The following is a 67,514-nucleotide window of genomic DNA, read 5'->3' as shown; positions in this document are numbered from 1 at the left end:
GCCCATACACCTTTGCATATATCCCTGTGGTCTCACTGTATTTCCATTCTACACTCTGCCCTCCTGCTTCTACCATCTTCAACTTCTTGCCTGTGTTAAGGAACTGCCCTTTTAGATTGGATCAAAAAAATCAATCCAACACAGTAGCCTGTTTCAAACAGGACAGCAGCCAGTAGCAAAATGTGGAAGGCATAGTGTAAGAACTGAAAAACAGCATCTAGTACACCCTTCTCAACCTAGGATCTTGGTTCTCTTGACACAGACGTGACTGACACAAGTTTCTCCTGCTCACCGGGCCACCCAAGCGTTGGTGTTGATGTTGAAAGAAGCAATGGTCCCTGTGAATAAAGGTGTTGTCTCATACAGCCAGACCTTCATGTTGGCACAGGCATCCCACATAGGCTTTCCGTTCTGGTCCTTGCCATTGTACCCCAGGCCCACAAGGATGCAGACACCCTCCTACAAAAAAAGACACAGAACGAAGATGAGGAAAAAAATTTTTTTTTTTGGGGGGGGTGGAGTTCTGACTCCGTGCTCAGTGGAGAGTGCCACTGCAGATGGAGAAAATGGATTAAAAGCCTGATGCCTGCTGAAGTTACTAACTTACAGCAACTACACTGATGTGAGCGACTTGATCTAGTGAAAGATGTCCCCATGCATTGCAGGGGCTTTGCAACTAGATATTTAAATGTCCCTTCCAACCAAAACCTTTCTGTGATCTGCACTGATCACTAGATATTTGGATTACTTCCATTCCAAGACCATACCATGTAGGCTGCAAAGACACTGCATCTGTTCGTTTGTCTTATTTCTGGAAAGACTTGACTCACCGTAACAAGCCAGCAGGTTACGTATTTGTAGAGTATAATTTTTCCCCAGATCAATATGTAGCCACAACGGAACCAGAAAGGCTTCTCCTGCAGGGATTAGAGTGAAACAAAGTGAGTTTACCGGCTATAATGAGACAGGGTAGATGAGATCTCAACACTGTTCTTCATTTTAACCTGATCTCTATGTTGAGACTACTATAATGACTGGACTGCCAGGCTACTGGATTGTGTGGATTCATATATGATTTTATTTTCTTTGATAGTATTTGGCTGTACTGAAATAAATACTTTGGGAATACTCCGGGATTAGCATAATCATTGCTGGCATTGATACCCTCATTTATTCACACTGACAGAGAAAACACAGATAATCTGCAGGCAGGAACTGCTTCTTAGTTTTCAAAGAACCTCAAAGATTTTGGTAAGTTTCTAATTCAAATATGTCATTCTGCAGAATGTGCTGCTGCAAAATAACACCGTTGAGAAAAACAAATCTAGTTGTTCGTTTAAAGCAGATCTGTGCTCGAGGGTAGCTCGCATTACCAAGCCTACAAGATCAATCTCCACCTTCAATTTTTAAAATGCCTTGCAAGTTACTCTGCCAGAGTTCTTTGCATGTAATTGTTAAACAGATGGTTATTAAAAAGTGACAAAATATGTATGTTATGATTCCAAAAACAACTGTAACATCTAAGATGAATTTTCTATTTGTAAAAGTTTTCATTTGGTTCAGTTCATCATGACACACTCCTGTTCTGCATCAAATTGAATTTATAGGACAGGCAGCAAAGCCAAATCAGTTGTGGGAAGGCATAGCACTAGCTGCTGGCTTATCTCCTTTTAAAATTGAAGCAAACCTAAAAAAAATAATTCCTTCCTCTACTTTTGTAGATCTAGTGCCCTCGCAAGAAGTAGAATCTTCCACATGCCAGAACTGTCAAATATATACATACCATGTAATCATCTGAGATGAGGTATTCATCAGAGATGTACTGGCTTGACAAAGTATAGGTCACTAGAAAGAAGAGACCCAAACTGAGGCGCTTGAGAGCAGGTACAAAACTGAGAAAGAAAAATATGAAGGTCAAATAAAAGCCCTGGAAAGAGACCTTCAAACTCATAATTTGAATAACAGAAGTGGAGATGGGGAGTTTGGGGAGATAGTGATAGAGAGTCACCATTTTCCACTGCAGCAGATGCCTCCATCTGTAAGATGGGATGCTAATATTGCCAGCTCAGGACTGAGTCTGTACTAAACATGTCAAATGGTTGTTGACATACAAGCTGGAACAACGCTAGGACATTATGCAGAGTTTATGAGCAGCTTTTGAACGATTGCATTCTCTTATAAATCAGTTTTGGTCACAGTGCTTCAGTCCAGGTAAGAAGGCACTCTGCTGCAGGGAGCGCATGGGGGATTCAGCGTTCTGGGATCTTAGGAAAGCGAGGGACTAAGTGGCTCTCATTACCTATTGGGTCTCTGGCCTTGAACGTCAGTCATCTCACCCCTTGCCAGTTTCTGATAGTCTGTCATGGAGAACTGAGGTCCCACCATGAAGGCACCATAGAAATAGGAGAATCCTGAGACTTCCAACAAGGTAGGAACTCCCCGGACAGCAAATCGCCGCTGCTCAGGGGTCAGGAACTCCTGCACCAAAGTGAGTGGCATTAACATCATCCTAGGGGATCTCATACTAGCTCTGGATGTTATGTTCTCAGCCTAAGTTCTTATTCCCCATGTATATGGCTTTGTACTTCATTGTTCACTCCCCTCCCCGCCCCTCTCTACTCTCAGCCCCCTCTAATTACCAAGATCCAATAGCTGAGACCAGTTGCACACATCTTTATTCCCCTAAAAGCTCAAAACAAGGAAAAGATCTATTAACATGCATCCCCACCTGCACAGCAGACATAGTAAAAACACTGTAAAAACCCTTTCCTAGTCCCTTACTGAAATGTCACATACCACCACCTTACTGTCCTACAGTTCCTACCTCTTGATGCAAGAATTCATTGCCATTAACTATTTGAAACTTCAGCTTAGGAGATTTTTGGATGCAGTGACTGCATGGATGCTGAACACTGGGTCAGGCTCCAAACAGAAGGTGCGGAGCACAAATACTTGAAGTAGCACTGAGAAACTGCAGCAAGTGTTCTGTCCTTTCCCACACCTTGTGCTGTGTGACTTCTCTCACCATTTCATCTGCCCTAATTACAGGTTCCCAACAAATGGTAAAGAGCAACCATCCACAAGGATGTGATATGACTAGACGAAAGGAAGATGGGAACTGAAATCTACTGCTGATGCTCTGCAAGTTAAAGGAATACTACCCACAAGACAGAGCACTAGGGATCAGGGATCTAAAGCAAGGGATATGGAAGGAGGCGATGGTGGGGAATTTGGAAGGGGGCAGAATAATATTCTGACACAATTCAGTGCTGAAGCAATTTTTGTCCATCTGTAATCATTACTCCCTCTGTTCCAAATTGTCTCTTTCCACTCTGGAATTCAGTGCCCTTAGATACTCACAGAGGCTCTCCCTCTCAGCTATGGCTTTTACCAAACAATGAATGCAGCTTAATAACTTATAACCTTTAAACCTGATTTTCTGACCTCTACACCATTGGAACAGCAAAGAAGAAGGAAGGAGTGAAGGAGAAGTCATGTTTTACTCACCAGGTCTTTTCCTCCATCATAGTAATCGATGGCCAGACCTGGAGGCGAGAAACACCCATTTGAAGACCTATGATGGGCTGAGCAAGCAGCCCTCTTTTTACCTGAGCCACGGCTTGCACAGTCTAAAAGATAGGAAGGAGGTACCAACTCACCGATCAATTTGAGAGTCAAGACACAGTGTGGCATTGTCCACTTGATGTCGTAATGCTCTGTGGCTGTGAAGTAATATCCAGCCATAAGGTATGTCTGAAAGAAACCATTGTTTGTGTTACTTCAACTAATTCCTCCAGCTGTTTTTGATCTGTCCCCGCTTTTCCGCCCACATTCACTACTGGGAAGCGCAAAACTGAACAGCGGGCTCTTCTCTACAAACTGATACAGTGAGAAAGGGAATTTTACCATCTGAAAGAGGAACGTGGTGAAGACAGCAGTGATTGTGCGGCCCATAAGCCTCAGGATGAGGAACTGGATTAGAACACACAGCAGGGAATGAAAGAACTGCATCCCTGTGGAGAGAGAGAGAAAGTGAGAGGGATGAGGCAGGAATGACATTTCCCCATTACAAGTCCTCCCAAACTGCAGCCAGCCCTGGGACAGGTCGCCCTCTCTTCCCAAGCTCATCTTACCAAAATTGAAGTACGCAATTGAGAGTCCTGTCAACGCATTGTAGAGATGAATGAGGTAGGTCTCCTTCTGGAAGAGGAAGTAGCGCTGGAACAAGGCAAAAGGATACCCTGAGGAGAAGGGGGGAAAAGAAGGAAGAGTTATAAGTCAGTGTAGACAAGCAGCGATGTTTGTAATGGTCCAGATTATAACTTTGCTGAACATGTTATTAGGAACATGTACTTTACATAGATACATCATCAATAAAGGTCACGGTATACATTCCTGATACTTTATTTCCCTCTCAGGGGATAAATGCCAGATGACTTACTCTTACAGAATACTTTAACAGGAACATTATTATATCACAGTTGATGTTGAAGTGTAAGAAATTCCAGGATTAGTGAATACATGAGGATGGGTAATGCTGAAACACATGAATCAGACTTCAGTGGACTACTCTGACTCATTTCCAAATGCACAGTGACTACAGTAAAAAGAAAGATTAAAAAAAAAGAAAAAGGAAGAAGAAGGAAGGAAATGTTATAGTTTAGAACATCACACTGTCCTGCAAAATTCAACCCCTGCTCCCCCTCAATGAGCTGAGTAACTTTAATCCCAGCGTTCCCCAAGTGACTTCCAGTACTATATTTTTTTTTTTTTCTGACTCTCCAACTTCAGATTTACATCTGATTTGTTAAGTACTGGGCACACAAAGCTGTTAACTAAAATCCACTGGGACTATGCATGTAGCACTTTGAAAAAATCAGAAGCATTTCATAGCAAGCAGCAAAGTGGAAGGAGGTTTTTTTCCTTGCATTTTCTGCACGTTAGATCCTGACCCAGTTTAGGAATGCCTACGGATTATTCATCTGTGGCTCCAGAGAGAAGTAAACATTTGTGAAGCACTCTGGTAGGATGGCGAGAAGGGCCCCACAGAATCCCATAAGTAAATTAAATTCTGTTGTCTTAAGGGTTTAGGTGAGGTTCACAAAGCATGCAATAAACATTGCCACATATTAGACAATAAGTACATTATGTTTTCATTGATGCAGCAGGTGTTGTCCATCTCCTGAGTATCTGAAGTCTAATCCTGCAATTGCTGTTTCTAAAGGCGTATGCATAAGGGAGCTGGATTGGAATAGCAGAAGCAACCTTAATTCTGGCATTTCACGGCTCAGGATTGCTTTATTTTGCAAGCTTGTGTTCAACAAAACAAAATCCATCCTACCAAAAAAATAAAAGGAGTGACCTTGCACAATAGTGGCACCCACGCTGCTTATTAGCCCAGCTGAAGTGTGTAACCATGGACAGCTGTCTGCTACCTGAACTAATGGGGTAATAGTAGCAGTAGGTAGTCCTGCTTTATATGCAGCAATAATAAAAGGTGATGAAATGCAGGCTTTGCCTGAGCGGTGTTTGATGGATGGAAGCTTTCCAATAGGCAAGGCCACAACTAGTCATTACTATAAGAGGAAAAGAGAAACTCTGTCATGCTATGTCAAGTATACGTACTGCAGCCTGTCAGTGCTAATGGGCTGGCAGGTGGTAACTAGAGACGTTTTATGGTCCTTCCCTTCTGCCCCAAATCCACTGTGAGGGAATTACAGCGTTTGGGACTTTTGGGCTCCCTTCTAGGGCAGCGTGCTATACCGAGCCCGAATGTATACCTGTTTCTTCCTGAAACGAAACTGCTTTTCCCCATTTCCTCAGCCTCCTGCCGTCTCTCTTTCGGTCCTCCTTTCCTCCTTGTTGCTGTTCCTTCCTCCTTTTGTGTCCTGCACCAGTTTCCACTCCGCAGACTCTTTATCGGGCTGAATGACTGTCCAGCCTCCACATTCCACAACTCTTTGCCCACAGACCCTGGCAACCTTGCTCCTGGATGCTCATTCAGTCTTGCTCTTCCCTTCTGCATAAACAGCTCCAATTTCCCATGCCTTACCCAGAGCTTCCTTTTCCCTTCTTGCCTTTTTTTTTTCCCCATTTCCCCGCCTCTCTAGACTCCTGCTCTTAGTACGTGTTTCTTTTCTCACCTCTTTCACCCCTTATTGCCATGTCCCAGGGTGACCAGCTATTTTTGTCCTGCTCCAGCCCCGACTCCCCTCCACCACGGCATTCACCCTTCAGCACTAGTCGGAGGCACGCTCCTCCACGATCCCTGAATGCCAGCTGAGGAGGACAGAGGTAATCATCAAAGAGTTGATCACGTAGGCTCTCTGGGATGCAAGAGTAATTCAAGCAACTACAACAATTCGCATGATTAAAAAAAGATAAGGTATTGCCTATCAGCCTCATACTCAGAAGCATATAGGTAGAGAGTCTTCTTCCTCATTTCAGTCTTCCTGGGACAGATACTGGTTGAAGTCTAATAAATATACTAAAAACTGCCCACAGCTTTGTACAATGGAAAGTGGTAAAAAAAAAGAAGCATTACCATTGCTTTAGATTGAAAGTTAAAATACTGAAGTTTACAGTGGAAAAATGTTTTCCCCCTTTGAGCAAAGAGGGAGAAAAATCACATCAGAAATACAGACAAAGTACAATTTATGGCTGTTCGCTGACACATGGTTTTAAAATGTTTTCTCTCTCAAAAATCAGTGCAACCTGGCTAAATGTTCAATTTTCATTAGAAAAAGTGTTTTTGTGGGGCTCCACCCATTTCTATAGACAGAATTAAACACTGTAACGTACTCCCAGTTCCTGAAAGCCAGAAATGTTATCCATTTTTCCTCATCCTCAACTAGTGTTCCTATTATTTAGAACAAGTGAATAAACAAAACACAGACTATCTCACTTGTCACGCCTACCTCTCTTTAACTCCACATAGGAAATCATATCATGGTTTGAGTAATGTTGTTCCAAAGAAAAAAACAAAATTACAGGCCCTTGGAAATGGAGAGCTCCTGATATGCTTTAAGAAAGCTACACACTTAAAGCTCAGTCTTGGGCTACGTGGGTGCTGTTCCAGGCCAAAAGTCACCAGGTCAGCCCACATTCTTCTGATAACCAGCAGCCTGCTGGTACTCTGGACTTTGCAGCTTTGCTGCACATGGATCATTTTCTCGGTTTTACAACAGCACCCGTTCCATGCTGCAGCTACAAACTTTAACTCACACGTGGCAGTGGGTACTGAGTATCAATGGACACTCCACTGCGGTCTGTGTATTTCGGAGCACTCCCAAACCAGCCATTAAAGAATTAGTTATTCTCACTGATACAATGGCAGCATTCCCTCCCCACCACAGCATCCTTCAAAGAGCACGAATTAGCACAGGAAAAGCCAGAAAGCTGTTTTTGAAGCTGCTGCTGCCATGTGGAAAGCTTGCTGTCAGATATGTCAGAGGCAGGACGCCACGCAGCTTTTCGTTCACCCTTCAGAAACAACAGGAACAGAAGCCCTGCTCCTTGCTCTTGAGAGATCCCGAGTACCAGCTCCCAGTCTGCCAAATTCATTGTTCACAGCTTTTTTTGGGCAGAGATGACTGAGGCAGGATACCAGCTGGAACACACTCCTGGAGAAAACAGAAGGTGACATTCTGGTCCAAGGTAGCTCTCGTTTTCTGTGCAACATGAGGTTGAAAAGCTGCCTGCACACAGAGCCAATTTTTGCCTCCAGATAGACTTTTTATAGCAGAGAATTAGCAATTGATGTAAGTGTGACAAGTTAGCCAAGACATGCCTTTGATGATAAACTCCTCTTTTCTTTCTTGCTTTCTTTTTATTAAAAATAAAAGGAACAAGATGTTAAGAGAACCCTGGAGCTGGAATGAAATAGCTTCTTTGCCACAGGCATTTGGGAAAGTAATGGATTGCTGCACAACATCCAGGTTATCTACAAATACAATTGAGCAAACAAAGTAAACGATCAAGAGGAAGGACTAATTGTAAGCAAGAACAGCATCATTAAGTTTGTTGTGTTGTAGAATATGTGATTAAGATGCCTGTCTTTTTTTCCACAAATAAAGCTGCCAATAAGAAAACCAGAAACATTTTTTTCCTGTTCCTTTTATTTCCCTTTTTCTGTAAGGTAAGTCCTAACTTCATTTCATCTTCAAGACTTTAGACAATACTTTTTTTTTTTCCTCCAGTTTTTCCCCTTTCAGTTAACTCCACTTAATTAAAATCTACCAGATGAACTGTCTTCCTTTTAGTGTTAGTATTCTTATAAGAAAATGAAGGGGACAATGGGGAAAAAAGGCATGTTCAAATGTAAGCCTTACCTAGTATTTTGACTTCAGTGGTGTTCTCTTTTTTCTGCCTATAATACTGCAAAAATCACACATCTTGTTTAACACCGAGTGCATTTTCATGAGTAATTTAATTCAGCACTGGAGCATACTTTTGATATCCACTCGTGGTGCTTTAATGTGTACACAGCAGAACCACCGCTAATTATGTGAATGGGATTCCTTTAAAGTGAAACTGAGCTGAAAAGGCAGCACAAGGGAACAGTCTCACAGAGTACATTTTAGCACCCATGGTGGGACGGTGCTGGCTCATACATGTTGAAACCAGCTGTTTGCTTCCCCTTCAATAAGGTTCTTGTTTGGCTGACCAGCTGGGGACTTGATTTGGGATAAGTTATATCAATTACAAATGACCCACAGAAATTTCAGTGTGCCTAAAAATCTTCAAAATGCAAGGGGCAGGCTGAAGTAGAGGACATAAGAAATTGGTGAGAGGTGGAATATGAGGAGATCAGATCAACTTGCAAGCAAAGCTGCTAATTTCTGGCACCTGTAGAAAAAAATCTTCATTTCTGCAGGTCACTGCTATGTGTGTAGATTAGGAAACCTTTCCCCGGCGCTGTTCTTGGCAGGTCTGGGTTGATCAGCAGGTCAGTTCTGGTTTGGGATTGCAAACAGTGTGTTGGCCCCCCTCCATAGGAGGCAGCAGAACGTGCCAGGTAGCTTGCAAGATGCTGTGTGGGTGTACAGCCAGACCTGCACCTTTAATTCTTTGGGACTGTACTTTTATTTTTTTTAATACAGTTTTTATACTCTAAATCTGAAATTTGTTCTTAATCCTGTACAGCCTAAATAACAGACCCCATTCTAGTTTTAGTCTTTGTTTCAAAGGTGTATGATGTAAAAAAGGTGCCTCTGATTTAAATACGGTGCTTTGACTAAAATCCCCATAGTTTACTCAGCACTGTGCTGTTAAGATCTCTATTTCCCTACTGAGAAAGTGTCCTGCCCTTTAGGGCTACCCAAATTTTTGTTCTCTTTTGCTCTTCCTTCCCCCTTCTCATTCTGTCCTGTCTTTATTATTTTATTTTTTCCCCAATAGGTATAGATTTTTTACAGTTTTAAATGACATCTTTTGGCTATTTCAGATCACACCTAACTGAACACTCTTACTGTGAATCAAGAGAGTCCATGCAGAATATTTTTTCTATGATAATTCAGCATTCTCTGGAAATTAACGTAAGAAGTTGCAAAGTCCTTTGCAAATCTGCGAAGTATTAGTTGTGGGCAATAAAAATAACTTTCTTCCCGAATCCGTGAACACACCTGAAATGGAGGAAGTCAAGAAAAAGCAGAGCTTTGCCTGTTCTAACACAATTTCCAGCTTCTTGAAATGCATTTCAAATGCATGACCCCTCCTATGATGTGGTCATCAGTGCCAGTTTCATTACCGAGAGGCTTAAAACCATAAGTCACAATAAAAGGGCTGTAAGCTAAGCTGCAATGAAATTGGCATTAAGAGAAAGGCTCGTGACAGGTTCAGGAACTCTTCTCACTCTCACGTTGCTCTAGAGTGGTGCTTGGCACCCTGAGTATAATAGTGTAATGCTTTACTACCTACCCATTAAGTGGGAAAGCTGGAGCCGGTCCTCTCTGCCTGGCTGCCTACCTGACTTGCATAAGTACCAAACCATGGGCTAGGCTGTTTTGCATGCCCGTAAGCCTTCTGTCTGAAGTTATGTCTTCTCCTGAATGCAATTATGAGACACTGAGGCAGGGAGAAAGGAGAGGGGAACATGCAACTCCAGCTTCTTGTTTGGTAAATGTTTTGGGTACGCAGGGAAAAAGAGATGCGAGTGTGCTCCCAGCTCCCGATCCCAAGACTTTTAATGCAAATTATAAAGACTCACTGAGACCTGATGCAACTGTGCATGGAACATTTCCAGCAGTGCCCACAAATCTCGGGCTCAATCTACTGACTGCAGTGGGCATCTCTTCTTACCATTAAGATGGTAATTACTGCTGTTCGTTTCAAAGCAGTAAGAGATTTTGGTTACCCACAGGACACCAAGCAGAAAACAGAGCCCCCTGATGTCACATTCCAGCTTGCTGCTTCCAAAAGGGAGAAGAAACTGAGAACACGCTCAGGGCACATGCTACAAATGTGTGTCTAGTGTGTGTCTGAATATACACACACACTTCCCAACACCTTTTCTGCATCTGTTCTCGTTAGACTAGTCCCTTGTTTGGTTTAGTTGGCTAGCCTGGTAGTAACCCATCTGCTTTTTCAGGTTTAGGTTTCTGCCAGGCAAGTAAACTGAATCAGCTCGTAATTAAAGTGCCAGAGACAGATGTGGAGAGCTGCTGCATTAACTCACGCTGACCTAGATGCATGCCCTATATGCGTTTCCTTTACTTTATTTAAAAAAAAAAGATGGTTTAACTAAAGCCTGAGTTCAGTCTGTTGTACCTACCGTCGATGTGAAGAATGTTACAGTTCCTTTACACAGTTAATTACATTAAGCCGATGCGAGCGTGGTCCAGACCACGGTTACGAAGCGGAACGACTTTTCCTTCAAAACGCGTACTTTTCGTTAGCCCAAACCTCTTCATTTAGACAGCCCGCAGGCTCACGCACAGCTTCTAGGCTCGGAGCAGAGCTCTCCCTGGCTGCCCCCCCCATTATTGACCCTTTCCCTGCAGCCCTTCCCGCGGCACCCCCAGAGAGGCACCCACACCCCCCCGAGGGGCCGTTACAGCAGCCCCAACGCCCTCCCCACCAGCCCCAACGCCCCCCAACGCCCCCCCAGGACCCCCAGCCCCCCGCTTCCCCCCTTGGGCCGCCCCCTGCCGGCCGCCCTCACCCATGAGGATGGAGAGGATGAGGCGCAGCGCCTGCTCCGACGAGCCCAGGGCCTCCGCCAGCTGGGCCAGGCCGCGGCCCGACCCCGCGGCCGCCATGTTGCCGCCCTCCCGGCCGCCCCGCCGGCCGCTGGCGCCTGGAACCCGGCAGCAGCGGCCCCGCGGCCCCCGCGCACCGCTCCCGGCCGCCGCTCGCCGCCCATTGGCTGCGCCCCGCGAGGCCACGCCCCCGAGGCTCGCGCCGATTGGCCGGATCCTGGAGGAGGGGCGGGGCGCCGCGCTCACTAAGGCAAAGGTTATCCCCGCGGGGGGGATGGCCCCGCGCCGGGCGGGGATTGGGCGGTGCGGGGGAGGGGGCGGGGCCTGGCCCGCGGGGCGCGGCTCCCCATTGGCTGAGGAGGGACAGGAGAGAGCGGGGCGGGGGAGGGGGCGGGGCGAGGCGGCCGCGGGGTTACTGGCGGGCACGCGGCGCGAGACCAACGGTCCTGAGGGGGGGGGGGGGGAGCGGGCACCATGACAGGGACAGGGATCGTGACAGGGATCGTGACAGGGACAGGGACAGGCGCGTTGTCGCCTGTCAGGGGATAAGCCTGGCTCCTCGCCAGGCCCGCCTGGGAGGGGGAGCAACAGGCGACGTGCTCCTGTGCTGTGTGGGGCAGGCTGGACGCCTCCTCACCTATCATATGTCATGTATTCCCATCATATCACGTCATATCTTATCATATCACGTCATATCACGTCACATCATATCATATCACGTCATATCACGTTACATCATATCATATCACGTCATATCACACATCATATCATGTGATCATGTGCTCCAGTCAGTCCCCCAACTGCTTCACCAGTCCCCCGCTGGGCGGTGGCCAGTTGGCTCCCAGCAGAGCACATAACAGGCACAGCCGTCCAGATACCGCTTTATCGGCACCACATGGAAGGGAATAATCGTTTGGCTCCACCTGTTTTGCCTGGGTATCACTTTAAACAATATATTTCCCCCCCCCCCCGCCTTGTGTCTTCCTTTCTCTGCACCACAGTGGCAAAGGTAGAGACGCAGAAGAGGAAGAAGAAATGGTACTGAAAGGAAGCAATTTTCCCCAAACAACGGGCAGTACAGCAGAAGTTAGTGGGAGTGCGGAAACTAGCCTAGATAAGGAAAGCAAAGGGTGAAGTAATGGTTTAACAGAAACCGCACACAGCTCTAGAAAAAATAATGCCGTGGGCCTGAGATGAAAGACATGGTATCTTGCAAACATAAGGAACTTAAAAGCATAAGGAACTTAGAGCCAGACTCCCTTCAGACGTCCACAGTGAACCTGTGAGATGCAATGCCTTCAAACTACCACAGGGGAAATTTTGGTTGGACTGAAGAGTGGTTCACCAGGGGAACAGGTGCTTAGAGAGACTGGGAAATTTTCAGCCTTGGAGAAGTACAGAAGACACCTCAACAAGTCCCAGAGGAAGACAGAAGGTGAGAAAAATGGAATTAAAAAGTAGTCAGTGCAGTAAGAAAGCGTGTGAAGAAGGGAAGATCTTGGCCATGACTTCCATAAGTCCCTGGAAGGCAGCGTAAGGTGTGGAGCAGCAGGTCAGCAGGGTCAGCAGGTGTTAAGAAGCAATCCTGGGTAGCCTATTTGAGTTTACAAATTTTGAGTTTACAAATGGGCTACTGTATTTGTTCACCCTAACCAGTCACTGTTAGCCAAACTTTTTTGCAAAGTCCACGCACTGACTGTTTAATTGGACATGTATGGTTTTTGGACCAGTCTCTCATTCCAATGAAGTCTACGTATGCATACAGACTCTGTCCCACCCCTGGTTAGAATTAAATTATCCTACAGATTTAACACTTCTGGGGATATAACCTCTTAAAGTTTACATCCTGCCTGAGTGTACTGGTGACCAAAAGGGATTGTTATTATCATGTCATTAAAAGTCCATGTTAAAAAGTGATGAGAACATTCATGTAAGAAGGACCCATTGAGGACATGTAAACAGTAAGATGCAAATATGACTTCTGGCTCAGAGAGTCTTTCAGCTATATATAGCTGAAAATGGGAGAATATCCCAGGGCAAGATAACCAGATGTTAGCACTTTACACTCCATCCTTAAATCCCCATCTCTCTCTTCTCCTCCCCTCATCCTACCCTTTTCCTCATTACTTCCTTTTCCTTGCTCCTTTTCATCCCCTTTCTGTAAAACCTGAGACCATACATGGAGGATTATTGCAGATTCAATGGCCTCACTATGGAGGTCAGGCTGTAACTCAGCACCAACGATGCCACTCTTTCTATGGCATGCCTTACCTTTTCTTGGGCTACTTCTACTCTGATGGGCTTGCCAGTAGGGCTTATTACAATGGTGAGTTTAACTTTCTGCACACAAGACTGCATCTCCCAACCAGACAGAACTCTTGTTCCCAGCAGATGCAAACCCCTGCTTTCAGAAGGGCAAGCTGCTCCTTCTGGTTTTGGAGGCTACATCTGCAGCCACCAAAAATGGCTTTGGACTGCGGTCTCTCTCCACTGGTGTTCTCCTGAAGTTTTCCGTCAGTCCATCCACAACTCTGACATGCAATTGCAGACAAAAGGAGCGTTAAGGCATTGTATGCTGGGCTGGAGAAACTTCTGGTCTAGGTCCTTCATGTTCTTGAAGTAGCTCGGGAAACAAACCTATGAAACACGCCTTTAGTGCACAGAGTGACTTATTTGAGATCTCCACTCTTTGCAAAATAAATAGAAAGCACTCTAGTGTTTAAATGGACTTGTATTCAGTTAGCTATATGTATAGTGAGATTTAGACTTGTTTCTGCAATTTGCTGTTGTCACAGAAGTGTTTCAGAAGCAGCATCTGCTGCTGAGATTGCCTAACAGTTTCCGCTGGAAAGTTCTGTTTTTAGTTGCTTGAAACTAAACATTTGACCTGTTTAGATTAAATGCTAGATAACCACTCCGGGGAAGAGCATAGGAGCAGATTTCGAGACTCGGATCATGAAGAGTGCCATTACTTTTCATTGTTATTATTACTTTTAATGGTCAAGGCACTGCTGTGCTTGGGTAAGTATAACCAAAAAAAAAATAACATAGCAATTTCATGATGCTCCATTGGCATCGGCGTCAAACCTCAAGTCCACATAAGCTCAGCTGTTGATAGAGCCATGTAGCTGCTGAAGCTTCTGCAAATTCATTTCCATTGACGGCTCCCGGGTCTTTCCCGCAGCTTTGCCCAGGCGGGGATGCACCCGGCGGTCTCTGCTGCCCTCTCGCGGGGCTGGCTCGTCTCGGGGACTTGCATATCCTCGGCTCCCTGCTGATGGATTTCACCTAATTAATGTTAGGTGTTCACTTTTCATATTTACTCCCTCTGTTTTATGTACTGACTCGGTGATTCCAAACGGAAAAAATGTGGCTTTTCTTAAGAAATCAGGGGCTTTTTATTTTTTTTTTAATTTTATTTATTTATTTATTTTTCTTCTCTAGTCTTCCTGGAAAGACGGTGGTGGTGTACAAGCCAGTCAAGCTTGTTCGAGATGGTAATTTTATGAAAACATGAACATTACTACTCTTCAGAGCATCTGGCAGGAAAGTTTTAGCTACGCAGCTCTGAGTCATCTTAAGAAAAGGTTTGTCTTACACAATAAAGGAAGCAGCAGCACTTTGGGAAAAGTAGTATGTGGTCACATAACTTAGGAATTTAAAAGAGCAGAATTACAGTGCATTGGCAACCTTAATAGTATCATTTATTGACCTCAGTTTTATGATTTTGCTTCTTTTAAACTATTATTTAATGTAGGTTCTGACATAGTTTCAGTGAATTGTAAAATATATTACCTGTTTCATCTTATGAATCATTACAGCAACACAGACCAAGGCAAACGCAAGCAAATGTTTTATGTTTATTCAGTTTAAATATACACATCAATATCACTGCTCTTCTGCATAAATAGTTGGCATTATAAAGACATGTACCCAGACAGAGTGCAACTGCCACTTTATTTAACTAACTTTAGCAATCTTTTTTCTTCTTAATAGGCATTTGGCTTTCTAAGAATTATTAATATTCACACGCGTATCAATTTACCACTGCTACAGGCCAGTTGAGTCAAGTTCTTATGAACATATACAATTCCCTTGTGGTTAAATGACATGCAAAATATATCAGCACTCATTTGTTTTACTTCTGCCATGCCATTTTAGAATGACATTGTGACTCAAAGAGTCACTGGCAGTGTCTTTGCCCAGTTCAGAGGAGAAAATGTCTCCCTGATATTTGTTGTGTGTCTTTCATTACTGTTTTCCCTGTTCTCAAAACTCCAGTTAGAAACATCATGATATGATCCCAAGAGACATCAGAGGTGAGATGACAAATTATTTTCTTTCTCTACCTATTCTCAGTTTGACAAAGAAAACAGATTAGGCACGTTATTCAAGTAAAACCTTTTCGCTGACTACAATGAAGTCAGTTATGATTCATCTGTAGGTGTTTCTCTCCCTTGACAACATAAAGGAGCCTTTCACATGGGCTTTGCTAGAACACTTTACCCATGGCCTGTTGAAACTTGAATTTTTTTCTCTTGGCCAAAACAAGCTCTGGAGTGGATGTGCTGCCTGTAAAGGGTAGCGTGTGTAATGGAGTTTTACACGGCTGTTTATAGTCCTGTCCCAGTGTAGCTGGTTTGTGAGGAGGAGGGGGTTTCTAGAGTATTACTGACAGGTCTTTTAGCGTGTGCTTGTATTTTGTTCTTGGCTTAGTTTGTGGTCATCGGCTAATTTAAGGGCCCTACCTGGCACAAATTGTGAATCTTCTTTCCTTAAAGGTCGTAGATCTAACTTTCTCCAGGGCTAAGCCTGATGAACAGTTTTTTCTACATCAAGTTCACTCGGTAAATCGTTATAAAGAGATGGGTAGGTGTTCTTAGTAAAGTTCTTATACGAGTGAGGCCATAATAAAGAAATAGGCAAGCAATGCATCCTATCTCCTGTTGGTAGCCTCAGAGAGGCACAATATTGAAGGGCCACTGTTTTTATTTATGTATTTATTTATTTTATTCCCCCTAAATGGGTATCAAGCATAAGATGAGGAACAATGGCAGCAGCCCTGTGGCCACCAGGTTGCAGTCCCAGAGTGGTCTCTGGGATGGATGATTAAACATTTTGTGCTCATGTGGTCTTTCCTTTTGCTACACCCTTTGAATTTTGTTCATGATTTTCAAAGGGGAGGGGGGGAGAGGGAGAGAGGGGAGGCTGACCAAAACTCCGTTCAACTCCTTTTTTCCCCAAAGTCATCTGATTTCCCGAAAATCCGTAACACAAACCAAATCGGTGCACGCCCCCACGTAGCCTGAGCCAACGAGGTTGTGCAACTTGTTTTGGCAATTCCCCTTTCTACCGAAAGCCGGCAAGCTTTTTTCCCCCGCATCGCATCTGGCACAGAAACTGGAAGCTACATCGTGCTGCTAGGGGGTGCTGCGCTATTGCAGATTACAGCTCTCTTACCCAGACCACGGGCTTGGATCCTTTTGGAGGGTGTGAACAGGAAGAAAAAAAAGAAAACGAGAAAAGAAAAGGCAAGAGAGAAGAGCAGACACGAACTAGGGAGAGAAGGTAAATATTGCAAGCATTAGAAACGACAAAGGAAAATATTCCTGAGTGTCACTGACAGCTAGAAAGGTCAGTGCATGCTTCCCCCATGCCCAGGGTCTTAGCATAATTTTTGGGGTGCTGGGGAGAACAAATTGGGTACTTCGGGGGCGGGGGAGGTGCTGTCTGTCAATTTGTTATACACCTACATGATCTTTGGAAGCACTGATGAACATAAGGGGAGAAGGTGAGGATCAGTGATTAACAAGCTGGAGATACCTGCCCCATTTTGTCAGCACTGAGCCTAGCATCCCTCCTTGAAGCTTGGGGTTGCTGTATGCATGAAAGAGCAGTGATATAAATTCGCTTTTGAGGCAAATCATTGGTGAATTCTCCACAAGCTGGGGTGTTAGGGCCTTTGACCTGCCTAGCAGACACACAGAAACACAGGCAACGTTAGTCAATCACACTGTTGTGTTTTTTTTTTTTTTTTTTTTTTTTGTCCCAGGCCATAACTCCAAAGTCCAATTCCTGAAAGTTTTCGGAAAGGAAGATCAGCTTTTTCCAGATGTGGTGAGTTACTGAATCTCCACGGGGAACTCCGTTTTATTAATAATTTCATTTTATGAATTAGGTGTTTTTCCTGTAGTATTGTACTGATTCTCAAATCTGAATGTATCTGTAGCCCAAGCAGCTTCCAGAACAAGGTAGTGAAGTATGGTATAGCATTTAAGATCCTTCTGTTCAATTGCTGCAGCATTACTAGTTCTTCTACAGCTGGAGAGGAGCAGAGAGCAGGATGGAGGATGTAGTCCTGTTTGAAAGGCTACAGGAGAAGGTTAAAACCCCACACAGTCACAGCACTGGTCATTAAAACTCCAAAGCCAGGAGCCGTGCTGCATGCTACACACAGCCAAAGACAAACACATGCCTTTTCATTAGGGACTGTGTTCATATGCAAGACTTCTGCAATATCATCTTCCTCTTTTCTCAGGTACCTTATCTTCTTCTGTCTCCCTGTCTGGGCTGATGCAGCCTCCATGTATGGTGAGATCTTGTCACCCAATTATCCTCAGGTGTATCCAAATGATCTGCAGGAATCTTGGGAAATCGAGGTCCCTCCAGGATATGGCATTCACCTTTATTTCACACATATGGATCTTGAGCCATCACACAACTGCGAGTATGACTCTGTGAAGGTACTGTCCCTATTCTCATCAAGTGAGAAAAAGACAAGAAGGTGAGGTGTAGCATAGATCAGCAAAGCTGTGTACAAAGCTCAGGGCTGGAAGAAGAGATACATCCTTCCTGCTGTGAGCCCAAAGAAGCCTGAATGACTGCGTATCTGTGCACTAGCCATCCCTAAATTGACTAGAGTTTGCCTCCTAACTACATGGGTACTGTCTGCCAACTCAGTGTCCCGTCTATACCACCGTCCTCATTTTTCTCCTATATCCTTAGGAAGATTACATCACTATTTCAAGGTACATATCACAAGGTCGGTGAGCCATAGGTTTGAAAGCCAATTTTTGTAGAAAGGGCATTGATTTTCTGTCCATGAAATTATTCAGAATAAATCAGTGAGTGGACCTAGACAATTTAATGCAAGAGGATAATTATTGGGAATGACTGAAGTTAAAAACAATCAAGAGATCTGGGTATGGATAGTGGGTACTCAGACAAAGTGCAGTGGCCTGTTGTCACAATCTATGCACCACAGTTTTCTTAAAACTCAGAGCTCCACTGTGCCTGCTCCATGTTGTTCTGCAGGGCACAAAACATAGAACACAAAACAAAAAATGTTCTTTCCACACAAAAAGACCATCCCAGCTGCAATAGCTAAGTGTGAAAAGGGGCAACAAGATCAGGCGCAGCATCAGAAGGAGGCGTTGGAGAAAGACCAAGGTGGGACTGCAGGATGAGTGGGCTCTGCTGGGAGATGTAATAACATGTCCTTTGCAACAAAACAATGTACCTGTTAGGATGCTCTGCAGCCTGCCAGTGATGGGTTTTGAAACAAAGCATTATTATTATTATTATTATTGTTGTTGTTGTTGTTGTTGTTGTTGTACAAATGGGTCTGAGGAAAGGCTGTTAACAGAGAACTCTCACTTAATTTGTATCTGAAAAATGAAGACAGGTATTTCAGAGCTGGGAATTTAGTAATAGGGAACACACCCCAAGTGTCTTACAAATGGCACAAAACTTGTTCTCTAGGGACTCTGTTCAGTTGAATGCTGTCTGCCTGTCTTCCAACCTTGGCCAGATCTGTGGATTACAAAGTAGTCTTGGGCCCTTCTGCTATCTGTGTGACATTGCTGTGTCCTGGGATATCTACATGGATGTTGTGACAAATGCATGCAATTTAGAAGCCTTTAGTTAGCTGCTTGTAAGCTGAAAGACTCAAGCATTGGTAATTACAGTAACAAGATAAGACCTCTCTGCATTCTTCCACAGATCCTGTCTAGTGGCCATGTTGAAGGTGTGCTTTGTGGGCGAAAGAAACCTCGTGTCCCTGGCTCCTTGATTGTGGAGGAATTCCGTGTCCCTTATAACACCCTGACTTTGACCTTCCAATCAGACTTTTCCAATGAGGAGCATTTCACTGGTTTTGCAGCCTACTATGTTGCAGTGGGTAAGGTTAAAACAGAATCCTCTGAACCTCTCTAGTGTCCAGGACTAGGAGGAAGAGGAAAGCTGACAGAAGGGGTTTCTTTACAGGATGGCCTTATTTAAAAGAAATCCAAGCAGGCAAGACTGCTTTCCAATATGGACAGTCCAAGCACTGCTTTAGAGACCCATTTTCCTTGTTGGTCACTATTGTTTGCTTTCCCATTTCACTTTCCCATTTTCCCCCTGCCCTTAGCTCCCATTTTACTAACATTGGCTGATGTCTTTTCTTTTCACACTTGCAGACTTGGATGAGTGCACAGATTTTGTGGAGGAACCTTGCAGTCATTACTGTAATAATTATATTGGAGGTTACTTCTGTACCTGCCCACCAGAGTATTTCCTCTATGAGGATATGAAAACATGTGGAGGTGAGAGATCTACATTAACGGTGGCCAACAGCAAGAGTTAGCTTAGGCCAAGTGAGATATTGTACTTGGAAGACATTTTCTATCAGCCTTTTCAACCAGTCATGACAGATATATTTTAAAGAAAAGTACATCCCAGTGCAAATCTGAACTGGAGGTAGACTTTGTGAATTTCTATTAACATATTCTTAACATTTCCATTTATTTATTTATTTATTGTATCAAGAGAATCAAGAAACTATTAAACAACCTTCTCTAAAGTCTGTGATGGAAACCCTTCTTAGCATACTGCTATCTGTGAATCTTTTAATTCCTGACAAAGCAGGGTAGTTCAAAGAAGATACAAAAATGACCAAGGTGCTTGTTGGCTCAAATTAAAAAATTGCAAAGTCACAAATGTGATATGTTGAAAGGGGTATAAAATGAGAACCTGCACAAGAGAGAAGAGAGCCTAAATCACAGATTGAAGGTTAAAAAACAAACAAAAACAACAACAGCAAAAAGTGGAGGGAGAAATAGAGGATACTAAAAGAAATTATGCAAGTCTGAGCAAAATTAATGATATGCTGAAGCTGTTTGCTGGTGTTGAGAACACCAAGAAGTTGTCTTTCAAATGATTTACATGAAGTCAAGGTACCTCAGTCCACTAGAAGTTAAGGTCCCTAGCTAACTGGATAAGGAGTTGCCCTGGTGTTTAATTTCTTGGAAAGATGCAGTGTTGAGTTGTGGTTAATGCAGGTGACTGGGTAGACTGGAGAAGCAGTGAAAGAAGGAAAGCTTGTCTGCTTCATAGGTGAACCATTTCCTTTCTGAGTCCTCACTGTGTTCCTTCCTTAATCCTAGTGAACTGCAGTGGAAATGTCTTCACTGAGTTATCAGGGGAGATTGCTAGCCCAAACTATCCCAATCAGTACCCAGAGAATTCACGGTGTGACTACCGAGTGGCTCTGAGGCCAGGCTACTTTGTGGCATTGACTATACGCAGCGAGGACTTCGATGTGGAACCAGCTGACTCAGAAGGGAGTTGCCGTGACAGCTTTACGGTAGGTGTAGGGTGGAAGACAGGATGCTCTGGGTCTCCCCTCGATGTCCTCATATTCAGAAGACTCTCTGACTGCTTAACTTTAATTTCATCTACTCTGCCTTTTGAAGATCTTGAGAATACTTTTGGTATTTTTTCATTTATTCTTGTTTGTTATTTTCCCAGCTTGTCTCTGGAGAGAAGCGTTTTGGTCCCTATTGTGGCAGCAAATTCCCAGGTCCTTCTGAAATCAAGACTAGGAACAACATTCTTGACATAATCTTCCAGACAGACCAGGCAGTACAGCATAAAGGCTGGAAAATACGCTACTATGCAGATCGTGAGTAAACACTTGGGAAAGTATTCCTTCTGCTGCTGAGTTAGGGAGACCTTGCTCCAGATCAGATGCATGGTACAACATCATGTTAACATGCTCACATGTGCTGGGTTTGCTAGTCAGAGCTAAGGAGCTATTAAATAAACTGAGGATGCCTGTTAACTAGGGGGAATAATCACTGGTAGGAAAGAACTTGGGAACTGAAAGGAGAGTAAATCTCGAACCAGTGAATCATTGTTTTCTTCTTGTCTTTTCAAAGCCATAACCTGTCCCCCGAGTGTCATCTCCAACTCTGTTGTTGACCCAAAGAAGGACAGGTATACCTTCGAGGACAGTGTGAAGGTGACCTGTGTGGAAGGCTATGAAATTGTAGTGGTAAGTTACACAAAAAAGCATATACCCTCTTTGCCCCTCTCAGCAGCTTCCTGCTGCTATTTCCCATCAGGTGTCCTGAGCACCTCCGGGACTCAAAGGTTTTGCCACACCTGTAGAAAGTGGAAACTTCTTCCAGCCACTGCAGCATTCTGAGGACCCTTCACTGAAGTGCCCATTTCAGGTATATTTCATGGCCAGTTACTTACATAGGTCATATTCTTTTCCCTAGAAACAAGACAGCATCAGGACATTTTACTCCAGCTGTCAGGACAATGGTGAATGGAGCAACTCTCATTTCAGCTGTGTTCGTAAGTGAACTCTCTGTATTGTAGGAAGCAGACTGAAATGGAGTGTTTAGGCTCTAGACACGTCTTCACACTAGTGAAGAACAGAGGAAGTAAGCATGGATGACCATACAGGGACCAGAGGAGCTGAGTAGTTCCCCATACTACAGAATAATACAGCTTGTTGGGTGGAGTGCCCCTTCAATTGTCTTTGATCATTTGTTTTTATTCTCTACAGCTGTGAACTGTGGTGAACCACTTCCTATTGAAAATGGACAAGTTGAATACGTCTCCGAAATTCATGAGCCTCTGTACAAAGCTGCTGTTCGGTATCACTGTAATGCACCTTACTATACCCTAAAAAATGAAGGGGAAGGTAAGTATTGTGTCTGCTACATAAACAAATTTATTTGGTGAAAGGCCTAAGAAATGGTACTAGCATTGCCACAGGACTAGGATTATATCCCATCAGGTCAAGACTGGACAAAGATTCTTATTGGTGTAGGGTTACAGGCAGTAGTTTTGTGTTGCCTTTATGTTCAATACACTGTCATAATGTCTATGGTTGGGCTGTTGACCTTAGACCTACTAGCAAGTCCTATCTCCATTTGCCTGCTGTATGAACCATGGAGATTTTTGCCACACATTTCTCGTGGAGAAATAAATGACTCAAGAAGCATATTAGAGCAGGTCTCTCCAAAACAGGGGCAGGAGCACCATGGTGGGGTTGTCAACTTCTAGAGAGATCTCAGCAATGTTTACCAAGCTGTGCTTACTTTGGAGTTGAGAAGGTTAATAAATCATCTTATACAGTAACACTGTCTACCCTCTCTTCATCTCAATTGTATTCTTCTTGCACTCTTTTTTCTTGTGTTTTCCAAGTGGTGTATGAATGCTCAGCCAGTGGACAATGGATCAATGAAGAAATGGGAACTGAGCTACCAAAATGTGTTGCAGGTACTACCAAAATCTGTGCATATATGCATGTAGTATGTGAAGACTACTACTTCATTAATTTTTTTGTTCCTGCACCTGTTTTCCCTCCTTCAAGTGTGCACATTGTCAAGTTGTTTGGTGCTTTAGATCTCTGACAGTTTTGAAGGTATCAAAAAGGTTTAGGGGTCAAAAGAGATGTCCAAAAATGTCAGACCTTTCTTTCTTCAGTCATCCCTAAGCTACACTGAGAGCTGTAGCTTCTCTTCAAACCCTCCCTGGGTTCAGCTGTCCATTGAGCACTAATGATGCAGCACTACAAGGAAAAGACTTACAATGCTTTCACTTGAGGCCTAAATGCTTAAAAGAGCACATGTCCTTCAGTATTTAGTAGCACTCAGTGGGTCTGAATACTTAAACAATATCCCTGTCCAGGACTTTCTCAACCTCTCTTTGTACATATGAGGGAAATTGAGGAGGAAAGTGCATGGGTACTACTGTTCCTGACTGCTGGTAGTTATAGCTGGGGCTTAACTTCCAGCTCATAAAGAGGATTTAAAATCTTATATATTCTGAACACTGTTCAGTTTATCAACCACACTTAGAGGAGGCGGCATCCCTACTGCTAGTTGTATGTGATGCGTTTTTGCTACTCCAAACCCCCAAAACCTCATAGGCATTTTAAAGTACAAGACTCAGCTGAAGATGACTTGGACTATGACAGCGCATAGTGCAAACGACAAATTGAAAAATGAAACTCCAGGAATTTGCAACCTAAAAGGGGGTTACAAAGAGTGTGAAGACAGACTTTTCTTAGAAGGACACGGTGATATAAGTGGCAATGAGCACAAGTTGCAATGAAGTAAATTTTGACCGTATTTAAGGTAAAATGTTCTCCCAAAGCACTAGAACTGTTGGCCAGAGATGCTGGGTAATCACCATCATTGGAGATTCACAAGCCACTTGGCAAACCCCCTGAGCAACCTGGTTTACAGATAGGATGGTGGGGGAAGGGCAGTTAGGGATGAGCAGGGGGTTAAACTAGAGACATTGAGAGGTCCCTTCTTCTTCTTCATTTAACTTGGAAGCTACCTACCAGCTATAATTCTTTGATCTCTGTCAATGTGACTCAGAGTTCAATGTAAATCAGCAGATGTGTAAAGCAATCAGTTTCCTAGCTATGTAAGAATAATCAGCCTTATTCCTGCCCTTATGCTCACCTTCTGCAAGACCTTATAGAACATTTTACTCAAAAAGCACAGAGCACCTCTGCACCAACAAGACTCACAGATAGGACCTCCTTTGAACCCTTGCTTAAGATTTGACACACTAAAAGAATATAGAGAGAAAATGGTAAAACTTCAATAACAAATCTGAGCACTTAAACTGAGACTATCTGTAGTTCCCCCCCCCCCCCAAAAAAAAAATCGTTTTAAATAGTAGTGTCATAGCTCTGAGAACTTAAACAAATATTTTTTTCTAATATTTTAAAATTATTTACCTATACCTACGGAATGTAACTCAGCAAAATAAAAATGCTAAGTAGAGTGCAATGAAATTGTGAGCTTTGGCATACCCAACCCTTGCTGTTTGACAACGGTGTGAATATTTGACTTTCCAGAACAAGAATTTGAGAACAACTATTTTCAGCCTAAATTGAATGTTGATAGGATTTTTGCTTGAATTTTCTTGAATTTCCCTGTAAATGTTTGTTGCAAATTCTATGACAGAATATAAACAAAGGCTATGCAGCATCAGAATAATTTAAAAGACAGAGGAAGGAGGAGACTATGGGCTTTTTAGTAGAAAACCTATTTGTAACTGCTAATTCTCTTGTCTGGTTCCTCTCTTTTCCTTTTCCTTCTAGTCTGTGGCGTGCCCAGTAATCCTGTCCGAGAGACAGCAAAGATCTTTGGAGGCACTCGTGCAGAAAAGGGCAACTTTCCCTGGCAGGTGTATTTTGAGCACCCAAGAGGAGCTGGTGTGCTCATTTCTGAAAGATGGGTGATGACTGCAGCTCATGTGCTGGAGGGATTTGACAAGCCTGACATGTTTATTGGTGTAATCAATGTTGGTAGAGAATCTTTGTACCGGGATGCCCAGCAGCTGGTTGCAGAGGCTTCGTTCATCCATCCGGGCTGGAAGAAGCTGTCCAAAGACACCTACAGGACCGATTTTGATAATGATATTGCACTACTGAAGCTGAAGGATCCTGTGAAGATGGGCCCAAACATCTCGCCCCTCTGTCTTCCTGGTAAATCACCTGAATATGAGCTACAAAAAGGGACTCTAGGCTATATTGCTGGCTGGGGACAGAAGGAGAAAGGAAGACTACCTATTTATCTTTGGAAGGCTCAGATTCCTGTGGTGGACATGGACAAGTGCCGTTCTGTGAAGCCAGAGGGCCCTGCTGATTCCAGTGCTTACCGATTCACTGACAACATGATCTGTGCTGGTGGTGACAAGGACAGCTGTAAGGGGGATAGTGGTGGAGCCTACTCCATCCAAGATCCTCTGGATAATAGCCGGTACTATGTGGCTGGGCTGATCTCCTGGGGACCAAGATGTGGCACCTTTGGTCTTTACACCAAGGTAGTACGTTACCTGGACTGGATTACAGAGACCATGAGTAAGCATGAGAATGCAGAAGCTTTACAGGATTAGCTCTTTCTCCCTTTAGTGCAGTCACGCTTCCTAAATGTGATCGTCACCTGTTCTGGTAGGAAGGCTGGCTACAATCCTGTTCACTTTTTGTGTATAACAGGACAACTCATTGTGTCTGTGCTGAGTGGGGAGTCAGGAATATGTATTGGTTTTCCCCACTGTCATCGTGACTGGGAAAGGAATTTCTCTTACTTCTTCCACTCATAATAACATAACATGAAGATGCTATTCTGCATAAGGAGCCTCCTTCTTCTGCTTCCTCTCATTTCTTCTATCCCATTTTTTCCTGCTTGGAGAAGAACTACTCATGCCCTACCTGACAGGGAGATTATGATGAAGATGAGAGAGAATAATTGTTGGTTTCCAGGATAGGTTCAAAGCCTGGTTTCTGATTTCTTTATTTCCTGTATTGTTCAGAATATCTAACAGCATTAAAGAATGTCCAAATTTGCTTCCCATGTGTGTATTGTCTTATTCTCAGTCTAGACCTATTTCTCATTGAAACTCCCTTAATCAGGAGTCCAGTCATATGTTGAACCAACATGTTGACAGCTTTTGGCAAGCTGTAACTTCTGCTACCTTACTCCTCTACCTGAGTCTTTAAGAAGTTTTTCTGAGCTGGTTGCAGCTCATTGACCAACCATTACCAGCATCAAGGGCTTCAGCCTTCTGAATCAAGCTAAGCATAAAATATTCAAAGTTCATTCAACTGGAACAAGTGCTACAAAAGACTGGGGAATCTCTGTCCCTGGATATCTTCAGAACTTGCCCAGGCAAGGCCCTGAAGCTCTGAAGTTGTTCTTACTGTCAGCACAGGATTAGATTGGAGACCTCCTCTTCCAGCCTAAATTTTTATGAGTCTAGGAAATAGTGAGGAGGATGTGTGCAACTCTTGGGATACTTGATATAGAATCTTGCATTCAACTCAGACACCTTGAATTTCTTAATACGTGTAGCAAGCAAAATGTTGTTTTGTTGTTGGGTTTTTAACCAAGTATCTTATACCACAATCCTGTGACCTACAGGATGTTCAATGCTTTTTATTTGTATATCTGTATGTACCACCTTTAATCTAGTATGAAGTTTTATAGACATTTGTCCATGTTGCTAGGTAGGTGGGCTCATCTCAGCTTTCATCTTTTGGAGCACAAAAGGGAATTGTCCATCCTGGACAATTCAGGCTGCAGTCTTAGCCCATGTTGGGGGTTCTGGTTGATCGCAAGTTGAACACAAATCAACAGGGTCCCTGGCAGCCAAAAAGATCAAGATTATCCTGGGGTTCATCAAGCACATTTTTGTTGCTAGCTGGTTGAGAAAGTGATTGTTCCATTCTGCTCTGCACTGGTGTGGCCTCACCTCAAGTACTTTATGCAGTTTGGGGCACCACAATATAAGAAAGACATAAAACTATTAGAGAGTGCCCAAAGGAGGGCAACAAAAATGGTGAAGAGTCTAGAGAGGAAGACATATGAATAGTAGCTGAGGTCCCCGGGTTTGCTCAGCCCCGAGCAGAGCAGGCTGAGGGGAGGCCTCATGGTGGCCTGCAGCTCCCTCACGAGGGGAGTGGAGCGGCAGATGCTGAGCTCTGCTCTCTGGGGACAGAGACAGGACCTGAGGGAACAGCATGGAGCTGGGACAGGGGAGGGTCAGGCTGGGGGTTAGGGAAAGGTTCTGCACCTAATAATAGCCTAAGAAATAGCCCAATAATGTACAATACTGGAAAATTTAATCCAGTAGAAGCTCTGAAAAAATGACCTTCAGTCTAAGGTATGACATTTTCTTAGCTTCTATGACTACAAAACCACTCAGGCAAGCAACATTGCATGATTACTCCCTAGCCCACTGATTAACTCCAATCTTTTTGGAAAAGGACAAGAAGACAAAGTGCTGAAACCAATTCAGGAGAGCAGAGGAGAAGAGAAAAAGAAGTGTGGTTGAATGATCCATGAACAGGAAACAGGAAAGAAACCTATTTAGCTGGGATTGCTATTCCTATGAGAGTTACAGTTTCTATAGAGACTTGGGGAAATTGTATATTTTCCATGCGTCAGATCCCAAATTTTCTTAGCCTATTGCAAAGCAGGAGATGCTTAAGATATCTTTTAATATTTTTTCCCAATTTTTACATGGACTGAAGAGTTGAGTATTTCGATGGTTTTGTCACTTCAACTCACAGAGCATCCCATAAATTCTGTTCCTGGAATATGGAATACCCACAACTACATATGCCTCAGTCTCCTTTCTTACCCCAATGACTGGGGTTTATCCTTTGCTCCTGTGCAACTGGACACCTTATGTTTACATGCTCTTGTTCCCTCTTGCCCATACAAATGGCAAAATCAACAGAGTACGGACTCCTGGAGATCACAGGTGAATTTATATAAGGTGTGAATATCATAGATCACTCCCCACAGTATATTATCTTAAAATCAAATGAGACGTCCTGACGCTGGAGAAGATCTGGAGGTGGATCTCACAGAAAACAGAGTGAGAAGGCAACTATGACCTCACAGGGTTCCTCTGTCAGAAGAAAAAGGTAGGTTATTCTGCAGTAGCAAAACTAGTTAAGACACAACTGCAGAGAATACCCACAACAGTAGACACATCCTTCTGAGTCAGTCGGTTTAGAGCTACTGTCCTGCAGTCAGAGCTTTATTCCATATAGCATAAAAAACCCATTGGCAAATTCTGATCAGGAAATGTTCCTGGGATCTTTTCTCCACAAGACTGATCATTGTATTCCTTGCTTTTTGAATGTGGCATTACACAGATGACTTTTTCCTCCCTTGGGGCCATTTAGCGTTTCAGACCGGGTAAGATAATGGTAGCTTTGTGAGAGGTGAGTAACTGCCACTTGCCTTTGCACAGCTGGAAACACCATAGCAGTAGATAGAGCAATCCCTATATAGATAAAGTCCATAATTTGCTCCCAGTTATGGGGAATATTTAGTAGCTGTAAAAAGCAAAGACAGAAAAGCATAACACACCTGGTTTCTCCAGCAATTATTTTAATATTCATAGAATCTTACTGTTGCCAATGGACATATACACACTGTACTCAGCACAAAGCACCACAGCCTTCAAGAAGGTTTGCTCCACTACAAACTTCCCACACAATGGGGACTACAGATGTAGACTGCAGTAGTCTAATGATATTGCCAGCACTTCACACAATAGCATGTTTGCTGTCATGAGATTTCTGATATTAAAGCTTCATCTAACAATAAGATTGCCTTTGGAAGAACTGGAACACCCACAAACTGCTATTGGGACACACCCTTTGGTAACTTTTGACAGTGTCACCAAGAATTCGCCAAACAATATGTTGGCTTTCAGAAGAGCTCATGATGAAGGTTACATGGTCTCTGTGTTTGAAAAGCCTTTAGGACATCATTGAAAGCTTTGGATATGATTTGCTGTGTCTGGAAATCTATACGGTATCAGTGATTCTTCAACTACACAGGAATATTTAGATCGTATCATCCCTTATTATCCCTTTGATCCAGTCCACGTAGTTGAGGACCTTGGTGTAGAAGCCATACCCTTGGGCACAACCAATACCCCAAGAAACGACTCCCGTAGCCACCCAGCGTCCACTTCCCGAGTCTAGCACTGTGAAGACACTCCCACTGTCCCCCTGGCAGGTATCCCGCTTGACTGTGAGGAAGCCAGCACAGAACATATTCTCAGAGAAAACCATAGGCATCTGTCTACTCTTACTGTCCAGCCAGCTCTGGCACTTCTCCCGGGAAACAGCTGGTAGGTTCACGTACTTCAAGTGATTGGAAAGAAAGTTTTTCTCCACACCAAAGCCGCTCACGTAGCCCATATGCCCATCCATGTAGAAAGTGTTGTTGGTAGTATCTGGGAGACAGATGGGCAGTATGTCAGGGCCCAGGGTTACCGGGTGCTTCAGCTCTAGCAGTGCTATGTCCCCGTTGAAGTTGTGCTCATCTTTAGGGTTGTAATCTGGATGGATAAAGATCCTGCGCACAGGGTGGTTACCCATCTTGTGGAGCTCATCTACATCTGTGTGGCCAAGGAAAACGTTAGCCTCCTCTGCTAGCTGGTCTAGGCTTATGTCGTTTCCTCCTGACGCTTTGGGCAAGATGGTGTGGGCAGCAGTCAAGATCCAGCGATCGCCCAGGAGTGCTCCACCTCCACGTCCATGGATGCCAGTCAGAGCTTGCCAAGGGAAACTGCCTCTGTTTGCTTGCTTGCCGCCCAAGATCCGCTGGATTTCAGCAACAGGACGGTTTGGCTTCCCACACACTGTAGAGAGAGACAAGGAGATCATGACATCCTTCGTTGTCCTGGCTTGTCTCTCTCCTTCCTACACCACCACTGTTCCACATCACCTTACTTTTGCCTCCCTGGATGAATTTTCCTGTCTTTCCTCACTGACAACATTATCCTCACTCTCCTCTCTGCATGTTGTCCCTGCTTGGTATTGATGATAAGTATGGATTAGTAAACACCAGTCAAAAATCATAGTTTTTTACTAACCTGGCAAGCAGGCAGGAATCCTCCCCTGGCCGGCTTGATCCACCCAGGTTCCCTCAGGAGAGCAGGTGAACCTGCCTGTAGGATGAGACAGGATTGAATGAGACCCAGGCCTGTCAGCACAGGGTGGGAAGAACGAAGGGGTTCCTCTCTTCAAGATGTCCCACTCAGCCCTAAAATCCCAGAGGCACCCTTTCCCAGGAAAAGCTGCCTGTGGCGTAGTCTGAAACGTGTCCATATGGAAGAGCCTGTGTATCTCAAAGCACTTCTTTTCCAAGTGAAGAACAGGAAAGTTCAGGCACCGCTTCTAGAGAAGAAAGGCCTAAAAAGCCAGCTGAGTGAACTTTACATGCTTACGGAGCACTGTTTGACCTTATCTAGCCCAAAGAAGGGAGAGAAGTAGAGACATGGATTTCAGATTCAAGTCTCTGGTTGCTGCTGTTTGCAAGAGAGTAGGATAGAGTGTTTTGTTCCAGAACCAGGAAAAAGATTAATCTGTTAGGGTACACAATCAGTAGCTACTTCTGAGGCAGTATTGCAGATCAGCTAACTTGCAGGTCATCTCTCAAAGCAAATTCCACAACCTCCAAAATTATTGCTTTTCTTAGAAAGTTTGTGTCGGTGACTAAAAATAATTTATATGCCATTTATACAATGTTTACTGTATTAAATGTTTCCAAGAAACTCTTTGCTGCTCTCTTTGAAAATTGACTAAACCACAATCACTTTTTATCAGAATTTTACACGTGCTAGTGCTGATATTTACTTGCTCCTGTTCAGATTAAGCTCTGACTCTATAGTAAGGAGTTAAACTCGGGTGCAAAAATAATCAAATTCAACATTAGTACCAAATTAAAGCACCCCTTAGCTGCTTGATCCTGACCCCAATGCCAGTGTGCAGCTCCCTGAGGCATGCTGCACAACTGTTTGTGAGTCTGTGCTGGCAACCATATCCAGGAACTGAATCAGGTTAAAAATTTACTTCTTTTGTGTGTGTGTGTGTGTGGAGGCTACATGAGCAGTCAGGGTGAGGAAATCATGAACTTTTTATACTTTTCCTGTAACCTAAGCTCTTGTGTCATCAAATCATGTCTCAGGTGCGAAAAGAAGGTAAGTGAATGGTTTTGAATATTGCCTTAACTTTCCTGACATTCTACATTAAAATAGATTCTTCTGCATGTATGTTATTAAGTCCCTAGATGTCTCTACTCTTGGACAATTTTCCAAAGAGAGTAAACAGCATTACAGTGGAGTGGAGTTTGAGTTTATTTATTTGTATCTGTAGCAACTTGGACTTCTGTGATCAAGTTTCAGCATATTATTGATTACCTCAAGCTTCAGTGAAAGAATGAAATCCACCAGAGAAAAATAAATCATGACTATAGATGGCTAATATGAGAATTATGACTAGGACCTTCCACAAAAGTTAACAAGAGCCTGGAGGAGAGATGTAAAGGTCTCTGGGAATGAAGCAGGGTAGGAATGGGCTGAGACAGCAAGCCTCAGAACCTATGCTGCAGAACCAATGGAAGGTTGGGAGAGTCTTTGCAGGAGGAAAGCAAGAGCACTAAGCCTGGGGAGCAGAGATTAGGACAATTCTAACCGTATATCTGAGCAGACTTTTCATAAACATATTTCATTATCTGTGTGGGACTGGGACTCACCACCTCCTCCTCTGGTGACAATGTGGTAATATGGCTCATTGCACTGGTACTCGATCACCGACTGGTAGTTGTTGTTCGCAGGTTTGTTAACATAGTTGAATACCCCATTGGTCAATTCTGTAGGATTGTCACATTTCACAACTATAAAAAAAAAAAAAAGAAAAAATAAAAAAAGAAAGAGATGAAACAAAGACAGACTTAATACCTGCAGGTTTAGGCTTGACTTGGATTGTGGCCATGATATGAAGGATGGAGAGGACCAGTTAGTACAGGGGGCAGTGAGTGGCTTTTCCAAAATGGATCCCAAACTGGGATCTTTTGCTTTTAAATGTTATGCATTGACTTTTTTTTTTTTTTTTTTTTTTTTTGTGTGTGTGTGTGTGTGTTATGTTATGCATTTTTGAAAGGGAGGGAAAACACTTAAGTTTTTGCGAGCAGGAGGTGTAACAAAAGTTAATAGTGGACTAAATGACCTTCACAGATCCTTCCAATCAGAATGAGTCCCTGTCTGAAGACAAATTGTGTCACTGAGGCTGAACACCCCCATGTACTTGGGAGAACAACCCACAGCATTGGGACTACCCCAGTTCCCAGCTCACTCACTTTCGCAGCGGGGCATGGATTGATGCCATGTTCCATCAGCCTGGCAGACAGCAGTGAAGGACAGCAGTTTCTGGCTGCCCTGCATGGAAGAATAAAAAACAAACAAACAAACAGAACATTGCTGGCTGTGCAGAGCCTTATATTCCCTTCTTCACGTAGATATATTATCCTATCTGTCCATCTTCCCATTGCTGTACGAGAGTTTCCCTGCAGCAATCTGTTCCAGTTGCTGGCCCCTCCCTTTGCTGCCTTTCCTCCATCCTGTGTTTGCCACAGGCTACAAATTATTCATAGTAAGTCAAGGTATAAGCAGCCAGCAACCCTAAAAACATGACAGGTCTGGGGTGCTACCCAGTCCTGGCATTGGGACGGGTAGGGAGGCAGGTAGCATTTTCTGCTTCCAGTGTGATTTCATATCCTTCCAAAGAGAGACTCTTGCTTACCAATATTTCTTGGGATCTTTGTTCTTTCATCTACCAGGGCTTGCCTCTTTGTGGGAAAGTAAATGCACAAAGAAGGGGGCTAGGAGAAGAGAAAACACTGGGAAAAAAAAAAAAAAGCCTGAATAGGCAAGGGGAAACAGAAACTGAAAGACTGCCGGGAGTGAAATCTCCAAAGAAAGATTTACTGGAAGTTAAGGACTTGTACAGACTGAAGAGATGCCAGGAAATGGCTGAAGGGAGTGGAGAAGGGGTCTCACCTTCATCAGGTTATAGCCAGTCTTGCAGGTGACGATGAAATAGTCCTGATACCGATACACAGGCTGCAGGTCTCTGATGACAGTAAACTGATCCAGTGGCACAGGCTGCGGGCACCGTATTTCTGTTAGAAAACGGGGTGAGGTGAGTGGGTGTTAACAAATGCTGTACATAGGCTGTCGTAGTCTCTGGAGAAGAACATCTTACTCTCTGAGGTGTAGTGGATCTTCCAGCCACGGCTGAACCCTGACTCGTCGGTGAGGAAGAGTATGTCCACCTCATTGCTTTTGGTTTCAATGTTGCCAGGTGACTCCTTGCCACAGAATTCGCCAATCTCTCTCCCTTGTGCTTGGATCTGGTGATGAAGACATGTATCATGGGGACAGAAACATACACGCCTTTGCTCTGGCTCCCCTCTCTCAATCCAGACCAAGTTTGCCAAAGCGCCCATGATGGTGGACAGGGCTGTCTGTCTGACTCATCTTTGTTGATGTCTGCACTGTCAGATCAGAACTAAGGACTGACCTACCACAAGCTCTGCTTCTCCTCTGTCATGGCAATCAGAGCCCTTTGAATCCTGAGACTAAAGCAAAGGAAGATAAAACTGGAAGAAGGGTGATATTTTTGGCTCCCAGGAGCCTGTGACCCAGGGCCTCTTGATCTCAGGACAATGACAATTAAGAGAGCTGAGGGAGGGACAAGGGAACAGATTAGTTTCTCATTCTGGGGCATTCTTCTTGTATTGACCCTAAATTTCTTGTGCCAGTAGTGGTGGTCTCACAGTTCCTGCCCAGGCCTGGCAGCAGGCCTGGAGGGTGGGTTTGCTAATGACCAGTACCTTGAGCTGATCGTAAGGACAATGAACTTGCTGGTGGTCATCAATCTCAAAGGGTTTCAGGAACTTCAGGTTGATAGACAGGCCTTTTTCCAGGCGGATGCTGTAGTTACATCGGAGGTCTTCAGGATAGGGCTGGGGATACTCGGGGCTGCTCAGGTACCCAGATGCCTCTGTGTACAACTCACTGCTGCACTCCACTGGGGTAGGGGGAGAAAACAGAATTAACAACGTGGGGCTGTACTGCCCGTTGCCCTGTTAATTGCATCCCCACCCTTCCTGGCTGAAGGGGTCCTGCCCTGCGACCTTCCTTAGTCCATCTGATCTTTCAAGCTTTCAGTTTACCTTTGCAAGAGTGGCGGTCACTTTGGAGCTGGTAGCCAGGCCGACAAGAACAGAAGTAGCCACCCACGTAGTTGTGGCAAATGTGCTGACACCGAGGCCCCTCACTGTCCTCAGCAGCATTGTTAGGGTCACATTCATCCAGATCTGAAGAGATGAGAGATGCTGGGATAAGGGGGGTGAAGTGTCAAAGCTATCTGCTGGACTCTGAAAGGACACAGAGATCCATATCCTTGCTCAAGACTTCTCTTGATTTGCCTGTCAAGGAGGGAAATTAGTAGGACCCACATAGGCTTGATAAGGTATCTCCTACTCACCCACAGCTTGGTAATAGGCAAGGAAGCCTCTGTAGCGAATGACTGTGCCATTGTCTTCATTGGAGAAATCAGAGTGAAACTCCACATGCATTCTGTTTCCCTGAGATACAAACTTCTTTCTTCCCGGGTGATTGCCTGTGGTTGACCCAAGCTGTCCACAGTATCGGCCCAAGTTCTTCTTGTCTGCTTTGATCTGTCAGGGTTAAGGGGAAATCTCTGTAGCCTCATAAGAGTCTTCTCTATGCATCGATATTACCACAACTGCCTCCTTCCCCCGTTACCACCTTTAGCTCCCTCCTTCTGTGGGAAGCATGAGAGGAGGCCTTGTGAATGAGCAGATGAGCAGTGGTTTCGTGCAGGGATCACTACACTCCCACTTCTATCTCCCCACTGGCCCAGGGATCTACCCACATACCTTAACATAGTCATAGAAGCAGGACTCAGATGGCTCCAGGTCAAAGTATCTGAAGGTCAGCTTCACCACATAGCCTTTTGGGACGATGATATCCCAGCTGCTGATGTTATTGTTGGGGTATGGCTTGGGGTAATTTGGGGATCGGATTTCCCCAAAAAGTTTTCCTGGCACTGGACTGGAACTGGTCACTCCAAAAAAGAGGATGGCCCACAGGAGAAAAGGACTGTGCCTGTAAACATGGCAACTACATCATGACATAGCACAAAACTCAGTCATCTGAAATCGGGGGAGACTTCGCAAATGACTTGCACACTGCCTAGCAGAATGCAAAAACATGGGAGGCCTAGCTGCAGGTTCAGCTTTTGGCTTGGATCGCTCAGGATCACTGAAATGAAGACAACAGCACGTAATTACAGCAAGGCTCAGTGGTCCAAGCCAAAGAGATTCATCAGCCCAAGAAGCAGTTTGAAGAAACGTAGCTGATTTCCTTGAGCAATCGGTGTTTCTTGCCACCAGTCATGGGGCTCGGTTTCTTGGAACCAGCAAAAGTGTGGTTCCCCTTGGCTCCGGGCCAGTGGGTCATTTCTGATTACTGATAGATAGCTTAGGGTCTTTCCCAGTTAGCTTGGTCAGGGTCTGAAGGTCTCAAGCTCAGTTTGCTAAGGAGCAATACTACCTGGTCATGCCTGAGCCCCCCTTCTTCAAAAATTGGCTTTCATCTTTTTTTCTCAGCCTGCAGACCTTCCCTCTTCCTCTCTGGGGAGCAGGACTACATGCTCCTCCAAAACACGCTCATTGCTCAGACCTCATTAAAAGACTGGCCAGGAAGATCCTAAACTGCACATGCTAGCAAATTTTTAATGGAGGTCTAGTGAGCATGTGTGTAGCCTTTCTGACCTCCTTCCTGGAACAGCCTAATCATCCAGCTCCCTCCCGCGAAGATGTCACCGTGTGTCCCCCTTCCCCAGCTGGCCACACTCACATCTCCATGCGCTCCTCCGCGGTGCCCACAGCTCTCCCGTCCTGCCTGCTGTCCGAGCCGGAGCTCCGAGCGGCTGGAAGCCCTTCGCCCCGACAGAGGTGGGAAGAGGCAGAGGGTGGGAAGAGAAAAGTCGGAATGCACACAGCCTGGACGGGACGAGGCTCTCTTATCCCGGAGCCTGCTGCCCTCTGCTGCTGAATTGCTGTAGCTCGGGTGCGGACACCGGCCTGGGAAACATTCAGAGGGCTTTTGGGGGCTGTTAAATCCCAGCCAGGCAGATGCCATCTTTTCCTTCTACAGAAAAGTGCGGAAAAATGATTACCGGAGACCTTTGGCGATGACTTTATCTGCATCCTAGCAGCTGCTGAGAGTTTGTTTGCTCCTAAAGACGCCGTCCTATAGCCTCTCCCACTCCTTCTTGGAAGTCTTCTGGCATAAGAAGTCTAGAAATTATAGTACTAACAAATTGTTTAATTTAAACAATTTCTGGTCTGCTGAAGAGTGCTTCATTTATTTTCATTTATTTATTTATTTTAACTTTTTGTGATGGGAACTGGTAGCTTCTTCAGGGAAAGCAAGAAACTTCAGACATCTGAGCTGAATAGGTATGGATAGAAATGAACAGACCTGGAGAATTATAAACCTTCTGATAACAAGTCCTTTTTCAAGGCCTCTTTGCTGCATGTTCTGCAAAAGCCTGAAGCGTATTTAGGAGAAACAAGATAGATAAGGCCTTCATTATTTAATGAGGGAATGAGAAAAGATAGTGATTTACAAACACATTTCAGGCTTTTATCAGGACAATGCCCAAACCCTGTACTGTGTGCCACCAACTTCATGAAGTTTAAAATTTCATGGCTTTCAGATTTTGGAGTAACAGGTAAAACACCATTCTAGTGTTTTTCCTTAGAATTACAGATACAGAGAAGTTAATGACATTCTTGCTTTTAAATTATAGGGAATAATCCACAGCTACAAAAACATATTGAATATGGATATGAAAATAATGTTAAAAAGAATGAAGTTTTTTGTTTTGTTTTGTTTTGTTTTGTTTTGTTTTGTTTTTTTCCCCCAGGATTTTTATGAAGTGCATTGAAGACTCAAAAACCTGTTCATCAAAATGTCTGAATTATTATCTGGAAAAGAGCACATAAACATGTAATTAGTGCTCCTGCAATAATGCGTGGCCTCATACATCAGAATTAAGATTAAGCAGGGGACATAACTTTGGTACTTCCTGGTTTCTGAATATTTCCCCTGCCTGATGAACACTCTTGGGCAGCCTCACTTCTGTGCTGCACTAGAGCAGGTTCTTGTGGCTTACTGTCCTACCAGAAGGGAAGCTTTTACTCAGGGATCACTATTTCTGGAAAGAAGCTGAGAAGCACTAGAAACTACTGAGAGACGTGTTACCAACAGGTTGCTGGTGGGAAGAGGGTGTTCACGTGCAAAGAATAGATGGGCAGAAGTGTTTTAGGATCATTTTTAAGGAAGCTGATCATTTCAGTGTGTTCTTGACAGGAATCTTATATCAAAGGGGCACTACTAGGAGTTCCTGGTGGCATTTTCATGTCAAATATCCCATGTGTTTGCTGCACTCCACCCCGGTGACACCATCTGGGGTACTGGGAGAGCAGTTCAGCTGACAAAGCAAGGGTAGATAGCTTGAGATGCGTCCATCTGGAGCAGCCAGACACATTGCCCATAGGCCTGCCTGGTTTGGCCAGCTTTTGGTGCAGAGCCTGAAATTAGCTGTTGATTGCACAGCCCGGAGGATATCAGGTTTGGATGTGGTGAAGTGAGCTTGGTGTTGAGGATCAGAATCAGCTCGGAAGGACTCCTTGTATGTAGGAGCTTGAAAAGGGTCTGTATTTTCGAGGGCTATTTTTTAGGAGCTTGAAAAAGGGCCTGTATTATTTCTCATCTTGAAAAGGGCCTGTATTTTCAAAATCTGCCTACTTCATGGCTCTTTGAGTGCCAGTAGCTATGTATTTCTGAGTAGTGAACATTTTAATCTTTTGTTTGGGGGAAACCACAAGTTTCTTTCAGAAAGAACTCCCCAGGGGCTTTTGGGTGACATTGGTAGCAGGGTGACGGTTGGATCAGATGATCTTGAAGCTCTTTTCCAACCTTAATGATTCTATAGGTGCAGGTATGTGATTTTTTTCCCTGTCTTTACACATCCCATCAGTTGTCCTCACTAAAGGACACCTCTGTCTCTGGCACTGGTCCCTCTTTTCAGGGGACCTCACCTCCTTTGATTCTCTCCCTCAGTCTCTGGATGCAGAGAGGAGCTGTGGAGCGATGAGAGCCAAGGGGGGCAGTGCATGGGGTACTGGGACTAGAGGCAGTGGTTTCTTACACCTGGAGGTCAGCCTGAGCCTCCCTCCCCCTATATATTTTCTCGAGTGCAGCGAACATGGTGAACACGGGATTATTCCCCTTGCCCCAGCCCTTGGAATTCACACCCAAATCCTTGCGGTCGATGGCCCATTTCTTTCATAGCTTGAGGACCCTGGTACCCTGAGAATAAACGTGATCCCTGCAAGCAGCATGAGCCAAGGATCCCCACCGGTGGCCGCAGCAGGGGCAGCCTCAGCCACCCTCACTGCCCCGGGGCACCACAGCCGCTTCCCGCAGGGGGCCCGGGGGCTGCCTGGGCCGGGGGAGGCAGGCGGGGAACAAGGGGGGGCTGCGAGGGGCCGGAACGGGATCAGCAGCACCGAGTGCCCGCAGCCACAACCCCGGGGACCCGCGGTGCTGGGCGGTGGGGCGGCCCCCGCCCCGCTCCCTCCTTCCCTCCCTCCCTCCCTCCTTCCCTCCCTGCCTCCTTCCAGCCCTCCCTGCCTCCCTCCCGGCTCTTATTCTGAAAGGAGCCTCCGTGCCCCCGCCGGCCCATCTCCCCCCACCCTCGCCGCCTCCCCCTCCCCTCCCGCGGGCCTGGCCCCGCCGTGACCGCCGGCCCCGGGGGCCCCCCCCTCGGTCCCGTCCCGTCCCTCCCCGCAGAAGGAAGGAGGTCGCCACGCATGGCTCGGCTGGCTCCGGCCGTGTTTTGCTGCTTTAATCCGCGGCGGTTCGCACTCGAGAGCCAAGGTCCCGGCCGGGCATCTTCTTCACTTCACTTTCTGGAAGACCTGGACGCAGACTTCGTCCTCGGCCGTCATGCGCTGCAGGGGGGGGAAGGAGGAGACGGAGCTCAGGCTGCGGCCCTGCCTGCTCCCCCATCCCCCCTCCCCGTCGGGGCACCCCGCGGGCTGGGAAGGGGCACGGCCGTCAACTTTTGAACCCTGCAGGCGGATGTTTATGGGAGGTGGTCACTGCTCCCGAGGAGCAGCTGCTGGAGCCCGAGAGGAGCTGGAAGGAGGCCGCGCAGGCTCGCTCGGGGCCCCCAGCACCTGCACCGTGTGCGCCCACCGCCGCTGCCTCCTCACCAGGTGCAGCCGGTCCCCCTCCAGCCAGTGCCTCCAGCCGCGGTTCCTCTTCTCTCCCAGCTGCTCGCACACCAGCTGATCACCCTCCCAGGACACGGTTGTCTGAAAAAAAATAATAAATAAACCCAAAAGGAGGAAGGCACGGTCCCAACAAAAGCAGCTCCTGACAGTACAGATTTCCAGCGATGACATCGACTGTTCCCATCAGACAAATTTTCAAACTAATTCCTGGATCTGGTGTCTTTTTGGTAGCTCCTTAGGACTGATGGTAGGAGTTTGGCACTCTGGTAGTCCTCAGGACTGACTCTTTGTGGGGAATGGATGGCCCTCTGCCTCCCATGTGCAACTGAGCACTGACAAATGGGCTGTTTCTATCTTTTTAAGAGCTTTATCCCTAAAGGATAAAGGGCTTTAAGGGCTTTATCCCTAAAGACTAGTACCCTCTGGATCCCAAAGTACTGGGCCTTTGGCTGTGTGGTGCTCGTCCCCTTTGCTGTGATGTACTCATAGAACCAGTAACTCCTGGACCTGCCAGCTCTGCAGGCCAGCTCTGACCTGGGCTCTCACCTTGTTTGTGAACCAAAACCTAGACAAGTCCCTGAGGTTCCAGCACACCCCGGTCTGCCTTCCTCCAGCCCCGCGTGGGCTTCTCACCTGGCACTTGCGTCCATCCACGGGCCCCAGGTCTTCCTCAAACTGGACTCCCAGGTCGAAATCCATAACGTAGTCCCGAAGGGAGGTGATGGTGCGGATGACCATGTGATCTCCCGTGTGGATGATCTCCTTATCGGGCTTCAGGAGGCAAACCACTTTTCGCAGGACCACGTTGATATCTGGAGGACGAGACGGAGGGGAGATCTGAGGGCTGCCTGGGACCCCCGCAGAGCTGCTTCACTCTCTAGCCAGGGAGCCTCAGCTCTGGGGGTACCTCCTCTCCCCCTCCCAAGGACGGGGGCAGACCAAAAGACCAAAGCTTTGGGGTTACCCAGATCCCTTCCTCCCCTTCCCAGATCCCGCGGGCTGACGCTTTTGGGGACCGAGGGGAGTAAAAGCGATGAAAGAGGACGTGGTTACCTAGAGCCCGGAGATAATTGTCCATGTTCTCCTGGGAGACGAAGCGGTAATACCCGGTGAGGTTGGGCGGCATCCCGGGGCAGAGCGGCGGGACCGACGGCTGGGAGCAGCGGAGAGCGGAGCGGGGACCGGGGGCCGGCACGGAGCGGGGCTGGGGCGAGCCGCGGGGCCTCTCGCTGCGCTAAAAGTCCCAGCTCGGGGAGGCGCGGAAAAAGCCGGGACTGCCCCCGCTCCCCGCACCTCCGCCCGGCCCCGGGGGGGCGGGGGACAGCAGCGGGACATCTCCTCCCCGCCGCTCCCGGGGACGCGCAGTCCGTCGGGGCGGCTCCGTGTCCGTGTCCGTGTCCGTGTCCGGGTGCCGGTGCCGGTGCGGGCGTCGGGCGCGCCCCGTCGAGCCGCGCGCCCCCGAGGTAGAGGCGCGCCCCCGCCGCACCTCCGTGCTCGCCGCCGCGCCCGTGACGTCACGCTGCAGTGCCGGGGCGGGGCCGAGCGGCACCGGTGCGAGCGGAGCGGAGCGGAGCGGGGCCGGGTGCCGGGTGCCGGGTGCCGGCAGCTCAGGGCGTGCCCAGCCCGCGCCGGGCCCCCGCCGTCCAGCACCGCGGCCGGGCAGCGACCCCCGCCGCCGCCGCCGCCCCCACCGCCCCCACCGCCGCCGCCATGGGCGAGCCGCGGCCCCGCGCCGCCGTCCTCCTGCCGCTCCTCTGCCTCTGCGCCGCGCTGCCCGGCGGCGCCGCCAACAAAGGTGAGCGGAGCGCCGCGGGCACGGACGGCGGCGGCGGGGCAGGGGCTGCCGAGCCCCCCCCCCCGGCCGCCCCCCGCGGAGGGCAGAGCGGCAGCTGGCAGCGCCATCCGGCCGTGCATCCATCTGTCCGTCCGTCCATCCGTCCATCCATCCGTTCATCCACTCGTCCGTCCATCCACCCACCCACCCATCCATCCACCCACCCATCCATCCATCCATCCGTCCGTCCGTCCGTCCGTCCATCCATCCATCCATCTGTCCATCCATCTGTCCATCTGTCCATCCGTCCATCTGCGGTTGCAGTGCGGCTCCCCGCTGTCATCTCCGAGGGTCCCCAGCCTCTCAGGCTTTCTTTGCCCTTCCAAGCGCCCTCATCCCATTCCCCTCCCTCTACTTTCTCCACCCGGCTCTTACCACCTGTTTTTTTTTTCTTTTTCCTTTCCTATATTCTCTCTCCTTTCATCATTCCCTCCTCGTTTTCCCCATGTCCACCCGCTTGCCGTGCTTTTGTTTCAGTTCTTGCCGTGTGGGTTTAGCTTTCCTTCCTTAACATGCGAAGAGGGGATGTGTTGCATCTCCACAGATCCCTCTTGTCTCAGAAACACATCCTCTTATCTCCATTTTCCGATTCTAGTTCATGCATCTAGAATCTGTCAATAGGAATTATTCCGCGGTTACGTGTTCATTGTGCAGGTTGCTTATATAAGGCAGTATCTTATGTGCTAAATAAAATAATAATAATAATAAAAAAGACCAAAACCAAATGCTACAGCTCTAGCGTTCTGCATGCAGATGTTCTTTGAACACGTAGGGTGATGGAGAAGGATGTAGGTTACTAGATCTGTGGCCATAGACACAGGCATGAGAAATTCATTCTAGGGGAGTCAGCGAGACAATAATCGGATGGGGTGGGGGAATCTGAAACACTCAAGGGTCATCAGGGAATGTGACATTTTAGCGTGCTTTCGGTGCTCTGGACAGAGCTACAGACAGGGCTCTGTGTACACTGATGCTGGCAGGGGCATTTTTTTGTACTGCTCGGGCTCCAAGGGACCCAGCTGCAAGGCAAGGCCCCTCGTGCTCTGTATTTTCTCTCACCTTTGTGAATTGACACGCTGAAATATGTACCCACCTTTGGCAAATGATTTCGGTTTTGTAGGAGCTTTCTTGAAACTGGTGGGAGTCTGTATCCTAAAAATATCCCCCGAATGCACTTCTAATCCCCAAGAACTCGCATACCAAGAAATCAGATTGGTGATTCCCAAGTTGCAGGTGGATGCAGCAAAGGGTTTCTGTCTCTACCACCAGCTTGTTACCCCAGCAACAGGGCACATTCGGCATTTGTGGACTCCCACCTCGGTGCCGTGGTGCACGGGCTGGGACTGGCACAGAGCGGAATCTGGTGGGGGCAGTGGAGGGGTGGCGTGAGACGTGGGCACTCGCACACAGGAAGGATTCCTCCTGCATACTGAGCAGGGTGGATGTTGCTCTGGCTTTCCTACGCAATGCTCTATAATCTTAATCAATATGGGGAGAGAGAAATGCCAGCCCACACTCTTCGCTTCCACGCCGAGCTGTGGCCAGCCGCTCTGAGCTGCAGTCCTGCCTGCTGGCCCATCACCCAGCTCCAGCAGCACGTCCCGGGCCTGATGGGCAGGAGCGATCGATGGGAGGGGATGCTGTCCCTTCTGAGCCAACACAGACGCCCTGGCAGGACGTGTGCTGCAGAGACTGAATCCACATATTGGCAGTAGTGCCCTTGAGGGGAAGGGCTCGGTCTCCTGCTCCCCACCAGCCATGCTGTGCTCAGAGTATGGCTTGGTTGTAATAAATCTCGGTCTCCAGGGGGTGGGAGAGTGGGGGATTATCTGGGAATGGGGGTTGTAACTAGGACATGTAATATAATCTCTGAGGCCCATTTGGCAGGGAGTGGGCATGGGGGAGGGGTTTTTAATTTATAACGATTTTTTCTCCTCTCTCATTCCCCCCCCCCCCCCCATCCCCCTTTATTTCTCCCTTTCCCTGCCCTGGAGCTGATGTGATAAAGATTAATTTGCTATTTCTGGGCCTGTGACATTTTTCAGAGCCTCCTGCTGGCGGCTGCCTCCATGCCAAGCCTGGCTGGGCTCCAGCCAACGGGATCAGCAAGGAGGGGCCAAAGGAATATGGTGCTCACCATGGAGTGGGGAAAGAAGGAGCAAGGGACTCAGCAGATTATATTATACGTGTAGGGTGACTGGCTAAAAGTGTACCTGGACACACGTGTCTAGATCCTTGGCCTTAGTCCATAGGGTGGAAGGCATAGGTGGTAATGGCTGCGTGCAAGACTTATCCCCTGGGGACACCCCAAGGGAAGGTGTCTCCTGGATCCTTTAATTATGGCTTCAGTGAGCTAAAGGCTTTAGCATTTGGAATCTTGCTCCAGAGTCAGACTACTCGTGCCTATTGCTCTCATTTTTGTAATTGCTCCAGCTTTCCTGGGCACCCAAATGCCTCTCCACGTGCTTCTAACAAGAGAGTAATGACAAGGCCAGAAGGAACACATTGTTTCGGGTGAGGTCTCCCAGGAGTGAGGTAGAACAGAACTGAAGAAAAATAGCTGTTTCTTCCCAGCCTACTTCAGCTTTCTTTATTTCCAGAGAAGGAGGTGGGGAGGGGTGGTTGCTACCTGCCACTGGATGATATGCTGCACTTTTTCTACTGAACCTGTCATTTTTGGCTAATACTCTCCTGTGCTCCATCCCTTACCCCAAATTTTGTCTCAGCAAATAAGCACAAACCCTGGATTGAAGCTGAATATCAGGGCATCATCATGGAGAATGACAACACAGTCCTGCTCAACCCACCGCTGTTTGCACTGGACAAAGATGCTCCACTGCGCTATGCAGGTAAGTGGGCAGCAGCTTTGGGAAGGGTGGGAGGCAGGGAGAGACCTCCAAAGAGGCAGGGTCACATTCATCCCCGTGCTGGATTCTGTTCAGGAAATGATCACCTCCAAACCTCATTTCGGAGGAGGTCCCCAGTGAAGTCTGGAGCCAATTTGGGCACAGCTTGATTTAGGATCCTGTGAGCTGTTTCCCTTAGGGAGGGGAACTGAGGGTGGAGCCAGCTACTTTTTGACGCAGTTCTGCTATTTCCAAAGATCACATGCACAGCTCTGTGTCTGTGAGGGCTGGAGGAAGCTGGTAGGGCACAATTTGCTGGCAGTTCCACATCCCTCACAGGAAGCACGAATCCCTGAAAGTACAGCTAATGCTTTGATGCTTTTACAAGGTTTTTTATTCCTAGTGTTTGCTCCATGGCTGGAGCTTCTTCATGCAAGCCCCCTCAGCTTTGGAAGAGGAATAGGGGTCCCTGAGAGCTGAGCTCTCAGATTTAGGTGACCTTATCTGTAATTCCCTGAGATACTGTGCACGTCCTGTATTAGAAGGACGGGGCATCGTGGATCTTCATGCTTTGGATGTCTGTCTGAAATATATGGCCTATTTTGCCTCCTTGACGGGTGGAGAGATGAACTAAGGTGCTCTCTCAGTACTTTGACAGTATAACCCTCATACCCCCAGCTTAAGCCTTGTAGCCTCCAGCTTTCCGTGAGGCTGGGCAAGAGATCTTGCTGTGGGAGTAGTCTCCAGTAGAGGGCAATCTACATCATGGATGTCTGTATGTGAGAGCTGGTAGGAGGAACTCCTAGGAAACCAGCAACTGCACCACACTAAGATGATAATGAAGGAGAAATGAGAGTGTAAGTTAGAAAGGAAGAAAATCAGGGAGTGGGAAGCAAGGGGTCATGTTGTGCTCTCCTCAGTGCTCTTTCTTCTCCCCTTCCTCTCCACCTGTGGGTGCCAGGTGAAATCTGTGGCTTCAGGATCCATGGGGCAGGGGTGCCTTTTGAAGCTGTGATCCTCGACAAAGCTACAGGTGAGGGACTGATCCGGGCCAAGGAACCAGTGGATTGTGAAGCCCATAAAGAGCACACATTCACCATCCAGGCCTATGACTGTGGAGAGGGACCTGATGGAGCCAATACCAAGAAATCACACAAGTAAGTCCATGCAGTCATTACTGCACGTTACAAAATGTCATCTGTCACATAAATGCAAGTGAAAAATGCTGTGGGGCCCTTCCTTTAGCCAGGGTTATTTTTTTTTCTAGCCGTGATGCTGTAACTCAACATGTGAATATGACCAAACAAAAATGTGATGGTCCTGTGCACTGGCTGAGTCACACGAGTAAATACACCAGAAACCAGGACTGCTTGACAGTTGTGTCTGAGTGGTGCCTTACATTACTGAATACAGGCAGAAGGTCCAGATGACATTATCAGTCCTTTTACTCTTCCTCTGCAATGGGAAACCATAGTACAAGCTCCTATGTACCAACATTGCTGGGCTGAAACCCAGGTCTTTTTCCTTGTCCTTGCCTTTGACATCTGGAAGTCAGACTGGTACATTTTATGGGAGTGATGTAATCTGAAATTTGGGTGGTGTATGGTTCCTAATCAGGCAATAACTTCTTACTGATGTTTCTCTGCATCAGGGCCACAGTGCACGTTCGAGTAAATGATGTGAATGAGTTTGCTCCTGTCTTTGTGGAAAAGTTGTATCGTGTCGCAGTGACTGAGGGAAAGCTGTATGACCGCATCTTGCGCGTGGAAGCCATTGATGGAGACTGCTCACCACAGTACAGCCAGATCTGCTACTACGAGATCCTGACCCCCAATATTCCCTTTCTGATTGACAATGATGGTAGGTATCTGAACCTGCCACAAGCACTCTCCCTTTTCTTCTCTGCTCTCCCTCTTCCAGTCCCATTTGCTGGCAGAACTGTGATACGTGAACCACACTTCCTCTAGTACTGCTCATCTCTCTCATGCAGAGGCTCAGCAGCCATTTTGTGGGATGCTGTAGCATATAGCAGAGTGTCACTGTGGGGGAACTCTGCCTTCATTTGGTTGTTTCTGTAGCTGATCAAAAGTAGAGTGATTTCTAGAAGCAACGTGTTTGAAGAGACTTTCTTCTTCCTTGATTTCTTTGTGTTGCTAACCAGGGAACATTGAGAACACAGAGAAGCTTCAGTACAGCGGAGATCGTCTCTACAGATTCACAGTAACAGCGTATGACTGTGGAAAGAAGCGGGCTTCTGATGATGCCGAAGTGGAAATCCAAGTGAAACCCACCTGCAAACCCAGCTGGCAGGGTATGAAACCTCCAGACATACTTTTGTCTTGCCTTTATGCTGAACTACTCAATCCTACTGATTGAAAATGTTTGTGTATACACATATAAATTTGTATATATATACATGGTTAAATTCTGGCACCAAACCACAAATCCTACCTAAGGTACTGCAAAGCTACTGGAAGGCCATTGAACATGGGAAAAGCATCTATTAGATTACTGTGAACTACTATGTATTTGATAAGCCTCATAGAATTCAATGTAGATTGCATTTGAGGCTGCTCTTCTTGAGGATCTTTGGCTTTTTCAGAGGTGATGTCTGTCTACAGGGTCAGCTAAGTCAATGGAATTAAGGGGAAATCAACACAGCTAAATGTCAACTCTGCCTGATGAGAGACTGAAAATCCAGGGATTGATGCTACACTGGCACCAGCTGTAGAAGATGAGAATTTGGACTTTCTGTGCTTCCAGGAAATCTTCCCTTGCACTGATGCCAGCTGCATAAAGTTGATTTTCAGTGCAGAAGGGGCCAAAAATCTCTCTGTTTATGGGCTGGTGCATAGATGCCATTTGTATGTGCCAAGCGTTCTGGCCCTGGGTCCTTGGCAGGACCTAACCCTTCTCTTCTCTGTCACTCTTCTTCATTAGGCTGGAACAAGAGGATTGAGTACACACCGGGTGCAGGCAGCCTCGCGCTCTTCCCCAGCATTCACCTGGAGACCTGCGATGAGCCCCTGTGGAACATCCAGGCCACGGTGGAGCTGCAGACCAACCACGTGGCTAAGGGCTGTGACCGGGATAACTACTCCGAGAAGTCACTGCGCAAACTCTGTGGTGAATCGAGTCTTTCCTGAGTGAAGGGCAATGGCAGCAAAGCACCCTGCCTGTTTCCCTGAAGGGATTCACGGTGATACCTTTGTGCCTCACGCAACAGAGCTGCTGGGACACACTCCTCATATCTGCTGTAGTTAGCAGGGCTGTGAGGACACCTCGCTCACGTGCTGTATTGAGCACAGGCATCCTGTGGGCACCCTACCTGTATTTGTAAGGGGCTCCCTGTACTTTTTGGGAAGCCAGAGGTTTATGTGCATTGTCTCATTATGCAGAGTCTATGGGATATATCCTTTGGCACAAATGGAAAAGTCACCATCCTCCTCCAGACAGGAGAAGGCCTATAGGCCACTCTCCCACTCCCTATGCTCTAGGACATTACAATGAGCCCTCTGCCACCCCTTTCTTCTGTGCCCTAGATCCCAGGCTTCTCAGACTCCTGTGCTCCTGACTCCTGACTCCTTCCCTTCTTGGTAGGTGCCGCCTCAGGAGAGATCGACTTGCTGCCTGTGCCTAGCCCCACGGCAAACTGGACTGCACGGCTCTCAGTGCACTACAGCCAGGACAGCAGCCTCATCTACTGGTTCAACGGCAGCCAGGCTGCCCAGGTGCCTGTGATGAACGGGCTGCATGCCCATGAGGGGCTGAGCGACCACTTCACCCTGTCCGTCTGGATGAAACATGCTGTAGTGCCCAGCAAAGGCAGGCGGGAAGAGGAGACGGTGATCTGCAGCACAGTGCAGAGCGGTGAGACACTTTTCCTGGGGAGGTGATGCTGAGCTGTTAGAAGGCATTGTCCATGCAGGTGGAAATCCCTGTGTTCCAGAGCAGGGCCTGGGAAGGGGTCACTTCTTAGGAACATAGCTTCCTCAGCCTCCACATTTCCTAGGAGCAGTCAAGCCCACTGTGAAGACACAGTGCTGAGTGCCAATCATGCAGTCTAGTGTGTGTTTCTGGGCTCTGGCTTTGAAGTCTTGTATGTAATGCCCTTTGCTTGTCCCCTGGCAGAGGATGGCTACTCACATTACTCTCTGGCTGTGCATGGCTGCCGAATTGCATTCCTCTACTGGCCATTGCTGGAGAGTGCAAGGCCTGTGAAGTTCCTCTGGAAGCTTGAGCAGGTGAGGAAATGTTAACCTCTTCTCAGTGCTCTTTCTCCTCCTTCCCCTTGCTCATTCCTTCTTCTGCTGTATGCCATAGGTCTGTGATGACGAATGGCACCATTATGCCCTCAATCTTGAGTTCCCTACTGTCACACTCTACGTGGATGGCGTCTCCTATGACCCTGCCCTCATCCATGACAATGGCCTCATCCATCCACCACGGCAGGAGCCCTCACTCATGATCGGAGCCTGCTGGACTGGTGAGTGCCCACTCCCTGAGCCGTGCTGTTTCCTTGTGGGAAACAAGGGAGTGGAGGGAAAGCCAGAAAAGATGAAAAATGGTGTCCAATACTAAATGATGCAAACCACATTGCAGCCATCTTTTCTCCTTGTTACCAAAGCCAGTGTGGTTCCTTCCCTCCTTACGGACCAAGCCAGCAGGCCGTGGTGATAATAACTCAGGTGTCGATGGCAGCTTTGTGGACAGCAGCAGTAGAACATGTGATGACAGTTAACTAGCTTTCATGCAGGAGAGAGTTGAAAATCTGTACCTCATTCAGGTGTTGGCCTTTCTATCAAAGTTTTTCACCAGAAAGCAGAGGTCATTATTTATTCTGCTAGTTGAATTGATGGTGATTTGTGTGTCTTGAGTTTCTTTATGGAGAAGTCATAAAACAGTCTGTACAGGAGTTGGGTTGAAGAAGAAAGATCAGGTTAGGAACGTAGTTAAGCCAGTACCAGATTAAAACCGGTTCTGTGGAGATGTAAGTCTGAGGTCTTTCAGTTTTTCTGTAAGACTGGAGCAGAACAAAACTTAGGGACATGGTTTTGTGGGTAATATTGGTGGTAGGAGACGGTTGGACTAGGTGATGTTGAAGGTCTTTCCAACCTTAATGATTCTGTGATTCTGTTCTATGAAAACTAAAGGAATATGCCTGCTCCTTGACTTCATTCCAGCAGAAATTGATAGTAAGGTCAAACTTTCAATGTAGTCTTGCTTCTCCACAGCTCTGTTTTCTACTGGCCTTTTGCATCCAACAAATACTAATCAGCTTGGGACACCCTTCTGAAACCGTCTGAATTTCAAAGAATGCTGAGAACATGGCTTGTTGAGAACACAGCAAGGACCACATTGCATAAATGGGAATCACTTAATTCCTAGAATAGATATTGCTGTGAAAGGAGGAAAAAAAGCCCTATATTTTCCTCTTGTATTAGTTACAGTTTCAACATCCCTTTATGAGGGGGACACTGCCCTCTTTCATCTGTGTTGTGCTGTCTCTAGGGTTGAAGGGTGTGCTGCTTGGTACGTGAGTCCAGAGCTGTTCTTTCGCACTGGCTGATATGGGTAATTGTATAGAAACATGCCTGACCCTGTAACTACCCTCTTCCAATGTATAATTGCTTGTCTGAATGTTCTCCTTTTACAGAGGAGAAAAACAAAGAGAAAATCAAGGGAAATGAGAATTCCACTGATACTGTACAAGGTAGGGAAAAGAAAGAAGATGGTTCTCTTCCCCTCTTCACCATGCATGACTATATCACTTCTTGCATGGTGCCTTCCTTATACGGCTCCTTGATCCTGTCCTGCCACCTCCTGCCATTCTGGGAGGAAAACCCCTATTATTTGGCAGATTGGTCCTTGATACCTGTAGAGCATGAAAATGCTGGTAGGACTACAGCCTGCTTTGAGAAATGGAGTACGCTTTTGATGTGAAGAAAGTGTCCTCATGCCTGGTCATTAAAGTTGGTCTCTGAAGAACACAATAGCCATTGGAGACATCAGGAGATGTCACCTCATCCCTAACTATCTGTGGAACATACAGTTTCTTTTGAAAGCCCTCACAGGAAGCAGAGTTAGAAGGGGACAAGAAATTGTTTCCATCTGGCATTCAGTGGTTTAGCAGAAACTTCTCTATGCTACCTATCTGTCACTGCCCTGGTCTTTCTGTTTGTCTTTTCCCTACCTGGAATTCCAAAAATTGTCATCTACTCGCTTCAGTATTGTCTGTCTTTTTACTGCCTTTTTCATTTCTATGTTCTGTGCACCCCTCTGTTCTCTCCTACCTCCCTTAACATCTTTGTGTCCCTCACACTGTGGCTTTTGTTGTCTTTGCTCTTCCGTGTCCCATGCAGTCATCTGTCTCTCTATGTCTCTCATAAGGGAGACAACTGTGTGTCCCTCACTTTTCTGTTGTCTTTGTTCTCTTCCTCACCATGTCTCTCACACCCTCCACGTCCCATGTTTCCCTCAGGAGATCCTCTGTTGATACACCACTACTTCCATGGTTACTTGGCTGGCTTCACTGTGCGCCCTGGTAGCTTGGAGAGCCGGGAGGTTATTGAATGCCTGTATGCCTGCCGTGAGGGGCTTGATTACAGTGACTTCGACAGTCTGGGCAAAGGGATGAAGGTATGCCCATCTGCCCAACTTGCATGGGTCTCCTCCACTCTCCTCCCTGGCCTTGCTTCCCAGGACTTTGCCTGCTCCCCCACCTCGGACAGCTCCCCACCTTTCTCCTTTGTGTCTCTCATAGCCTGGGTTCTTGGCATTTGCCAGGGAATACTAAGTATTTTCTTCTCATCCGCTTCTAGGTTCATGTGAACCCCTCTCAGTCCTTGCTCACCTTGGAGGGTGATGATGTGGAAACCTTCAACCATGCAATCCAGCATGTGGCTTACATGAATTCACTGCGCTTTGCTACCCCTGGAGTCCGGCCACTCAGGCTCACCACTGCTGTCAAGTGAGTGAATAAAGCAATACCCCTAGGTTCAGCAAGAGGATTACATCTCTTCTGACTAAAATTAAACCTCACCTTGTATTTAAATTCTAAGTGATGGTCTTGAAATGGTAAGAGTCTTTCTGGAAATAATTATTAAAGTATCCATTTGGGTACTTTAATACTGGGGTAATAGGGTCCATGGAGGTAGCAGAACTTCTGCCTTTGCTGATGGTGTTTCAGGCATGTGGGCTGGTTTTAATTTTCTCTGTGGTGTGCAGATATGACCAAGTCACCTGAAAGCCAGTGACTCCTACCATACCTCTCTGTCTGGCATAGCAGGCCACAGGGAAGACTACCAGAAAAAAAAAAAAGATATTGCCTTCGCTGACAGTAATGGGCAGAAGATGCTCTTTTGCAATGTTGGTGGAAAGCTGGGCCAGCTGATGCTTTCTGCTTCTCTCCTTCAGGTGTTTCAGTGAAGAGTCCTGTGTCTCCATCCCTGATGTGGAAGGTTATGTCGTTGTGCTACAGCCTGATGCCCCCCAGATCCTACTGAGTGGCACTGCCCACTTTGCTCATACTGCATCAGACTTCGAGGCTCCTGATGGGGTCCCCCTTTTCCCCAATCTCCAGATCACCTGCTCTATTTCTCACCAGGTGGAGGCCAAGAAAGATGAGAACTGGCATGGTACTGGTGAGTGAAGTATGGGGAGAATCAGAGGAAAAATGGAAAAACCTGCAAGTGTTGCAGAGGAAGTAGAACCCCTGCTTGCACCCAAAACAGGACAGAGTTTACAAATACAAAAGCAAGGCACACTGTGTGTTAATATGTAGGCTAATTGGTTCTTATCCCTTTCTGCTCCTCCCTGTACATTTTCCAGTTCCTTGCCTCACTCTCTCCATCTTTCCCATGCTCATTCCTAATCCGTTTTACATTTTACCTACATGTCTCTTTACTGAATCCAGCATTGAATGTCTTGCCTGTTACTTTCTCCACTCCTGCACTTACTCAGTCTCTTCCTGTTTCCCTTATTTCTTGCCCACTCCCAAAGCTATATCAGGGGAAGATCAGATTAGATATTAGGAAAATGCTCTTCACTGAGAGGGTGGTCAGGCACTGTAACAGGCTCCCCAAGGAAGTGCTCATGGCCCCAAGTCTGTCAGCATTAAAGAAACATTTGGCGAATGCTTGAAGATAAATGGTTTAACTCTTAGGTTGCCCTCTGTGGAGTTAGGAGTTGCACATGATGATCCTTGTGGGTCCCTTCCAACACAGGATATTCTGTGATTTTGTGATTCCTGTATTATTTGTTCCTTTGAATTCCCCTGTCAGTTTCCTCACACCCTAAATTATCTTTTCCCTCAATTCCCTCCATCATCCTCGGATTACTTCTCTACACTCTATGCTCCACATATCCTTTCATTCCAGTTGCATCCCTTTTGCTAATAGGATTTTTTTGCTCATAGCTTTCTGTTCAGCAGCTTGAGCTTCTTAGAGAAGGTTGGTCTTGCCCCTCCTGAAAGCGATTAGTCTTTGAAAGTGGTTGCCATTTTAAATAAGATAAGATCTCAAACTTGGTTACCAGCAGTTGTGAGAATGGAAAGCTTTCAAGAGCACTCAGGGTCTGTGAATGTGTGAAAATTTGTAATTTTCAGTTTGCCAGTACCAACAGTCATTACAGCCAAGATATGTTACCGTGAACTAGTCCCATAATAGTATGTTGTTCCAAAATATAAGTGACTTAGTCATGTACACAAATAATGTCGTTAGAACCAGGGAGACTCTTCCAGCAAGTAATTAGACTGTCAGTGATTTTACTCAAGAAAAGTGCTAGCCAGAGAAAGAGAAGTCATTGCTTAGGATATGAATATGTCTAAGTGGGTACCATTCCTGCTTTCATTCCTGGCTGACTGGCTTCTGGCCGTTTTCTTTCCCTTTGCATCTCAGTGACAGACACACGAATGTCAGATGAGATTGTGCACAACTTGGATGGCTGTGAGATCTCATTGGTAGGAGATGACCTGGACCCAGAGAGGGAGTATCTGCTCCTGGATGGGGCAGCGCTGCAGCAGCGGGGCCTGGAGCTTGTTAACACCTCTGCCTACCTCACCATCACAGGTATGTCCTCCTTGGCCACCAATTTATGCCTTTTTCACTGCCTGTTAGGCATCACAAGGAGAAGCACTTAGGGCAATGTGTTGGTGTATTTTGTGAGACTGAGATATAACCATGTGCTGAACTGGCTTTTGAAGTCCCAGGCTATTTCCCTTAGGAGGTGACTCCTCCAGCACACAGTGCTAGGATATGGTATCTGAGCTCTGATTCAGGCTTGTATCACTCCTCCTGACTTAGTCCCATTGCCCTTAGGGTCTGGTTTTCTTAGATGCCAGTAGTATTGTGTGTGAAATGACTGGGGGACAGCACATCCCAGAGGTTGTGAACTGGTGCAATGCTTATGTACTGTGCAGAATTTAACAGGGTGGTTGTTCTTGATCGTTTCTTCCCATAAGTGTGTTCTAGCAGTGCAAGCTGGGATTTCATCAGATCATTTGCAGACAGCTCCAGTTCTGGTCCCTTCCCATTAACCTAGCCTTGGATTTCTCTATAGCTCCTAGTTGCTACAGGGTTATGAGACAAAATGACTTTCAAGCAGGAGCTTCCTGACCCTACAACAATTATTTATTCTTGGTTTTAGGGGTAGAGAGCATTGCAGTTTATGAGGAAATACTACGCCAGGTCTCATACCACATCAACCATGGTGCTGCTCTTTATGAAAGGAAGTTTCACCTGTCCTGCACGGAGATGAATGGACGCTACTCCAGCAATGAGTTTACTGTCGAGGTACAAGATCAATACATGCACAAATACATGTTTGTACATGCATGGGGAGATCGCTGTGGGTAGGAATGCACCCAGTGTAGACTCTATCACAGTGAACACAAGGCTGAATCTCTCTCACTCTGATCTTTCTGCAGATGAATGTCCTCCACAACATGAACCGAGCTGCTCATCCTAACCATATTCTGAGTTCTCAGCAGTTCATACATCGAGGCCATCATTTACCCCCAGAGCTATCTGGCCACAGCTTGGCAAGCACCCATAACAATGCTAGTATGTAACACACTTTTGGTTTTATTTCTTTATGTCAGGATGTTGATTTTGTGATATCCTGTTAGAACTTACAGCAGGGCATTGCTTGCAGACTCCCTTTACCCATCTTACTGTCTTGTCCCAGTCTTCATTAGCAAATGGACTGCAGTCTGTGTCAAATTGTGTTTTAGAGCTTGGTGCAATAATTCTCCTCTGGTGCATTGCTTTCGTGATGCAGAAGCAGTCTGAAACCTACTACTTGTCTAAAAAGAGCAACTGTAAGCTCGTACTATTTCATTCATGCATCTTGCAAAAGTGCTTTGTGGGGCTGGATAATGTAGTTTCAAAATGAAGTTTCAACAGCAGGAGACAAATGACAATCAAGACTGCCACTGCTCCAAAGAGAGATGGGACCAGGTGGTGATCAACAAATGCAGAAAATATGATAGTGATAGGACAAGAGGGAATGGCCTGTAGTTGTGCCAGCAGAAGTTTAAGTTGGAAATTAGGAGACATTTCTTCTCAGAAGCAGCAGTCAGGCATTGGAAAAGGTTGCCCAGGGAGGTGGTGGAGTCACTGTCCCTGAAGATGTTTAAGGAAATGTACCTGGTGCTTAGGGACATGGTCTAGTGGGTGATAATGGTGGTAGCGGGATGGTTGGACCACATGATCTTGAAGATCTTTTCCAACCTTAATGATTATATGATTCTAATTGGCTCCTCTGAAAAGCTCTAGGAGTGTTGAAGAGGAACCCTTTGTTGGTTTTGGCCCCCTGTTGTAGAGAACATGGAAAGCACCTTTGTTTCTAGCTTTTACTGCAGTTTCCTGCAGCAGTACACCCAAAGCTGATCCAGCCCTGCAGCTGGAACTGAACCACTGCTGGGACAGCACATGCTGGAAGAGTGCTGAAAAATCACCCCCTGCTGCGCCCTCCCCCAGCTCTGCTTGATCTCAGCAGAAGCAGTAGAAAAGTTGTCCCTGCTATATAGAGCTCCCCAAAACAAATCCAGGAGGGCCTCGGTAAGTTTTCCAGGAAATGGGGTTATCAAGGGAGTGAAGGCTAGACATACAGGCTTACAACAAAGAGGCAAGAGCTGGTCTAAGGCTCTTAGATGAATTTCAAATTTTCTCTTGTGGAGAAGCCAGGCTTTGACTGTGGTACTAAATTAGAAGGCTACTGTAGTACGCTGCCCCATGTGCAAAGCACACTTCTGGGTTCCTTCTTTCTCTGCTGCTTGCACAGTATCACACTATGAAAACTGTGCTCCTTACAGACTCTCTCTAGTGAAAACCTCTCCCTCCCAATGGGCAGATACAATGACAAATGACCACTATATGACGTATTCTGGTAACTTCTGTAGATGAAGCTACGCATAGTCTACAGGCAAGCTGACATTAGAAAACACCTGGACGTAGGCATCCTGGGAAACATTGAGCAAGGATAGAGCAGCCAAAGGCAGGAACTGCCTGTGCCCAGGGGAGCAGAAGAGTCAGGATATGTTCTTGCTTAGACCAAAACCCCATATTCTGTCCAGCAGCTCCAGTTCCTGCAGGTTAGGCATTGGTCAGATTGGAAATGTTTATGTGAGAGATGTTAACTGCATCTTTTCTTTCTCCAAAGTGGTCCCCAGCGCAGCCACTATCATCATTGTGGTGTGCGTGGGCTTCCTGGCACTCATGGTGATCCTGGGCATCCTGCGCATCCACTCCCTGCACCGAAGGGGAATGGGGCAAGAGGTCCCGGGGGCTGCTGCAGGGGGACACACAAGCACTGGCAGCAAAGATAGCGACATGTTCTGGGACGACTCAGCCCTCACCATCATAGTCAACCCCATGGAGGTAAGGGGCAATCACAGAAACTTGGGGCCTCCTGGGTTGCCAGATCCTTCCTCTTATGACATGTCTCATCTCCGCAGTCCTACCAGAGCTGCCAGGAGAGGGCAGCAGAAAACAGTGAGGGAAGAGCTAATAAGGACATGGAGGAAGATGATGACAGCACTGACTCGGAGACACCCGACTCCCCAGACAGCAATGACGTGGACGACAGACACATCATTGGCAAAAGTGACAGCTCTCACCGCTATTAGGAGCTTTAAAACACCCGTCCAATGGATCCCCAAAAACATATGGCTGGAAGGAGGAGGTGTCTTACTTTAACTTCCTCCTTCCCCCACCTTGTACATGTTCTCCTCCCTCATGTGTCATTTCTGCCTCCCGTGTTCCTTCATCTTCCGCCATTCTCATTGTGGACATCCCCCACATTACTGACCCCACATCTGGCTCTCCTGAGACACATATTTGGGCACTTGCACATGAGAGTGGCACAGTTCAAACTATGGTGAGGAAGGAGGGGCTTGGAAAGAACGGAAAATTGGAAGGAGGAGCCAGCCACAAGGCTCAGAGTGGGCTCTCTCACAACCCCTCCCCAGATACTATATATATATATTGTATATTTTTCCAATGTTGTCGTTTGAGGTTTATTCTCGTTTCATGCAAAAAAAAAATATCAAAAACTAAAACAAAAAAAAACAAACACCAGAACACTGCAGCTTGTGTCGCTTTGTAAAATTGTCAATACTCCTAAACTAAATGAATGATGATAAGAAGGATGAGGAAGCAAAGTGGATTTTAAAATAAATGGATTTCAAATAAAAGGTTCAGGGTTTCTGCAGTTTTTCCACTATAAGCCGGGAAATAAGCAGTCTGCGTAGCCGTTAATGTAAGACTGGAGATCGTCCAGACCATATATTTACCAAATTATTGCCTTATCTTGGAGATGTGTTGTATTCTTAAGTGTATGTGTTGGAACAATTGAGACATCTCCGCATCCCTCCCCCCCCCACCTTTTTGAGTCAAAATACTCTCTCTGTAAAGACAGTGTAGCCTTCCCCAGCACACGGGGCTATGAAACCACAGAGGAACAGAAGGCATCCCAGCCTGTCACAAATATTAACACATGCAGCAAAACCTTGATCACAGAAAAAAAAAACCAATAAGGCTCTTTCCATACAGCAATAGAAACAGGCCAAATACTCAGCTTCATCCACCTTTTTACATGATCCACTTTCTCTACCAGCACAGAGTGTATTTCACAACAGGCACTTCAGCTTGTAACAGAACAGACCCAGAAGTTCTGAGGGAAGGTGTGCCTCCTTCTGTTACTTAAGAAAAGAGGGAAAGCAAAAAGAATAGATACGGTCAAGGCATGGCTATGAGGCCAGTAGCATAAGTTATTAGGGTAGTGCTTCATAGCAGGTTGTGTTTCTTCCCCTGATCTACTTGGTCCAACTCTTCAGACCCAGCAGGGAGAAAAGAGGCTGTCAGCTGCCTGACGCTTCTTGGGGTAACGGCAGTAACATGTTCAAGACCCAAAGGAAGGTTCTGCAACAGGACATTTGTTGGTGGTCAAAGTTGAAGGGCAGCACAACAGATAAAAGTTGAACGGCCCCTCTAAGGACATTAAAGGTCTCAGCACAAGATCTCTGCTTGCTCCAGCTCTCTCAGATGTCTCAGCCCTAGCCTGTCTTCACAACCATGTTTGGTTGTTAATGGGTCCAGACGGCATGAAGATGCTGAAGCTAAGATATAAACATGCTTTCTCCTTTATCTCCTTTCCAGTAAGTTTCATGCCCTTGTTTCATAGAGGAAGCTAAAAGCAGGCACTGTCAAATCAGTGCCTTGAAATCTTGAGGCACTGGTAGAATTCAAGTCTCCAGAAAGAACGAAGGTGACATTGTATACATTGGAGCCGAAAACTTTGCATAAAACAGTCTTACATCCTGAGAATGCTATGCCTGACTCAGCCCCGGTCTGTGATGAAAAGCACCACATCTTGGAGCATAGGAAAAGACCATGTCTCAGAACTATGAGGTCCCTGTAACTCTCCAGCAGCTCATTCAGGTGCTACAGTGTTCTTACAAGGTGGAAGAGGCCAAATGTACAATGAGCTCGTAGGTAGCCATCATGATAGCTGTGTTGGGAATCTGTCGGATCAAGTGGGCCAGGAGCCCTCGGTATAAAGCCAAGGGTCCTTCTTCACGGACTACAAGCTGCAGAGTCTGTATAAAGGAATGATACCGTGACCCTTCTTCTCGCAACCGTGTCCGAATTACCTCTGGAGAGACAAAAAGGAAAGTGATATTAGCAGATTGATCCTACAGGCACGGCATCTCCCATCAAGGGGAACAAAAGCAAGGAGTGCAGACACACTCACCATGTGGATATGCAATGCACGAGGCACATGTTTTGGAGACAGCAGCAGCTCCCATTAGTCCGAAGAAGTCACGGCTGTTTGGTGAAAGTGTGAGTGGTGTGGAAAGGGAATGATGGCCATTTCTCAGCTGCTGTTTCAGTGCTTCGTATATGACAAAGTGTATGATGGTCTCTGACACTCCAGCATAAGAGGCAGTGATTCCACGGTAAAATCCACGAAGGCCTTCAGTGTGGTACACATGCATGGCACACTGGAGGGCATTACTGCTCAGCTCCCCCTTCATCCTGTACAGGCAAAGGGAGGAGGGAGGGTTAGAATAGCATGCCACTTCACTGACCAAAAATGCTCTTCTGAACACAACTGTAAGACTCTTCTCTGGCATGCCCTGAAGACTCTTGTTCTTATTACCTGTCACAGACCTCTTCCCAATCCCACCCCCAAAACAGTCACGGTTTGACATGGAATGGCTCTGTACTGTTTGCCTGCCTTACCTGGCTTCCAGCTGCATCCTGGTTTTCACCAACCAGATAGGATTGGTGAGCGTGGAAGAGGTAATACCTAGAGAACAGAAGAGGAACACAGCAGTGAGCACCAGGATCACACTGGCAGTTTGTGAGGAGTTGCTCATCTATCAGGTCTCTGACTTTTGCTTGGAAAACTGGGGTAGTTTGCAATTTGAGAGTGACCTTGAGCTCCTGTGGGAGTGGAGACATTTAGGGTAGGCTGATTTCCCTCCTCCCTCATTCTAGCCTTTGTTTGGTAGTAATTGCCAACTCTGCCTTCTACATCACCCTGCTACAGGTGACAAGAAACAATAGGCTAAACTTGCAAGAATGGAAGATTTTGTTAGAGAATTGGAAGACATCAAGAGACATGATTCTGTGAGGGGTCCACATTACACACTGCCTTTCCCACCTGCACTCCTGAATGGAGCTCTTTTCCTGATTGTAGCTGGAAGGGAAAAGACTAGAACCAGAAAAGAATGGAGAAACCTTAAGAAATAATCCTAAGAAGAATGAAGAGTGAGAAAACACTTTGCACAAGGAGCTTACTGCTCCAGATGTGGAAGGACAAAGCTTCAGAATGCAGCAGCAATGGAGAAGGGATGAAACCTGTTTACAGCCACAGACAGAAGGACCCCTTGGCTCTGATTTGAGACAGAAGAGGCTCACCTGCGCAGGCTGCTGATAGCATGTGTACTTTCTTGGACTCTGGCACAAGGACAGTATTGAGCTTCTCCTTAACACCAGAATAGGCAGCAAAATATATAGCCCTGGTTGGAAAGAAATACAAAAGAGATTATAGCTCATTTACAAGGAGCAGGGACAGCACTGCTGTGGGGCCTCAGTCCAAATTTTATTCTCAGCACAAGTTTGTCTAATGTTGCATCAGATACCACCTATACTCAGCGCACAGCAGTCATCCTGCAGCTATCATCAGAAGGTCCCAAAAATGCTTGTACGATGGGGGCACAGTGGGCATAGGGCCCTGACTGCTTTCAGAATGTGGAGCAATAGCTTTCATGAGGGTCCTTTATAAAGTGTTCAGAATAGGCAATCCTCGGGGAGCAGTACTTACCGGGAAGGGGCAACCCCAACAAGGTTTGGGCCCAGACCTCGAAACAGTGATCGCATGCCTTCCTTCTCAAGGATGGTCCTACAGAAGGAAATGAACAGAAGAGTCAGCAGAACAAAGCTGGAGGCTCTCTTGGTTCCTCTTCCTTTCTTCAGTATTTCTTGCAGCATCCACTCCTCACCTCCAGTGTATCTTTTTCTGCCCTAGTCTCATTTTCTTTCATGCCACTTTTCTCTCCTTCAGCCATTTATTCCTATTTTTATTGACATAATCACACCGAGTCTGAACTAGCTGTGAAGCTTCACACAGTCCCCAAAGCTGCCTTGCAGACTCAGGGTTCAAATCATGGATCAGCTGTGAGGAGTAGCTGTTCCTGTGCTCTGATGAAACATCACCGCACTCGCAGTTTCTGGAGCTTCAACCCAAATGCTACTTTAATCTCTCCACCTGATGGCCAAACCTTCATTTCCCCGTTGCTAACAGGCACCCTGCCCTACCCTACTCACCTGAGCAATTTGAGCACTCCAGGGGATGGTGGTGTGGGGTTCACCAACCTCACACTCATCCCTGGCAGCTGAATCTCAGAGAGGCACAGGGGCCGCAGAGTCAGTTGGGATGACTGCAGACGTGTCTTCACCACTTCCAGAGGACAGGTCAGGATGGCTCCTGCTGTGCCACCACATCTAGGGCATAAAAGCACAGGTAAAGATGACCCCTGTGCAGGAACAGGGCAATAATTCCGACCCTACTTTTCCACTGCCTCTCCCCTCTAGGAAAGGAGGAGGGTAGGTCCCCCAGCCTGCGTCACACATGACCTCTTGCTCTGATACTGATTAATGCAATAATGGCGTCTCTTGGGACATCTCCTGGCAGCCTCACTCTGAAACCAGTATTTGAGACAAACAGTCCCAAGTTCATAGGGATTCAGCTCAAAGTTGCTGAACTTTGCATTCAGAATTTCCCAGAGCAAACAGTTCTGCTGCCCAGTCTCCCTGCAGTGCTTTCAGCTGACATCTCCAGGCACCGTGCCTCATACCCCGTAAAAGCAGCATTGGCTCAGTCAGATAAGGGTAGCACAAAACTCTCCCACCCCTCAGCCTGCCTGCGTGTTTCAACACGTAATTCATTCAGCCCCACGTTTTCAAGGCTGTACAAGCAGGATCTGTACTTTCTGCCAACAGCCACGCTCACCCACAGCCCAAGTTGCTTAATGAAAGAAGACCCTGACCTTCATCAGACAGAAGCTATTTTTGGAACTTATGAACCATAAATCAGTAATGCTGAAAGGACACGTAGCCCCTTTTCCCCTTTCTGCCACACAGGGACACATCAGAACCAGAGTACTGATATGCTCAATTCTCAGCTTTTGCCCATTCATATCCTTTAACTGAGAGCTACAGGCTGCTCAGTACATGAAAGACTTTTTTTAGATGAAGTTTTATGGAACAGCCATGACTCGAACGCTGTAGCCAGACAGCGGCTTGACAGACAGGTGTTCCTATCTGCTATGGCCAAACTCACTGTGTTTCATAAGAGACAAAGGGTAAAAAATCCCTCACTCTGCTCCAAAGAAAGAAAAGCCAACTAAAGAACTACAAAGTCTCAGGGAAGAATCATGTTTGTCAAGAGAACTGCATATGAAGATATAGGTCAGTGAATGGCTGGAGCTCTGAAGAATTATTCTGAAACAGTCTATGCAGCTAAGACTATATATACATTGCTTTTATAGCCTTTACTCCTGGGGCTTCATTTATTGCTACCTGCAGGTTAGAGGGAAAAAAAGAAAAAGAAAAAAAGAGGCCTGGATACTTATTGTAATGAATTCCAAGAGTTAAAGATCTAGCTGATGAATTGGTCTAGAGACAAGTTACACATTTCACAATGCCAGCAACTAGTTATGCCACTCCATTACACTCATGCTGCTTTGCCAAGCCCTCTGCAGACCTTCAACGGTGATAACTTGCAGAGCAGCTGATCAGGAGCAACTTTTCCCAACAGATGCAAGTGGTAGGAGTCAGGTAGAACATGACCAAAGAACTTAACTTGGAGTCAGAAGACAACATGAAGCAGTAAGCATCATGGCTCATGTTCTCTGGATGATCAAGCAAACCAAGACAGCCTATTTAACGATCCAGGAGTTGTGATTTACAAAAGCCACATTGATTTTTCCCATGTATACCATACTCATTCAAGGTTCTGACAGTTCTATTCTTTCCCATGGTTTGTACCAGGCAAATCAGTAGAAACTCCAGACTTACAAGTCTGGTTTTTCTTGATCAGAAGTGCACTATCCAGCTCAGGAAAGGACTGAGTACAGTGGTGAGAGAATAAGAAGTTTAAATAAATGCTCTAAATAAAGCAGTTTCAACTTCTCACCTAAATGCTGGACAAACACTGTGACAGGACTACACTTAGAGAAGTTGCTTGGTACCCTAAAGATTTGTTTAATGATACATAAGGAGGTACAATTTTATACAATGTTCTTACAACGTTTAATTTCTCCAAGAAGCGCCTACCTGAGCATGGTCAGGATATGAATTTGAACCCATGTCCCAAGTACATAGAAAAGTTTCCTAAGTTCAAGTTCTTCAAGCTACTGACATGTATAGCTACAGAGAAGAATCCAAAAAACAACAGTAAGAGCTGAAAAAAAAAAAGTTATTCCTTTGCATGGTGTTCATTTAATCAGCAGTAAAAGTCTGAGGTAAAATGTTCTTCCTAGGCCAGTATGGCTACACTGTAAGACTAGAGCATTTTTTGAAGAGCCAAGAACTCTGACTAAACAAAGCTAAGGAAATAAGATGTATCAGTTGTTCAAAACTAGAAGAAATCTTAACTATAATGCCTTACCATGCACTTTAAAAAAAATAAAAAAATCAGCCTCACTCTTCCCCCCTAACCCTAAACCATTTTGTCAGTAAAAAATCAAAGAGCAGTGGCCCTGCAAGAGTCTAATCACTTCTAGACTAGACCTAATAATTTTATTTTTTTTCCACCAAATACAGGAGGTGACATTTAACATGACAAAATCCATGGGTGACAAAGACTGTCACAGTGGCAAATAATAAGCAAAGCTGCAATTAATTGCAAGCGATGAAAAAATACATGGAACTCAGCAGCCACCAAGGGTCAGTAGGCCCTGCATAAACAGATTGTTTTAAAAAAGACAAAACCCTGAAATCACTATTCCAGAAAAAAGCAACAGATGGAATTCCTGCAAAATATGATGGAAATAGCAGTGGACAACCAGTACAACACGTACTCCCAGAACAAAGCAGTGCCAAAAAGGACTAAAGGAAGAAAGCACATAATTTAACTCCAGAAAAGAGTACTTGCTTCTGCATCTTGGTTTCACATTTTAAAGTGCGTGAACTTCACTGCAAAGCTTGAGGTGACAGAAAAAAAAGGATTAGTACAGAGAAATATATATAAAAAAAAACAACATTAACATTTTCTAATGATATGAAAAGGTTATGAGAATGTGCACAGCTGTGACAAGGTTAACTGGTAATTCACATCTCAGTCCTTACTTTGGCAAAAATGCTGATGATTTGAAGATCTTCATTTAAGTACTGCAGTCGCCAGACACAGGGTAATAACGACGGCCACAGAAGAGTACGAGAAGAATTATTCTTCTCTGGAATAGTCTCCCAGCTCTCTGCAATTTTCAGCTCAGAAATTTCCTCAGCCAAAAGTGTTGCATTGCATTTAATAGCCTTCAAGACATTCTTTTTTATTCATCAGTCTAAATGCTTTCTGGACACTTAAAAAGCTTTTGCCTTCTCATATCCTGTGGCCAGGATTCCCCCAGTTTAACTGAACACTGTGTTAAAAGCTATGTTCTTGCACTAGTTTTGAATAAGTGCCTCAAGTTTTATTTAATAGTCCCTAAAAGATAAAATGAACAACTGTCCCTTCATTAATGAGATCTGCTTAATTAGATGAAACAGCATCACTAACTATACACTGCAGCAATAACCCGAACTTCTTTATCTCTTGGGTTTTAACTAATTGCAATCCAAAGATTACTATTCAATTGGCTGGGACAGGGTACAGCCTGACAAAGTTCCCACTAGCAGATGTTCTGTTGCTAGCTAAAATCTCTTAATTTTTCAAGAACCGAAGTGCCTTCTAGATGCTGTGACTATAATTCAAAGGAGAAATTAACAAAAGAGAATAGCATATACAAAACAACATGGGGAAAAGACATGGCAAGTACACAGAAGCAGAGACTGACATTGCACAGTTGCATCACCTGCAGAAAACTGGAAATTTATGAATCAAGTGCAACTCAATGACGTGTTTTATTGCACAGGCTGCACTCGGGGCCTTACTGTCATGCAGACTGCAACAGGTTGGTGCAACTGGGAAGCGGATTAGATGGACACGGGACTTCCAGCAGTTACTCAAGGAGTCTGGAGGACCGCTACACCTTCTGTTTTAGGACATCACCAACGTAAAACACTTTGCTGTTTTGCAACTGAAATGAAAAACGGTTCTTAAAGAGAGGAGGGCTGCCGTGCAGCGGGAGAAGGGCCTTGCTCAAGGGCACGCTGTGAATCCGGCGGCGCTGCCAGGATGCGCGCTCCAAGCCCCTGACTCACCAGCCCCATGCGGAGCTATTTAAAACCAGAGAAGCCACGCAGGAATCTGCCACCAGCCGCCACTCAGGGCTGGCTGTCCTGCTGCACATCCTACCCCTCACCCAGCACCCTGCACCCTGCCTGCCTCCCTCCCCCTCCACTCCCAGCCTCCTCCAGGAGGCTCCCCCTGTCCCCGCAGCGCACAGCAGAAGGGGCAGAGCCGCAGGGCACTCACCCTCCGGCGACCAGATGAAGCAGGGTGCTGTGCTGCTGCTGCATGGCTGCTGATCTGCAGGCACAGCCCCGGCCCTTCGCTGCAGGCACCCCGGGGTGGCGGCCCGGCCTGCCCGCCCTCCGCCCAGCATTGGCTGCCCGGCGCTGGAGGAGGTGCCCGGGCGGTGCCGGCAGCCTGGGGACCGGGGGGGCGCAAAAGCAGAGATAAGGAAGAAATTCTTCACTCAGAGGGTGGTGAGGCGCTGGGGCAGGCTGCCCGGAGAAGCTGTGGGTGCCCCATCCCTGGGGGTGTGCAAGGCCAGGCTGGATGGGGCTTGGAGCAACCTGGTCTAGTGGGTGGCATCCCACTAGATGCCATCCCAATTAAATGATCTTTAAGATCCCTTCCAACCCAGACCATCCTGTGATTCAATGACTCTACATTATCAGTTTGTACATATATATAAATATAACCCGTAGATCAGATAAAATAAGGTAGTACTGACTTCAGCACTCAGTACTGAGTGACACAGGACTGATTGTCTAATTTAGGCACCACACTGCTACGCAATGGGTAAATGTGGGGAGGGTTCAAAGAAGGGAATAACGAGTCCAAGCCTCCAAGGAGGAGGATTGAAAAAAAAAAAAAAAAAGTTTAGTCTGGAAGGAATGGAAAGAAACATGCTTTTTTTTTTTTGCTTTCATGCAAAAGTACTTCAAAGAGAAAAGAAATCATTAGCTTGTCTGTGGTGGAAAAGAAAAGAAGTATCAGCCCATAAATAGCACCTGTCGATACAAAGGCAGTAAGGGGAAGACCAGTAAAAGGATTGGCCTTCTGTTCAGTGGAAAGGAAAATCTACCAGTGACACCAAGAAATTGCATGCATTTTCCATCTGTTTTCACTGTGGTAGAGACTAGACTAATACCATAAATAGCACCAATGACAAATGGGTAAAAAGTCATTCTGCAGTAGGGAGATAATAGATTTTTAGGAGCGAAGGTAAATTCAATGCTTTCACACCAGTTATGATTGATGAAATTCATCCTTTGATGGCTGAAGAACTGGATGAAGCAAGATCAAACCAACTGTCAGTTTTCTTTGAGATCTGTAGAGAATAAAGAGGTTCAGAAGATTGGAAAAGGCCAAATATACTGGCTATTAAAAATAAGATAAGCTAAGGAATCCAGCTGGGTTTATTTTACTGCCCTTCCCTGTGGTAATAGAACAAATACATACTAAATCTTCAACGTACATTTTCCATTTGTCACCAAAAAAAAAAGTCAAACCAGTCTTTCACAGTACAGTAACAGGCCTAGTGGATAAGTAAGTAACAGTAGTTTGAATTCATTAAGGATTTTGATTCAATTTCATCCAACAGTCTTACAAGCTAGCTAGGAAACTTGAGAAACCAGATGTATTGAAAATAGTGGTAGGAGAATTTGATGTGGATTAGAAAACTTTAAGATTGGTTTTCACAGAAGATTGGATATCACAGAAACACAGAATGGTTAAGGCTGGAAGGGACCTCTGGAGGTCATCTGGTCCAACTGCCCTCCTCAAGCAGGGACACCTAGGGCAGGTTGCCCAGGATCATGCAGAGGTGACTTTCGAAAATCTCCAAGGAGAGAGACTCCACAACTTCTCTGGGCAACCTGTGCCAGAGTTTTGTCACCTGCATGGTAAAGAAATACTTCCTGATGTTTAGACAGAACTTCCTGTATTCCAGTTTGTACCCATTGCCTCTTGTCCTGTCTCTGGGCACCACTGAAAATAGCCTGGCTATGTCTTCATTGCTTCCTCCCCTCAAGTATGTTTTGACATTGATAAGATCCCCCCTGAACCTGCTTTTCTCCAGGCTGTACAGTTCCAACTCTCTCAGCCTCTCCGTATTGGAGAGGTACTTCAGTCCCTTGATCATATCGGTGTCCTTCTGCTAGACTCTTGTCCACGTCTCTCTTGTGCTGGGGTGCCCAGAATTGGACACAGCACTCCAGGTGCAGCCTGACCAGCGCTGAGCAGAGGGGAAGGATCACCTCCCTTGACCTCATGGTGACACTTTGCCCAGTGCAGCCAAGAATATCATTAGTCTTCTTAGCAGCAAGGGCACATTGCTGGCTCATGTTCTACTTGGTGTCCACCAGGCCTGAGATCTGTTCTCAGTGTGGTATTACTTATTTCTTCAGTGATTTATCCAGCAGACTAGAAGGTGTGCCTGTTAAATTTGAGGACAGCACTAACCTGAGAGGGGACACACTGAATTTGGAAGACAAAATGAGTATTAAAATGATCTTAATCAATGGGAGAAGGAATCTGAAAGAGTAGGGCACCATTTATTACAAGCATGTGCAAAGTTCTGCACTTGTAAGGAAATAATGTCTTTCATAAATTTAGGATGGGGAATAGGTATGCAGAGACCTCCATTTTGTCACTGGTTTCCATCAGGCCCAGCACCTTCTGTAAAGTACTGGCTACCACCAAACTGATAATGATGGAGGGATGCAGAGCACAACATAGCCTTTTCTGGAACTGTACAATCTGCTTTTCTCATCTCTCCAAGAATTTTTGAGGTCCCTTGATATTTCAGTTCTTACTGTCAAAACATTTACACTTTGCAGGTAAGGGGCCATTGATTGTGCTCCTCTTCCTCTTGACTTTAGATCAAACCCTTTGTTTTCTACCTGCAAACAGAAATAATCTCTGCCTCAGCTGTCATTTCTGATTCCTCTAGTTGCATCACAGTCTTGAGAATGTGAGGGGTAAGTGGACCTACCCAACTTCTTGTCTAAGAGCTAGAAAGTCTCACTCTGCAGGTTTTTTTCTGTTTCAGCAGGTGGAGGGACATCCACTCTAGCCTGAGGCAATGATAAACTGTGATTGAGCCATGGAAGATGCCCTCTCAAGGCCTCTTACTGGCTGTATTCAAACTGTTGTAGATGATGCTATGTCATTTGCAGTAGATCAAAAGATTGCTTAAGGTTGGAACTGGTTCAACAGTGTGTGCTGC

The 67,514-nt window shown here is 46.1% G+C and overlaps 6 protein-coding genes across 8 annotated transcripts in view; 2 read left to right on the top strand and 4 right to left on the bottom strand.

Annotated features, from left to right (window-relative positions):
* LPCAT3 (lysophosphatidylcholine acyltransferase 3) overlaps positions 1-11,364 on the bottom strand; it is a 13,211-nt gene extending 1,847 nt beyond the window's left edge. Inside the window, exons 1-9 of the mRNA XM_027449795.3 lie at positions 11,162-11,364; positions 4,134-4,241; positions 3,907-4,013; positions 3,660-3,753; positions 3,508-3,545; positions 2,300-2,478; positions 1,784-1,892; positions 831-917; positions 293-459 (exon numbers count right to left, since the gene is read on the bottom strand). Coding sequence (XP_027305596.3) covers positions 293-459; positions 831-917; positions 1,784-1,892; positions 2,300-2,478; positions 3,508-3,545; positions 3,660-3,753; positions 3,907-4,013; positions 4,134-4,241; positions 11,162-11,258 — 986 coding nt within the window. The 5' untranslated portion in view covers positions 11,259-11,364. The remainder of the gene's footprint in view (positions 1-292; positions 460-830; positions 918-1,783; positions 1,893-2,299; positions 2,479-3,507; positions 3,546-3,659; positions 3,754-3,906; positions 4,014-4,133; positions 4,242-11,161) is intronic.
* A 5,214-nt stretch (positions 11,365-16,578) lies between these two features.
* Positions 16,579-25,846, top strand: C1S (complement C1s). 2 transcript variants are annotated; one of them, XM_072043294.1, is made up of 12 exons: positions 16,579-16,832; positions 17,251-17,315; positions 17,737-17,941; positions 19,200-19,377; positions 19,658-19,783; positions 20,624-20,823; positions 20,988-21,141; positions 21,398-21,513; positions 21,743-21,821; positions 22,036-22,173; positions 22,680-22,754; positions 24,598-25,846. In XM_072043294.1, the coding sequence occupies exons 2-12, from the start codon at positions 17,311-17,313 to the stop codon at positions 25,392-25,394; spliced, it is 2,073 nt and encodes a 690-aa protein (XP_071899395.1). In that variant the 5' UTR covers positions 16,579-16,832; positions 17,251-17,310; the 3' UTR covers positions 25,395-25,846. The 2 variants fall into 2 exon arrangements, with proteins under 2 accessions (XP_071899395.1, XP_005016825.3); XM_005016768.6 differs by having other exon boundaries at positions 16,580-16,766.
* Positions 25,847-28,385: 2,539 nt separating this feature from the next.
* Positions 28,386-35,912, bottom strand: C1R (complement C1r). 2 transcript variants are annotated; one of them, XM_027449802.3, is made up of 11 exons: positions 35,754-35,912; positions 34,772-35,000; positions 34,357-34,549; positions 34,043-34,186; positions 33,701-33,897; positions 33,070-33,217; positions 32,865-32,986; positions 32,165-32,243; positions 31,562-31,702; positions 29,901-29,975; positions 28,386-29,666 (listed from the first exon to the last, which is right to left on the bottom strand). In XM_027449802.3, exons 1-11 carry the CDS (start codon positions 35,759-35,761, stop codon positions 28,864-28,866), a joined length of 2,139 nt encoding a protein of 712 aa, XP_027305603.3. In that variant the 5' UTR covers positions 35,762-35,912; the 3' UTR covers positions 28,386-28,863. The 2 variants fall into 2 exon arrangements, with proteins under 2 accessions (XP_027305603.3, XP_071899379.1); XM_072043278.1 differs by having other exon boundaries at positions 34,772-35,015; positions 35,754-35,897.
* A 2,872-nt stretch (positions 35,913-38,784) lies between these two features.
* RBP5 (retinol binding protein 5) lies at positions 38,785-40,689 on the bottom strand. The gene is made up of 4 exons (XM_005016790.5): positions 40,259-40,689; positions 39,839-40,017; positions 39,185-39,286; positions 38,785-38,920 (listed from the first exon to the last, which is right to left on the bottom strand). The coding sequence occupies exons 1-4, from the start codon at positions 40,329-40,331 to the stop codon at positions 38,867-38,869; spliced, it is 408 nt and encodes a 135-aa protein (XP_005016847.3). The 5' UTR covers positions 40,332-40,689; the 3' UTR covers positions 38,785-38,866.
* A 61-nt stretch (positions 40,690-40,750) lies between these two features.
* CLSTN3 (calsyntenin 3) lies at positions 40,751-56,579 on the top strand. The gene is made up of 18 exons (XM_038166458.2): positions 40,751-41,000; positions 43,766-43,888; positions 44,847-45,042; positions 45,537-45,745; positions 46,047-46,196; positions 46,826-47,011; positions 47,486-47,755; positions 48,017-48,129; positions 48,209-48,371; positions 49,542-49,598; positions 50,367-50,524; positions 50,707-50,855; positions 51,302-51,528; positions 52,783-52,953; positions 53,531-53,676; positions 53,811-53,946; positions 55,547-55,764; positions 55,842-56,579. Exons 1-18 carry the CDS (start codon positions 40,916-40,918, stop codon positions 56,010-56,012), a joined length of 2,928 nt encoding a protein of 975 aa, XP_038022386.1. The 5' UTR covers positions 40,751-40,915; the 3' UTR covers positions 56,013-56,579.
* A 64-nt stretch (positions 56,580-56,643) lies between these two features.
* LOC101792311 (solute carrier family 25 member 33) lies at positions 56,644-64,690 on the bottom strand. The gene is made up of 7 exons (XM_005016771.5): positions 64,532-64,690; positions 60,220-60,396; positions 59,717-59,794; positions 59,311-59,411; positions 58,630-58,696; positions 58,139-58,422; positions 56,644-58,039 (listed from the first exon to the last, which is right to left on the bottom strand). The coding sequence occupies exons 1-7, from the start codon at positions 64,573-64,575 to the stop codon at positions 57,840-57,842; spliced, it is 951 nt and encodes a 316-aa protein (XP_005016828.2). The 5' UTR covers positions 64,576-64,690; the 3' UTR covers positions 56,644-57,839.
* Between the last annotated feature and the right edge of the window lie 2,824 nt (positions 64,691-67,514).

This window comes from Anas platyrhynchos, chromosome 1 (assembly GCF_047663525.1).
Source record: "Anas platyrhynchos isolate ZD024472 breed Pekin duck chromosome 1, IASCAAS_PekinDuck_T2T, whole genome shotgun sequence".
In the NCBI taxonomy this organism is placed as follows: Eukaryota; Metazoa; Chordata; class Aves; order Anseriformes; family Anatidae; genus Anas; species Anas platyrhynchos.
This window is presented reverse-complemented; position numbering and strand designations above follow the sequence as displayed.

Coding starts and splice junctions, on each gene's coding strand:
- C1S (XM_072043294.1), top strand. Junction 19,784..20,623: donor GGATATGAAAACATGTGGAG/GTGAGAGATCTA, acceptor CCTTAATCCTAG/TGAACTGCAGTGGAAATGTC. Junction 22,755..24,597: donor GCTACCAAAATGTGTTGCAG/GTACTACCAAAA, acceptor TTTTCCTTCTAG/TCTGTGGCGTGCCCAGTAAT.
- C1R (XM_072043278.1), bottom strand. Junction 33,898..34,042: donor TGACCGCCACTCTTGCAAAG/GTAAACTGAAAG, acceptor CCCCTACCCCAG/TGGAGTGCAGCAGTGAGTTG. Junction 32,987..33,069: donor GATCCACTACACCTCAGAGA/GTAAGATGTTCT, acceptor GTTTTCTAACAG/AAATACGGTGCCCGCAGCCT.
- RBP5 (XM_005016790.5), bottom strand. CDS start 40,331: ATGCCGCCCAACCTCACCGGGTATTACCGCTTCGTCTCCCAGGAGAAC. Junction 40,018..40,258: donor CAATTATCTCCGGGCTCTAG/GTAACCACGTCC, acceptor CTCGTCCTCCAG/ATATCAACGTGGTCCTGCGA. Junction 39,287..39,838: donor TGGATGGACGCAAGTGCCAG/GTGAGAAGCCCA, acceptor ATTTTTTTTCAG/ACAACCGTGTCCTGGGAGGG.
- CLSTN3 (XM_038166458.2), top strand. CDS start 40,916: ATGGGCGAGCCGCGGCCCCGCGCCGCCGTCCTCCTGCCGCTCCTCTGC. Junction 45,043..45,536: donor AATACCAAGAAATCACACAA/GTAAGTCCATGC, acceptor TCTCTGCATCAG/GGCCACAGTGCACGTTCGAG. Junction 48,372..49,541: donor GATCGGAGCCTGCTGGACTG/GTGAGTGCCCAC, acceptor CTCCTTTTACAG/AGGAGAAAAACAAAGAGAAA.
- LOC101792311 (XM_005016771.5), bottom strand. CDS start 64,575: ATGCAGCAGCAGCACAGCACCCTGCTTCATCTGGTCGCCGGAGG. Junction 60,397..64,531: donor CTTCATCTGGTCGCCGGAGG/GTGAGTGCCCTG, acceptor TTTATGCCCTAG/ATGTGGTGGCACAGCAGGAG. Junction 59,412..59,716: donor GTTGGGGTTGCCCCTTCCCG/GTAAGTACTGCT, acceptor CTTTCCAACCAG/GGCTATATATTTTGCTGCCT.